Below are 72089 nucleotides of genomic sequence, written 5' to 3' on the forward strand. Positions count from 1 at the left end.
GGTCTAATTTGAAAATAAGAACCCAAAGGAAGCAGAATTTGAAGCTAAATTCAGCTTTTAACAGAAATTATTATTCATGATAAACTTTTCTAAATGAAATGCAGTAGTCCTTTTTTAAAAAAAAAACTCCACTTTAGAAATGTTAAATATTTATTTATTTTCTTATCAGGAGCTCTTTTCTTGGTTGTAATAAGAATATGCACAAATAACCATATTTTTTGATATTTAAATGTTAGAACCCATAATTCAAGGTTGTTTTTTTTTCCATACAGGTCAGTTACTATTGTAAAATAAATTAATTTTAATTACAAAGGTCTAGTACCAATAGATATCTAAGAAATGTATAATTTATCTCCAATAACAAACTTGTGCTTTGATATTTTTTATCATAAAAACTGAGTTTTCAATGAAGGCAGTTTAGCAGGACTATAGTTGTGAAAATAAATCTGAATGTAGCCATTCTTTAAACTTAAACTAAAAATCATTGTAGAATAAAATGTCAAGCAAGTGGAAACTTTTCTGTGATATATACAGAAATGATACATATGTAAATATTTTCACATAAAAACAAAGATCAAGAAAAAAATTAAATATCTTTGTGGGCAACAGAAATACACAGATTAAAAAGGTTATTTTTATTTTACCTCAATGCTTGCATTGAACACAACTGGCAGAGCAATAGGAATTAGATAAATCTTTACATTCTTCAGGGAATTACATACAATAAAGACACCTCTCTAGAAGAAAATAAAATATGAGCATAATTAGACTGCTGAAAGTCATGACTTTCAATTAAGTCACCCATTTTGCTCTACTGTGAAGCTATATGCTTTATCAGAATTTTGCCAGTTGAAAGAAAATAAAGCTAACACTGGCAAGATCCAGCACAAACACAGGTGGCAGCAAATCAGGCACAATGTTGTGTGGATTTTCCTCTCAATGTGGATTATCCATGCCTAGAAGATAATGGCTTGCAACACGAAACAAACATTGTGGGATAAAACAGACAATATTTAAATAGATATATTTTCTACAGGAATGTTTCCTGAAGAGTTTCCCAGGGACTACCTGAGCCAGAGTCAGGCAGAGTGCTCAATAAAATAAAAATGCACATTCCTGGACTCAACCACAGACCCTCTGGGGGCCCAGGAATCTGTACTGTTAAGAAGCTCCCTTGGGGATGTTTAAACATGTATTAAAAGTTTAAATAACGTTACTCCACACTATTTGGAATTTCTCTTGCATCTTTCTTTTGACCACAAATATTTCGTTATCTCTTTCATACTTCTTACTAGACAGAAGGAAAAACAGGCAAACAAAAAACCATTTCTGATTATGCCTGTCAGCAGTGAGAATTAGTAGTGGTATCTTTCCCTGCCTCAAGAAAATATGGGGGAATAGGCAACATGATTTTGCACCTACGTTTCTCAAAGGTGCTCCATAGTACTTATTTTTAAAGCTTTCACAATGTATACATAATAAAAATGTTCAAAATGATTTGCAAACTCTCATCAGATCAAGATAATCCAGTGTAAAAAGAACTGCTGTTCAGTGTTGTTGCTGAATTCTCACAAAGACCCCTTCATAATCTTTGTTCACAAACAGGGAGCGTCTCGGCAGGCACTCCAGAGCTCTCACCAAATGAGGCACTGCCTATTAAGCAGCATGAAAGTACCTAAAGACTGCCCATAAAACAGGAACAAAAAAAAAAACAAAGCTCAGTTTCAGCTCCAGCCAAAAAGGAGTCTTTATGACCTACCAATATGTAAGATGAATACAGATCATGCTGACTTTCCTCAGAGAAAAGTCTAATAAAAAATGTCCTTATCAATATCTGCTTGAAATCTAGTTTATATGGAAAATGGAGAGCATAATACACTTCAACATGCTACTAGTATCTACTACAGTGCTTATGTCCTATAGAATCCCTATGGACTAGAACAATTTTACCTGTGAATAAAAATTAGAAATGAAAGAGGTAGGTGACTATCATTTGAAGATAATCCCAAAACAACATGTTGAATAATATGCTTGAGTCCCCAAAGAGCTCTTTAACTGGACAATGAGTTCCAACATTGGTGCAATTTCCTTAAGAGCAGGGTTTCCCAGATATTTCATGATGTCATCAACCTTTTTCAATGCCCCAACTCCTAATACAGTGCCACACTCTTCAGACATTTAATATTAAGAAATAGCTAATGAAGTAAAATGTGAAGAAGTAATACTGGAGACCAAAGGGTGAGGTGATGCTGAAGTCAGCTAGGCTCTTCAAAAATCTATACCCTAGTATGGAGGAAAGCACATTTGAGTTGGACAGCACGTTAGAGATTTATCTAATCCAACTCTCGGGTTTTACAAATGAAGAAATAGAAGCTTATTTTTTCCACTGGCTCACAAAGCACTAACATCCTGAAAAGATGCTATAAATCCACAGTTAACTTACTCATTAGTCAATGATGTAGCCAAGTGGCTATACTTTCAGCCCTTATCCCTGTGGGCTGTTTTATAAAGTGAGCCACTGGTAACAGAGAAGCTGACCAAGGCCCTAGATGCACCTGGGGGCAGACTGTCGGCAAGAGAAAAATAATTTGAAATGTCAGACATGCCCTATTAAAACTTGTTCTAGGCTCAGACCAGGGTTCATTTTCCCCTCTTTGTAGGAGACACACAACTGAGCACGTTCACAAACTCCAGCTCTGCTAGAGTTTGGGCAAGCATTGGGGCAACAATACTATTCTGCCTGGAACACTTAGAACTAACACAAGTGGACAACTGGAAACCTCCAAACTCTCAGGGGCAAGACCTACACATAGCTATCTTTAATTTCTCAATAATTGTCAGTCACTTGTTTTGCAAATCAAAAACAAAAAAAATCACTGGTTTTGCTTCATAGCCTTATTTATGTAAGATTTTTAAGTCTCACATTAAAAAGTGGTTATAGGTCAGGTGTGGTGGCTCACGCCTGTAATCCCAACATTTTGGGAGGCCAAGGCAAGCAGATTGTTTGAGCTCAGGACTCTGACACCAGCCTGGGCAACATGGTGAAACCTTGTCTTTACAAAAGAAAATACAAAAAATTAGCTGGGTGTGGTGGCACACAAGTGTGTGTGCATGTGTGTGTGTGGTTCCAGCTATTCAGGAGGCTGAGACAGGAGGATTACCTGAGCCTGGGAGGTTGAGGCTACAACGAGCCATGATCACACCACTGCACTCCAGCCTGGGCGGCAAAGCGAGACTCCAAAAAACAAAAAGTGGTTGTAAGTGATTTTATTTTTTCTTTTCTATTTTCCAGTTTCTGTAATGCTTTCATATTTCTTTTGGTAGTTAGAAAATAAAGGCTAATTTTTAAAAAGAACATCACAGTCTAAAAAATTAAAGGATGCATAGAGTTCCCTCTTGACTATGTTGACATCTAAACTGAATGAACTGTCTGCGTGGCACAGTGGAACAGCGCAGCCTCAGGATTCTGACAGATTTTTGGATCCCAGCTCTACCACTAACCTTGGGCAGGAATTTAGTCCCTCTGAGACCTGCTTTCTTCACCTGTAAAAATGGAAACAATAATACCTACCTCACAACATCCTGTAAGGATAAAATGATGCACAGTACCTGACACACAGGTGTCCATAAATATCAACCCCTTCTCCCAGTACTCCACAAAAACCCTTGAGTAAAAGGAATCACCACAGCCTGCACCGGCCACTTGCCATCCCCCTCACTACATTCACCTTTTAAATTTGCAAGGATCCTGTCTCCTAGATTTTGCGCTATTGCTCTGAAGAGTTGCTATTGTGCTTAGAAAAATTTCTACATTTTATGTTCTCTCTTTTACAACTGTACATGCAGATAAAACATTTCTTAAAACTATCTTCCCATAAATGATAATGCACATTTCCTAAAGCACATATCATGTATAAAAACAATTCTGAAAAATAAGACTAAATTAATTTGTACGTTGTCTCTTAAAGTGCACCAAAGTAAACAGTAATGACCTTTAAAATGTCTCTAACCTTCTTGGGTTTGTTTTTAAAATAAAACTAAATATATATTGATTGAGATGTTTGGCTCCAATGTGATGGTAAAAAGCAGCAGTGTCTTCCAGAAAAAAAAAAAGTCTTGATAAACTCAATTAAGCATACCTTAGCAGCACATGAAACGCCTACAATTCAATGTAACTGCAGGCTCAATAAAGCACAATCCTGATTCCCACTATGAAAACAAAATCAATCAAGGAAAAAACCCAAAAACAAAAAAAATCTCCTCACCCTAAATTGAGGATTTCTACTGAACCCTGGAGGTAATATGTGTAATCACTTTCCTATTGTTTATTCTTGGTAACAGAACTATAATTACCATTCTTTCTTTACACTGCTCACACACATACATACACAAACCCTATAAAAACCAATAAAGTGGAAAGGCTATGAGAAAGAAAATTCAATGTCAATAAAGAACAAGCATCACCTAAAATATCAGTCAGTTCCAATATTCACACCACCGTCCGATGTTCCCCACACACATAGACAGCACTGGGACGTATCCGTCGCCTTGTGTGACCAGGGAGCTGCGGCAAAAACTTGAAGGACTTAGGCATCATGTCCAGGCAAGCATCATGGAATTTCTTAATCCTCCAGTAGTAGATCAGCGGATTCAATGCAGACTTGAGGTAGCAGAGCCACAGTAGCCAGGTGCTAATCTCAAAAAAGTTGTGCTGATAGTAAAAGTGCTTACTGAATGTTGCCACAAGGCTGTAAGTGGTAAACGGGGCCCAGCAGACAATGAAGACAGCAAAGAGAATCAAAATAGTGGTGAAGGCACGTGTTTTAAAGCCCATGTCAATGCTCATCTGGAAAGGCCTCTGCAGACTCATGAGACCCAGTTTGCTGGCCTGGCTGAGGCATATACCTTCAGGGTAGCTATGGATCCTCAAGGCATTGTGCCGAAGGGTGTTGAGTATGCCCATAAATGAGTACAGTATTACCAGGAAGGGTATGAAGAAAGAAATGAGAGAAATCAAAATCACATAAGCCTGGTAGCCTGGATTGGTTGTGTACCCAAACACACACTGGGGAGCTCGGGAAGGTATCTGCAGGTCGGGGTTTCCTACGGCTAAAGGAAAAGCTACACAAAAGGAAGTTGCCCAAGAAACTGCAATCAGAACCTTAGCTCTATATGGGTTTAGCTTATCCTGCCTCTGGACTATAATAAGGAACCTATCTATGCTAATGATGAGCAGGATGGCTACTCCTTCTATCACAAATAACCAGAAAAACATAGCAGATACCCTACAGAAGAATTTCCCAAAAATCCATCGGGTAGTAAGAATAGTTACCAGGGCAAAGGGCATGTTCAGCACTGCAAGCAACATGTCTGCAAAAGCTAGGCTGGCAAGGAGGATGTTAATTGCAGACCTCATGGCAGCTTTTTGGTAAACCATGAGGCAAACAACCAAGTTCCCAAGAAAAGACACAAACAGAATGAATATCATTATAGCAGAAAGGGTGATCTGAAGAGGCAAGTTTAGGCTCTTAAATGCTGCTGGTGTTGTGGGCACAGCTGTACTATTCACTGTTAAGGAACTCAAACCAGTGGGAGCCATGGTTTCAAAACTATATCTAAGCAATGGACTGATGTCAGGATGCTGGAATGGTGGAGGGAGTGTAATATTCACGTAGGTGTTTTCATACATGACAAATGTTGTGTTGGATGTCCCGGTATGGAACGCAGTCAACACTGCCGAGAAGACCATGGTTTCAGTAGAATGGAAGATGCAAGCAGAGATGCAGGTGTTCTTCAAGCATTTCAACACAGAACAGCAGTATCAGGTTCCATTGATGGGCTTGGAAATACATTCTGGAAAATGGACAATGAGTTCCATCTTCCACAAGAGTCCTTTTGCCTGAAAATAAAACCAAAACACAAAAAGTAAATGAGAAATGAGATTTGCAAATAACATTTAACTCCAGGGCTGCCTTTCATCATGAAGGATCAGTTTTGCTCTTTTTGACCCTTTAAAAATATTTTAGCCTCCAGTGTAGTCAACACTAAAATATTGTTCTGTTATTTTATCTTTAGTCAACCATGGTGGAAATTTCATGACATTCATATGTAAAGCAAAAGTGCGAGGAATCTCAAAATGTGTTACTGCCCCAAAGACAAAAATTATAATCTTACTGTTAATTTTTAAAATATTTCCAGTGCCTTTAATTTTAATTAAACATTAATTTTAATTTTCATGCTTTTCTACAGTCACTATTAATACAGATTTTTATTACCTGGTTCTCTTGAGCACTATTTTTTTTTAAATTAATAGTTCCTTGGTACAAGTTCTTACTCTAATTTTACATTAGCACAAAACCGGATGACAAAAGAAACCTAAAGCAGGTTTCCTATTTCACACATAACAATTACACACTTTAGTTCTAACATCCTTGTAAGTAGGCACTAGGTAATTGTCAATGAAGATCTGAAACATTTTCTTGGCTTGCTTTCTATTTATTTATTTATCCAATTAATTCATCAATTTTTTTCATTTTTAGTTTCTGAATTAAAAATTCATTCATTTTTAATTTCTTTCCAGAAGTTCCACCACCAACCATACTGGAGAATTTACTCAAGAGGAGAAGAAAAATTCTAAGACATCTTGGTAATATTTTCAAAAGTTTTATTTTACTAAAGCTCTCTTTGCTTCTCATAGTCTCTCTTCTCTCCCAAGTCCACTGACTTTCATCCTTTCTTTTCTGATATGTATACATCTATCTTCTCTATTTTCTTCTCCCTAAAAAACCAATCTTACTTTGTGTTAGCAACTTGATCAGAATATGTCAACCAAACAACAAAGATAGAGATGTTAAAGGAGAGATGACTAGAAAAATATTCAGGTATGAAGAATCCATTCCAGAAAACTTACAAAGATATTTAGTTAGCTTGCTCCAAAAAGTTTCATATCACCTTTCTCTTATCCTAACCCCCAATTTCTTACCCAGATTTCTGTAGCTCTAGAATTTTCTGTAAGTGACTTTCTTTATCTGCTGTCTTACACATTTTGTGGTATGGGTTTTTCCTTCTGTAGGTCTTTACTGGAGAGGTAACCTCTTTATAGTTAGAAGTCTCTGAATTTCTGGGTAGATTCCTTTAATAAGCTCTTAAGAGACTGGGAAAACATACATGTACAGCAGTTTAAAACAAATTGCAGTTTACTCATTATTTTGACAGAATCAGTCATTGATTTTTTTTTTTTTTTTTTTTCCAGACAGAGTCTCACTCTTGTTGCCTAGATGGCGTGATCTCGGCTCACCGCAACCTCCGCCTCCTGGGTTCAAGCGATTCTCCTACCTCAGCCTCCCGAGTAGCTAGGATTACAGGTATGCGCCACCAAGCCCGGCTAATTTTGTATTTTTAGTAGAGATGGGGTTTCTCCATGTTGGTCAGGCTGGTCTCAAACTCCCGACCTCAGGTGATCCACCCGCCTCAGCCTCCCAAAGTGTTGGGATTACAGGCGTGAGCCACTGCACCCAGCCTAGTCATTGATTTTAAGGGTCATTGTCAAAATTTCATTCATTCATTTACTAATGTATGATGGGTAGGGATATCACATTTCTAAGACCCAAGATCTAGCAATGTAGCCAAATCAGGGACTCTCTACATACCTATAGCTCCACAATCCCATCTTGTATTGTCCAGGGCTGCCTTTATAAAAAGAAGAATCCTGATCTATTCATTCAAAATATCAACTTTACTACTTACATTCACTTCTACGGTTTAATTTCTTTGCCCTTACTAGATTTTATCTATCCTCACATATTCACTTTATAATACAAAACATACCTGGATAAGATGCCACACTAAGCCAGCTGCTCTTGAACTTTATTAACCACAAAGGAGCCAGTGGGAAGACAGCAGTGGTAGTTGGAAGATTTTACGCCATAATCACCATCAGCCTCTACAGAAGTACCCTAAATATACATATAATTAAGACTAAAGGCTGTGCTTAATTATAAATTAACCTCAATACAAGTCTACCTCCATAGAGGTAGAGGTAATTTCTCTAGAAAAATTATAAATAGACAAATGTGTATCTTAAGCCTAATGTGGCAGCTAAAATTGTGTTTGACAAAGTAAACTAACATATATCCATCCTGTACTACCACACTGTTTAAAATATTTCATTTCTTTGACCATGTTAAGGAACAAAAACAAAAAATGGGATGAAGCCAAAGTAAAACCATAATTTAAAAGATGCCTTTTAACTTGTTATATTTGCATAGTCATAGTATCTTTCTACCATAAAAGCTTCCCACAACTATAAAAACTTCTAACAATTCATTCAATATTTCATCAAATATCTATTTAAGAACCTACTACATGCCAGGTACTAAAAGGAAAACGGTGAGCAAATAAATGGTTTCTAAATTTCTGGTTAAAAATGCAGACTGACCACAGTCCACATCCTGAAAATTACACTGAAATGACAGTAAAGGGATTTTTTAAACAAAGTATATAAACCAAAAGGACAAGAGGTATAAATAAAAAACACATCAGTAGATAAAAATTTTTTTCTAATTTTTTTTTTTTTTTTTTTTTTTTTGAGACGGAGTCTCGCTCTGTCACCCAGGCTGGAGTGCAGTGGCACAGTCTCGGCTCACTGCAAGCTCCACCTCCCGGGTTCACATCATTCTCCTGCCTCAGCCTCACGAGTAGCTGGGACTACAAGCGCCCGCCACCATGCCCAGCTAATTTTTTTTTTTTTTGTATTTTTAGTAAAGACGGGGTTTCACCTGGTTTGCCAGGATGTTTTTTAATGTTTTAAGGCAAAAAAAGCAAATGGTGTTGTAGTAACTGACTTAAGAAACCAGAACAGAGAACAATTTATTCTCAATACTTCCCGGGAAATATGCTTTGAAGAAACTGAAATAATCCTGTAGATCCCCAGAGAATTTCTGGATGCCAATTACCACAGAGTATATAGGCAGAGCTGAAAACTGGAAAATTGAAAATCAGAGACACTGGAACCCCACTCCACATCTAGTTCTCCTCCTCTCTGAACAATCACATGAAAGCATGTATCTCCATTTCAGTAGCCCAACTCTGTGGCACAACTGAACCTGACAAGCACCACACTCAAAAATATTAGTGCAAGGCTGAAAACAGTGGGACTGAGTGAATGCATATTCAATTTGAGAACCTAGCTCCTTTTGCCATCCTGCTCTCAGACTGCCAGAAGCCAGGCACATATTGCCCATGCAGAAGACTGAAAGGCTGTAACTAAACTGCCACAGAGGAAAAACCTCTAGATACTAACATCTGATGGTAGCCCAAGAACAATGCCAGCTTGGTGACCAGTCACCTGTATATAGAAGCCCACCCACTGTCAAACAAGCCCATGAACACAGAGATTCTAATCAACTTTTCAGTGCCTATTAAATATAAATGGTCAATTTCTCTAAGAAATAAAGAGTTTAACAAAGAAATTAAAAGCATTTTTGTAGTTAAACATTAAGGAAAATAACTTCAATTTAAAATACTAAGGAAAATAGCATGAACAGGCTTAATAATGCCTTTGCCTCAGTATCTGTACAGTGGTCTTCATTCACTTCACTCCTGGCTCACTGGAATGTAAATATTCCCTGGCCTTCTTCCTTTTCTCATGAAGTATAATAACCAAAGCAGTGCTCTTGAATGCTCACAGTAACTACATTAAAAGATTCTTTCCCCTAAGCATTTCTCATCAAATATCATTGTCACCTGAAGTTTCTTTGAATTTTATGTAAGAATAGGTTAAAAAGTTTCATACTTACAATTTGTATTTCTAAATGAAATAGGACAGTAACAGCATGAGAGCAACAGAAAATTAGCTTAGGTTGGTAACATTTACACAGGAGTCTTAATGTTAAATCCAATCTAGACTAGTCTTTATTTGCCATTTGTTGGAAATGTTTAACAAATCTTCCAAGTGAGAAAAATTTTAAATTATGTGTGAATGTGTGCACATGATATATGCATACATAATACACATGTTTATACAAACACACCACATGTATGTGTACTTGTAAAACTCATGTATGGTAGAAGTGACTGGATTTACGATTCTCTCTTATTGCATCTACAGAAACAATGCGGGTTATCAGGTTAATGATATAAGTGGAGTGTTTTATATTTGGAGTGTGCCAGAATGTCACATTTATAGGGCTTCAGTGGCTAGAATGGTCAGTGGAGGTTGTAGTATTCTCTTGGTCCTCTTTCCTTAGTCTTACCAGCCACTGGAGTGCTTTATTTTATTTTTTTGGGACAGGATCTCACTCTATCACCCAGGCTGCAGTGTGGTGGCACAATCACAACTCACTGTAGCCTCGACCTCCCAAGCTCAAGTGATCTTTGGAGTGCTTTAAGTACTTGTTTCATTCTCTGAAAAGGCTATATTCTCCTAGAAGGCAGCCATTGATTTTATTAATCCCATTGTTCCCTACGACCACTATGCTTTGCACACATTCCGATAAATATTTAGATAACTAAATTCATTTGCACTGTTTTGTGGGATCAATTTTTTGTTTACTCATTTTAATATTCATGAAATATGCATATAATTTTAAAAATAATTATATAAGTTTTAAGGTGATCATCAAACCCTGTCCCAATCTTCACCACCCCATTCCTGTTTTCAGAGGTACTCATTCTTAATTATTTTAAAGGTTTTTTCATATATTTATTCTTTATATATCTAAATAACATGAAGAAATTACTTTTTGGTTTATCACTTATATATATTAACTCCTGATTTCCTGTAAGTATAGATGTAGATTTAGCTGTCACAGCATTTCCAACTAATTTCTCTTCCCTTTGTACTATCAAAATCTTTATTTGAAGCTTCTGAATTACAGTAGTGTATTAATGTAGTTATGTAAATAGTACATTTACTGATAAGCCAACAGTAGAATATTTTCCTTTCTTGTTTAACTTTTAGAAATCCTAAAATTAATAATTAACTTACATAGTTATTCTCCATTTTTTTGTTTGTTTTGTTTTGGCTGTTTGGATATTTTTTGTTGTAGTTTTTGTTCAAGTCCTTTGCTCATCTTTCAGCTGGGTTATCTTTTTCTTATAAATTTGTTGGCATTTAAATATACATACACACACACACACATACATTCTTTTTTCCCAAAGGATGAGGCTGTGCAATTTATAAGGAACAGAGGTTTATTTTGTCTCACAATTCTGCAGGCTGTATGAGAAGCATGGTGCCAGCATTTGCTCCTGGAGAGGTTTCAGGAGGCTTACAATCATGGTGGAAGGTGAAGGGTGAGAGCAGGAACAAGAGAGCGAGAGGGGTTGGTGCCATACCCTTTTAAAAAACCAGATCTTGTGTGAACTCAGAGCAAAAACTCACTCACTACTGGGAGGACAGCATCAAGGCATTCATGAGGGATTCACCCCATGACTCAAATACCTCTCACCAGGCCCGAACCTCCAACACTGGGGATTCCATCTCAACATGAGATCTGGAGGGGACAAACAGCGCAACCATGTCAGTATCATATTCTACAGCACTGATTCTATTCAGAGCAGGAGTTTATGGAAATCACATGATTAATGAAGTTTGGGCTCAGTACAACTCCCACTCATCCCAGAACTCATGCCATGGTTATTCTACCAGTTTTGAAATGCTGAATTAGAACAGACAAACTCAGCAGATTCCCTCACTGGTTCTCTAATCTGTGGATCAAGGGTATAATGGTAGGAAACGTTAACTGCAAACCCTTAGAACTATCTATTTCTACCTATGAAAATAAACCAAAAGCAACATTTCATTCCTGCAGAGATTGAAAAGATTAGAGTCACCATCAAGGACTTGCAAGAAGAAGGTGATCATTTCTGCCATATCTCTATTCAAGTTGCCTCTTTGGCTTTGTAGAAAACAGATGGATTTTGAAGAGTGCAGATGCTGTACCAGATGTGGTTTTACTGATGGAGCAAATCAACGTATTTCCTGGCATCTGGTACACGGCTATTGATCTGTCAAATTCTGGTTTTCTCTATATGTGTTAGCAAAGACTACTTGAAGCATTTGCCTACCCTACTATCCTACCTCAGGACTCTGTCAAGTCTCCAGCACACTATCATAATCTAGTCCACAGGGACCTTGGTTGTACTTCTAGTCAATAGAATGTCATGCTGCCCATTACATGCTGACCACACAGTAAGTGGTAAATACCCTATGCATGGTAAGACACAAGTGCGACAGAGTGAAGAAAGAGTCCTAAAAAAATTCAGAGGCCTGCCATCTTTTAAATTTTCTAGGGGTCTTAGCAGTATTTCAAGATATCCCTTCCAAAGTGATAGCTCTCTTGCCTACCACTAATACAGAGACACAGCATCTAGCTGGCTTTTCTGGACTCTGCAGGCAACATGCACCTCATTTGGGTATGTTATTCTGACCTATTTATCAAGTAGCTTGAAAAGCTGCCATATTTGATTAATCAGTAATAATAAGAGAAGGCTCCACAACAGGTCCAGGCTGCTATGAAAGCTGCTCTGCCACTGAGCTGAAAGATTTACTGGTGTGTTAAGTGTCTGTGGCACATAGGGATTCTGTATACCATTTGGCAGGCCCCTTAAAGGTCAGACCAGATCTTTAGTATTTTGGAACAAAGCTATGGAACATGAGTGCTCCACATAAACTTGGTGTTGTCTGACTTTCTGAAGCCATACAGTTGGGTTTGCATGGAGCATTTTAGCCTTATACAGAAGGATATGTATGAAATCAGACCTGGCAGGTGCTCAGGGCACAGTTCAGTTACATGAGCAAGTGGCTGAGATTCCCACAGCTCCTATATTTGCTGTAATGACCCTCTCTTTAAACTTCACCTGTGACCTCACTGAGAAGAGTTTCTTATGACCAGTTAACTAAAGAAGAAAAAAATTAAGGCCTGATTTATTGTGCAGATGGTACTGCACAATAAATTGGTGCCACCCAGGGGTGAAGAGTTGTAGCATTACAGCCCCACTTGGAAGCCCGTAAGGGCACAGCAGAGAAAACCTCCCAGTGGGCAACATTTTGAATAGTATACTTCATTGTTCATTTTGACGAATTCATGTCAGAGATGAAAAACTACATTCATACATAGACAGTAGCTAATGGTTTGACTGGCTAGTCATGTAAATGCTCACCAAATAGCAACTTTCAAAAGAAGAGCTTGATAATCAGGCAGACAAGATGACCTATTCTATTGAGATCAATCAACCTCTCTCTCTAGTCACTCCTGTCCTTCCCTAAAGGATTCATGAACAACATAGCCATGGCAGAAGAGACAGAGATTATACATGTGCTCAGCAACATGGACTTCCACTCACCCAGATCAATCTGGCTATAGCCACTGGATACTCACCATGGCAACACAGGGACCAAAACTAAACTTACTGAAAATGATATAATCTCCTGGAGACACTAGCCAGCTACTTGGTGACATGGACTACTTCCATGATTGGTGACTGTTTTTATTAGAATATATCCATATGCTGGATAATTTTACCAAATTAGGCCATCAAGCATAATATCAATATGTTTAGTATCCTGTGCCTCCTTCCTTTCACACAATATCCTACACATATCAGAGAAAAGTAATCAGAAAGCTAATAATCACCTCCACTGTGGTTACACATTTCAAATAAAAACAGTAGGAACTCAAAAACAAAACTCTTAAAATTTTTTTTTAAGTATCCAGAAGCATAAAGGAATAGACATATCAAGATATTCAGTATTCAAAGGGGCAATCTGCATTCTTAAGAATAACCTTTTATCTCCTGAGTTTTGTTAGGAAGTATAATATCAAAGAACTGTCTTAAGCTCTTTGAATATGTTAGCTTTAAAAATTCCACGGCAACTATGACATTACTACTGCCATAATATCCATTTTAAGGATGATGGAACGATTGCACAGAATGGTCAAGTAACATGTCCAAGGTCACATGACTGATAATTGGCAAAGCTGGGAGTTAAACCCAGGAAGTCTGTTCTTAGCCACTATGCTACGCTGTAAAACAGAGAATACAACATACAGAAATGCCACCAGTACAAGAAAAACATAATACTTTGTTTTCTGTTACATATCACTTGTATGTTTTCAAAAACATACTGCTAAATTTAAAAAGCAATTACAATAAATTTAGAAATGATGTGGAAATGAATCAGGATTATATCTATATTTTTTACCAGAATATTCATGTAAATGTAGGGCTCTATGCTGTGATTACAGAAGTCTAGGTCTGCCAAAAATATATGACATATGGAATCTAAATATGCATGAAAAATACAAATACTTTTTTTCTTTCAAAAAATGAGACTCAGTAAAAAGAATCTTAACAGTGCTGAATTTGCTCAGTGTTTCCCAATGCAGATGGTACAAATATCTGGTAAAAATACAATAAAGCTCCAAAGTAACGAGATTAGTTTTCCCATGGGGTTGCTAAAACTGGAGTGACCACCTTTTAATCACAATTTCACATGAAATGAAGTGAAAATTCTACAATCCCAATAGAAGTGAATATTTAGTAAGTAAAAGGAAAGATTTCTTCAGGCCAATTCTTTCAGTGCCCAAAAGGATTCTCTGATGCTGCAGTAATATAAATGCTGGCTGTTTTTCAGAAGAGTTTCACAGGCTGAAGTGCTGGGGCTTCCATAAAACTCTGCAAAGCAGTCCTCATCAAAACTGGGACTGCAGAGAAAAGGAGCAAAAAAGTGGGACATCTACACTGAACTCCAGTCAACTAAACAGGGCCAGCTTCTTTCTTTATCTCATCCTGCCATCTCTAATTCTTCAAGATGGTTTTATTCTGTTTCCTTTCTGCTCCTTTCCTTTTTCTCTTCCTTTATATTATTTTGACTGTATCTCTACACTGAAAATTTTCAAAACCAACCTCCCTTTCTAATCTCCAATAAAAGACCATCCTTGGATCCACATACAAGCTGGAGTACACTGGCTTTACCAGCCCATTAGAATCATAGCCTCTCTTCTACAACTTCCATCTCTAACCCCTCTAGGAGAATCCTGCTATCTTTGCCTCACCAGTTAGGCCTTCAAATGACCCTGTATTCAGAGTGCATGTTAACTAATGTGTCTAACTGCCTGTTATCTCCACCATGACTCAGACTACAAATCTCGCAAAAGAGATAGGAGCACCACATTACAACTCAGAAAGAAACTCATTATACAAAATTCTGCCTTGATGTTAAAATTCACTGGGCTGCCTAGATAGAGATATAAAGATATACAGATTAGATATAGATATAGGCATGTATGTATATCTACAGATAGATATCATGTGTATATATAACCAAAAAATTCTTTCATGGTTCAATAAATATGTTCTCTTTATATGCAATTTGATCTGAATCATTTTCTGTATTTTTCTCTTCCTTCAAATCCATAGTAACCCAGTACTACATAAAACCTATAAACTTTCACAAATGCTAAGAAAATGTCATCTAAATATGGCCAACTTCAAGCTTTTCCTAAATTATCTTACTATAAGGATGTCAAAAGTAGAGAAAAAATATCTGGGTAATAGTCTTGGCCCTTCCATTTATTAACTAAGATGTTCAGGCAAGTCAGTGAATTTTCCTGACTCTCAAATATCCTTATCTCAAAGATGCAGATATAAAACCACACCATAGGTTGGTGAATTAAATAAGGTAGATGAAAGTGAATTATAAACCACAAAGTGCTATCAAATTATAACATATTATAACCATAATCTTCTACAGACTTCGACTATGTTACGCAATCAATATCTCTATTATAGCCTATTGGTGGGAGTATGAACTGGTACAACATTTTGGGAGTAAGAGTAGGCAGTATTTCTTAATATTAAACAATTTAAATATTGTCTAGAATTCTACATGATAAAAACACTAGCATAAACATGCAGATAAGAATGTTCATTGCAGCATTACTTCACAGTGAAAAACTCAACATCTTTTTAATACTCATCAATAAGATAACAGTTAAATAAGCTGGGGCACAGTGGCTCACACCTGTAATCCCAGCAGTTTGGAAGGCTGAGGCAGGTGGATAGCTTGAGGTTAAGAGCTCGAGACCAGTCTGGCCAACATGGTGAAACTCTGTCTCTATTAAAAATACAAAAATTAGCTGAGTGTGGTGGCATGTGCCTTTAATCCCAGCTACTCAGTGGCTGAGGCACAAGAATCGCTTGAATCCAGGAGGCAGAGGTTGCAGTGAGCTGAGATCGCGCCATTGCACTCCAGCGCAGGCGACAGCGTGAGACTCCGTCTCAGAAAAAAAAAAAAAAAAAAGAAAACAACAGTTAAATAAAGTATGGTACGTACATACTAGGAATACCATGCAGCTATCACAAACAATAGGTCAATGTAGAATAGTGATATCAGAGAATGTTCATCATATACTAAAAGAAAAAAAAATTAACATGCAGAATGACATACAACATAGTCCCACTGTTATGTATGTATGTAGACAAACACAGACCAAACGGACAAAAGGGATTTCTTTTCTGGTATGAAATTAAGGGAGTAAAATATTATTTTCCCCATACACTTACAGTTTTGTATAATTTTTTTCACATTAAATCAATATTGATCTTGTACTATTCTGTCACACTTTTCTTCCTGTTTCCTGTATAAAATTCCTTGAGGATGCAAGCTGCAACCTATCTTATTTGTAACATATCTGACCTAACACAAAGCTGTGTATCCTAGAGTTGCTTAAGATAACAATAACCATTTATGCCACTCTCTATGGAAAAGAGGGTAAGAAGCAAACCACAGTCTGCAGATTCTGCATGACCTGGGCTTAAGCTTCCCAGGGCTCCCAGCAGAGACCTCCCACCAGCCCCGGTCCCAATCCAATCCTCTAAAATGCCATACTCATTGCATATGCTCTAAAGGTTGGCCTTGATTCCACCGATCCCAGGATGCTGGGAAGAATCGAGTGGCACCACTATGAAAAAATTGCTGTTCTAAAACTATTCTATCCCCTAATGGGTAAACAGAAACTGGCTGCTGGGAATAACCCACGCACTCCAGCCAACTCCTTACTGACAGCAGAATAAAACAGGTAGGAATCTGAAATACTGGCATTACTCAAGAGTGTCTGCTTTTGTCTTGAACAAAATGAAAGTCTAAAAGAAAGAACAATTGCCTAAGAGAAAGGAGAGCTCTTGTGACATTACGGAGCATCTCTCTCTCATTCTGGGCCAGAGGCTGTGCTTGAAGAGAAAAGATGTCACATCATGTTCTTCTGTTATTTGCCACACTCTTAGCCAACAAGAATTTCACTTGGTCCTCCCTTCATTCCTATCTTTCCTCTCGTCTAAGAAAGAAATAAAATTGCAAACTAAGAGAGGAAAGAAAAAAATGTATCACATATAAATTTATATTCCTTCCTATATTAGGCCCTTGCTACATATCCAGAGATTCTAATTAAAACTGGGGGAATGGTAGTCGAAGGACACACCAGGATGGAAGTATACTCCTGAGTTCTGTTTTGAAAAAGGTGGAACCAGAAATAAAGAACCAACCATTTCACTTCAGAACTTTATTTCATTTAAAAAAAAAAAAAAGGCAATCACCTTCATTGGGCAACCTACTTTGCAATTAAAATGAATACTCTATAAATTTAGATCACTATAACAATGTCTATTTTTTTTGTCGTTAATTCTGTTATTCTCTGGTTTATCTGTAAGTAGAGTCAAAGGAAGCTTTGAAAACAAACCAAAAAGGAATATACAATAATCACATAGAGTGAGACAGGGTAGGGAAGAGCTTATTTAAAGTTATTTTTTATATAGGGCACATCATCATGGCATCAAAATTACCTTATTCGCAAGGCATATCTAACCTAAAACCTATATGCAATAAAGCTAAAGGAAAAAATGCTGTGTGTACATTTTAAGTATGAACCACAAGTAGTGTTCTATTTATAATGATGTTCCATTCCTAACATCTTTCTAATTCTAACCACAATATTCACCACAAAAAAAGAATTTTCTCACTAATGTTCAAAGGAACACTTAGTTTTTCCACAGACATTTAAAAAATGAGATTATTAAGCACAAGGATTTATTTGCCTTCCTGTTACTTTTCCCCATAAATACTAAAAAGAAATTAAACTAAATGTCAGGAAGGGCTCTGTTTCAGAGAATATGCTAAATGACTTCTGATGACAATTAAAACTGAAACTCAAGTGGCAGGAAAGGTCAGCATTTAATAGAAGTGCAAATTAATTATAATTGAAAACTTTAAAAATGTATTTTTAAGTGGCTAATAGATTAACCTTTTAGAAACGCAAAAAGCAAAAGTGATAAGTCCTATCGGTGATAGGTTTTGTTCATATTCCCTTTGTCTCCTACTTCTATTTCTTTTTATTTTTTTATTTTATTGATGCATAATATTTTGCCTATTCATGGGGTACATGTGAGCATTTGTTACATGTATAGAATGTGTAATAATCAAGTCGGGGTACCTGGAGTATCCATCATCTAGAGTATTTAACATTTCTATGTGTTGGGAACATTTCAAGTTCTCTCTTCTAATTAGTATGAAATATAAAGAACATTGTTGCGAACTATAGTCACCCTACTCTGCTACTGAACATTAGAACTTCTACCTTCTATCTAACTGTATGTTTGTATCCATTAAACAACCTCTCTTCATCCCCTCTTCCTCTTCTGGTATCTTCCTAGCTCCTGGTATCTATCATTCTATTCTCTACCTCCATGACATAGCTTTTACAGCTCCCACATGAATAAGACGTGGTACTTGTCTTTCTGTTCCTAGCCTATTTAACTTACCATAATGACCTCCAGTTCCATCCATATTGCTGCAAATAACATGCTTTCATTTTTTATGGCTAAATAGCACTCTACTGTGTACATATACATGTTCTTTATCCCTTTGTCTGTTGATGGACATTTAGGTTGATTCCACATCTTTGCTATTGTGAATACTGCTATTATAAACATGCGACCACAGGTATCCTTGGATATACAAATTCCTTTTGCTTTGAATATATACCCAGCACTGAAATTGCTGGATTGTATGGTAGTTCTCCTCTTTGTTTTTAGAGAAAACTCCATACTGACCCAGAGGTCATTCAGGAGCATGTTTAATTTCCATATATTTGTAAAGTTTCCAAAGTTCCTCTTGTTATTGATTTCTACTTTTATTCCACTGTCATCTGCAAAGATACTTGATATGCTTTCAATTCTGTTGAGATTTGTTTTGCATCCCAACACATGGTTTATCCTAGAAAAATGTTCCATGTGCTGATGAGAAGAATGTGTATTCTGTAGCTGTTGGGTGAAAAACCCTGAAAATGTCTGTTAGGTCCAATCCAAGGTTTCTTTGTTAATTTTCTGTCTAGATGATCTAACGCTGAGAATGGGGTGTTGAAGTCCCCTACATAGTCTTTAGTCTCCCCTACAAGTTTGTTTTACTTTTGAGATGTCTTCTATTATTTGATCTTTATCTCTGAGCAGTGGCTATGATTATATATTCTCTGTCTCTGAGGAATTACTATGGTTTATTAACATAAGGGTGAGCCATAAAGATGGCATCATATGAACATCTGCATAAGACTACCTGATACTAAACTGGAGTAAAACAAAACCTTATGTAAAAAGTGGTATATTTGAAATGTAGGATATAAAAAAATTACTATAAAAATGCAACAAAAAAGAAAACAATTGTAGTATTGTTACTTCAAAGCAAAAGAAAAAATATTTTTTGTAAATGACATTTAGTGGTACTCAGAAAATAACCCATACACTTGTTCAATCTCCAACTTTATATCTAATACATACAATATTATATACGTATAAAACCTTAGTAAGTTTTCAAGCAAAGGAGGAAATGTAAATTATAGATGAGGAAGCTGAGCCACAAGGAAACTACATAACTTGCCCAAGGTCACACAGCTGGTAAACAGTAGAGCGAGGATTGGAACTCAGGTAAAATTGCCTCTCGTCTTTGAGCCATCATTACATTAGGGGCGGAAAAAAAGTCTTATCCCAGAAAAAGAAAAAAAATTTCAGATGTGCAATTATTATAGCTACCAATTCTTAAATGTCTACCATGTACCAGACCTTAACATATATTATTGCTAACCCTGACAAATCACCCCAAAGACAGAAGTTATGTTCCCCATTTTCAAGAGAATTAAACCAAGGCTCAGAGGGCAATGTGCTGCCAATCACACAGCTGGTGGGAGAACCGGGATGAGAACCCAGGGCGCCCAGCTCCAAAGTTTCTGCTCTTTCCAAAATGTTTTGCTGCTTCTCACATAACCTACGAAAGAGAACGATACTTTTATTCCACTTAATATAGTAATTTGCAATGTTAAAAATGCTGTCCCTCATCCCTGGTCTAATACCTTGAGGGTTTTTTAGACTAGCCTTCCCTAAAGGCTTCAAGTTTTCTGCAGAACACCATTCCCTGAGGGCCTGAGGCAGCATGAGAGCAAATAATGTGTTTTACAAAATGACCAAAAAAAAATGTAGGGCAGTGACTAAAACAAGGACATTTCTGTGAGTTATATCATACTTTCACAACTAATACAGCCAAAATGTGGATAAGGAAAATTCCATTATCCCTTAACCCCAGACACAATTTTCATACTGCTGACTAAAAATTAAACTGTTTGGATGATTTCTTGAAATCCAAACACTTAAGACTTGGATAAACTATGGGAATGAAGAATGTTTTAGATTTTCTAAATTTTTATGTGCATACTTTAGAACTCTGAAATCAGTTTAAAGTGGTCTAACACTTCAACGCCTTCCAAATGCAACTGGTAAGGCTGACACTCACCATTTATATGAATGCTTCCAGGAGCAAGATAATTTAACTTCATGTGAGGAAGCCAAGACATATAATTCCCCTTTTAAATTTGTGGCGATTTATAAAACAGGTACTTTCCGATATATCACAAAGGAGAATTTGATCTTAAGTTAATGATTTGCATGGATGTGGGAAAGAAGATAACTCAAAATTGGAATGGCTCTGATTCTACTTATAGGAGGTATCTAAAATAGCCAAACTCATAGAAGCAGAGAACAGAATGGTAGTTGCCAGGGACTGGGGAGAGGGAGAAATGGGGAAGTGTTCTTCAATGGTTATAAAGTTTTTTATGCAGGATGAATAAGTTCTAATAATCTTCTGTACAACACAGTACCTATATTAACAACAGAGTATTGTGTACTTTAATATACATTAAGAGGACAGATCTGATATTGTGTTCTTACAAGAACACACACATACAAAACAACATGAGGAAAATTTTGGAGGTGATGAATATGTTCAGTGCCTTGGCTGTGGTGAAGATATCGCAGGTGTACACGTATGTCCAAACTCTTCAGGATGTATATGTTAAATGTGTACAATTTTTTGTATATCATATACATCAACAGAGCTAAAAAATGAGATGCCTCATGAACTTAGACTTGAGGCGATGCTCCTAAATGAAATTATATAAATCAATAACTAGACAAACTTTCATACAGATAAATCACTGAACACAGCGTAACATAAGAAAACATTCCTCAAGGGTTTCCTGCTCTTCTCTCTACATTATTTTTGAAATGCAATCCGCTTCATGTTAATGTGACCTGTACCACATACCAGATACCAAGACAGAATACAAAAGAAAAGGGGACACAACCCTTGCCTTCAAAAATATTAAAACATTATAAAGATTAATGAAAAAACTAATTATTCTGGTCTATTAATATAATATCTTCAAATGCATGGATTTTTATTTGTTAATACAGGCAATATTACACATTAAAAATTCTTAAAAATCAATGAATAATAATGTATATTAGCAAGTAAATCATAAATAGAAGACGCAAAAAAACAACCATTGTTTGAAACAGTGTTCAGTCTCACTCAAGTAAAAATGAGAATTCAAACATAATGGAATGTTAATTTTGTGCCTAGCTTTTCAAACGTTTAAACAAGATGAAAATAATTCTAGCAAGTTGATACTCCACCAATGGGAATGTAAGCTTATAGCAATTCAGGAAGCTATTTCAACAGCCTTAAAAACATTGCTAGAGACTTCCGCTTCTAGCAAATAAAGTCAAGCCTGTAACAGACCAACACTCCCACCAAAAACAACCAAAAAAGCTGGATAACATTTTTAAATCTCTCTGAAGACATCTGAGAGCCACCAAAGCAGGGAGAACCTGACAGGCTACTATCTGAGAGAAATGAAGTATAGAAAAGTGAGGCGCTCTGCAATTCGGGTTATTTTTCACCTGAAGGCATGAGCTAATTCTGAAATGCTAGCTCAGATGTTTTCTCAAGGCAGCTGAGAAACCGAGAGCCTGCAAAGTGGCAGCTGAAAGGATTAAAAGCTGCTGAAAAGCTTGAAAGTCTGGTAAAAGAGGCAGCTGAAATGCTAGGAAGCTAAGCAGAGCACAGTCTCAGTGGGCTGGAAGCTGGCGTTCTGGGTTCATGGAAAGGTTGGGGGAAACAACATCTGAAAGATGTCACTCTTGGAATAGGCATGAAGAAAAAAATTGAATAGCCCTCATAACAACCAAAGATCAGCCTATAATTAGCTCAAGTTTAAGTTTCTTAATATTTATTAAGTTTCCAAATCAAATAGATTTTTAAGGCACAAACAGGATGTCAAAAGCACTGGCTATAAAGAGTGATAAATTCACCAAAAGGTGAAATTATAAGAACAGAAAGGCAAGCCAAAAGGCAGAAGACATTTGCAATCACTAATGACAAAGGACTCATCCTTTGAATATATATATTTAAATGCCAACAAATTTATAAGAAAAAGATAAACAACCCAGGCTGAAAGACAGGCAAAGGATTTGAACAAAAACTTCACAAACATATCCAAACGGCCAAAACAACACAAAACAAAATCCACAACATATGTAAACACGTTCTTCCTCACGACTCATCAGGGAGATGCAAATAACAATCACAATAAAATAAAAATCCAACAGAATGACTAATGTTGAAAAAAAAATATATATATATATATATAAAAATATAATATACCAAATACTGACCAGGATGTGGTGCAAATGAAACTTTCATTCATTGGGAGTGGAAATGGGTAACTAGATCACAGTATACTGTCTACGGTAAATTTGTAGTTATGCCTGCTGTTACCCAGTAATCCCACTCCTGAGTAATGAACAGAAATACTTAGATTTGTACACGAAAAGTCAAATACAAGTATATTCCTAGAAGCATTATTTGAAATATTAGAACAGCAAAAATGTCCATAAATAGAACTGATAAATCAATGTCATTATATTCATATAATCAAATACTACACAGCCATGAAAATGGGCAAAACTACTATAACGCAACACATGGATGAATCTCACAAATACAACATTGAACAAAAGACAGACACAAATATGTATATACAATATTATTCAATTTATATAAAATTCAAACACAGGCAAAATTCATCTATGTTAGTAGTTTATTGGTTACCTTTGGGGAAGAGTAGGAGTTATGACTGGGAAAGGGTTTCTGGGAGGTTCATATATTCATTTTTTTTCAAATGTCACTGAACTGTGCCCTTACGATTGGTGCATCTTTCTGCTTGTTATGTAAAACTTCAAAAAGTTTATGAAAAATATTAAAACTTTCTAGAAATTTTACTTCTCAGGATCCATACTTAAGAAATAATTTTATACTACCCAAAGCAATCTATAGATTCACAGCAATCTCTCAAAATGCCAATGACATTCTTCATAGAAATATTTTTTAAAATGCTAAAATTTCTATGGAGCCACAGAAGATCCCTTATAGCCAGAGTAATCCTGAGCAAAAAGTTAAAAAAATTTCATGGCCGGGCGTGGTGGCTCAGGCCTGTAATCCCAGCACTTTAGGAGGCCAAGGCGGGTGGATCACCTGAGGTCAGGAGTTCGAGACCAGCCTGGCCAACATGGTGAAAACTCGTCTCTATTAAAAATACAAAAATTAGCCAAGTGTGGTAGTTCATGTCTGTAATCCCAGCTACTTGGGAGGCTGAGACAAGAGAATCGCCTGAACCCAGGAGGCAGATGTTGCAGTGAGCCAAGATCGCACCACTGTACTCCAGCCTGGACAACAAAACTCCCACTCAAAAAAAAAAAAATTTCATGTACATCATAGTAAGAAATTCGAAGCAATCCTAAGGTTTACATTTAAAAAACAGATAGAATTATGTGATTTATAAAATAGAATGCTGTACAGCAACTAAAACTGTTTTTGAAGAGTATTTAATGACACGTGAAAATATTATGCTAGCATATTGAGTGAAGAAACCCTGTATACATAATATGTTCCCACTACGTTTTGAAATTTTTTTCAAAGAATAAGAAGAGAACATATCAAAATATTAACATACATCAGGGTGAACACGCAACCCAAGAATGGGAGAAAATTTTTGCAATCTACCCATCTGACAAAAGTCTAATATCCAGAATCTACAAGGAACTTAAATTTACAAGAAGAAAACAAACATCAAAAAGTGGGTAAAGGATGTGAACAGACACTTGTCAAAAGAAGACATTTATGCAGCCAACAAACATAAGAAAAAAAGCTCATTATCACTGGTGATTAGAGAAATGCAAATCAAAACCACAAGATACCATCTCACACCAGTTAGAATGGCGATCATTAAAAAGTCAGGAAACAACAGATGGATGCTGGAGAGGTTGTGGAGAAATAGGAACGCTTTTACAGTTGGTGGGAGTGTAAATTAGTTCAACCATTGTGGAAGACAATGTGGTGATTCCTCAAGGATCTAGAACCAGAAATACCATTTGACCCAGCAATCCCATTACTGGGTATATACCCAAAGGATTATAAATTATTCTACTATAAAGACACATGTACACGTATGTTTACTGCAGCACTATTTACAATAGCAAAGACTTGGAACCAAACCAAATGCCCATCAATGATAGACTAGATAAAGAAAATGTGGTATATATGCACCATGGAATACTATGCAGCCATAAAAATGAATGAGTTTATGTTCTTTGCAGGGACATGAAAGAAGCTGGAAACCATCATTCTCAGCAAACTAACGGGAACAGAAAACCGAACACCACATGTTCTCACTCTTAAGCGGGAGTTGAACAATGAGAACACATGGAGACAGGGAGGGGAACATCACACACTGGGGCCTGTCGGGGTGCGCGGGGACAGGGGAGGGAGAGCTTTAGGACAAATACCTAATGCATGCGGGGCTTAAAACCTAAATGAGGGGTTGATAGGTGCAGCAAACCACCATGGTACATGTATATCCATGTAATAAACCTGCATGTTCTGCACATGTATCCCAGAACTTAAAGTAAAATAAAATAAAAAGAAAGAAAAAGAAAAACCCAAATAATTGCCAAAAAAAAAAAAAAAACGGGTAGATCACGAGGTCAGGGATGGCTGGCTAACATGGTGAAACCCTTCTCTACTAAAAATACAAAAACAAAATTAGCTAGGCGTGGTGGTGGGTGCCTGTAGTCCCAGCTGCTCTAGAGGCGGAGGAGGGAGAATGGCGTGAACCCAGGAGGCGGAGCTTGCAGTGAGCCGATATCGCTCACTGCACTCCAGCCTGGGCGACACAGCGAGACTCCGTCTCAAAAAAAACAAACAAACAAACAACACAAAAAAAATATTTCTGACCAGTAGGACAGTCTGTGGTACATTTTTCTCCAGCTTTTCTTTCCCTTATTTTCCAAATATTGTAAAATGAGTAGTTTTCTTATAGTCAGAAAATAAAATCTTCTTGAACGTTTCATATATTATAAATATGTTAATATTTGCTTTCAATGATCATAAAACATATTCCTTAAAAAAAAACTCTGTTCCTTAGGAAATACATTAAGACAGCAAAATAAGCATTCTCCTGCCTATCTCATCATGCCTGTTGTCCATGGGTAAAACGAAATAAGGTATTTAGACATTTAGAAACTAGTGACAGGAGGAAACTACTCAAATGTCAATTGTCAGGTAAGTGTTACTGTTATTATGCAAGAAATGTATTCTCATCGGTAAAGGGCACATGTTTCTTATGAAAATAGGATTTTGTTATCCCCTAAAGAATAAAATTTAAATATGGTGCTTTACCTAGTCACTACTTTTAAGTGTACCCCATATTTCCTGCAATTACTTACCTAGTAATCTAAAAAAAGTCTTTATCTTTTCATATTAATCTCTAGGTCACCTTTCTGGTTTCCACAAATATTCCCTCAGAATCAGTGTAATTTTTTTAAAAAAAGCAAAACGAACCAAAAAAGCATGCTTGTTACTTTCATGCTATTCCACTAGAATTTTTTTTTTCATCCAGCTTTAGCATTGAACTGAATTTCTGGGTAGAGCTCAGCATGCCACTCACTTTTTTAACCTGTTCCCTTAGCAACTCTGTACTCATCTGACCCCATATGCCTATCTTCACGATTAGACATTTAATTTTTCCTTAATCTAGCACAAATTTCCAAGGACTTAGAATTAGTTTATCTAATCAAAATGAAATGTTTATGCCATCATACTGGTGGTATTTCTTCTAAAAATGCTGGTACTCTCTTCACTGCCTCTCACTACAAATGATTTTGGCGTGTTCTTTGGAGGGAATAAAAAGTCAGTCGGGGAAAAAGTAGTCTTTCTATTGAGCACTTCCACATTCTTCCTCCAGAAGCTCATTGTGCCCACCTTGGCAGTGGTCAGAGTGCCTGGTTGCTATTTACAAACTGTGTGTCACTGGGTAGGTTACTGAACCTCAGGTTTTTCATCAGAAAAATGGAGATGATCATAGTGCAGTTTAGCTCATGACGCTATAGCAAGGATTAAGCGAGATAGCAAATGTTAAGTATTGACACATAGTGCTCAATAAATATGCACTAGCAGTTTCACTTAAGTCAGAAAAGAAAATCACATCCTCTACAACACCAACCTTTCAGTGACATTTAGGATTCTACTCCTTCATCCTTGCAAATGACTATTTTTCCATACTTCACCTCAAACTGAGTTTAAACCTCTTTCTCACTTCAAGATTCTGCGCTGTGATTTTAATCAGATGCCTTCGTTTCTCTTCCTCTAACATACCCTTTTATTTCAGAAAAGTGACTTTCAAATATCTCTTTTCAGAACAAAAAAACGTACGGCTTCTTTTGTCTTTTCACTACTTTAAACAGTGGCAGAATTCTATATATTTCTTACTCAACTTTCTAGGAATAGTCTACTACAACTATGCCCAGATTATTCCTCTATCCCCAGATGCAACTGCAGTCTGGCTTACCTGTTTTTCATAATAACACTTTTTGTTGCTGACTGTGATTATCCCTGAGAGCTCCAGCCTGTGATTATCCCTGACAGCTCCAGCCAAGTCAATTCAACCAATAGGTCTCAGGCAACAATCATGTACCAAGACCATATATGACATGATGTCTACTAAAAACAAGTGAAAGACACATATACATATACCATGGTCTCCTCTTTCTTCCCACACCAGACAACATGACCATCTGAGACAGTTCAAGCATAATCTCTTGGCATAACAGACACATCTGGTAGACTCCCTACCCTACCACCCTACCTCTCCCCCATCAACCAGGTACCTCGTTTCCAAGGGTATAATAGAAATTTCATAGAACGTAGAATCAGAAGACCTTCACAACATCATCAGATACCTCAAATAACTTCATGATTGTATATACAACAGTCAACCATACACACACACTTAAAAAAAAAAAATCAAAGGATGGATCTTCAGTCCTTTGGTCCTGCACTATGTAAATGTAATGCATTACCATAGCAAATTCCAATAATGAACACAAAGAAAAATATAGAATTATGAAATTTTTTCATGAGTGGGAAACCAGAAAATAACACAAGGGAAACATCACTGAAATAAAGATCATTCTGCTCTAACATACACCATTTCAAAATAGGTTTGGTGAAGAGCAATGTTGACTCACCCTCAAAAAAAAACGGCAAATCTGTTTTGACCTTGATTCACTGCTATGATCAAAATAATTATGGTTAACTTGGGAAGGTTCTGAAAAAAAGGTTCTAAAGGTCATACTAAAAATACTTAGAATTTAAAAATCTATGAAATAAGACTTCAGTTTTAGTATTCAAAGTGGCCACCAGATAAAGACAAAAGAAATGTTGACAGCGTCATCATGCGCCAACTGAAATTACCTTCACTTGCCATCTTTCCCTGATACTCAGTCTTCCACCACGCTATCCATGTATACTATATAAATCTTTGGCATATACTTTTCAACTTGACTTACACACTTCTTTAAATACATTTCCATCCTTCCCTTAACAAACAGTTGCTAAGCACCTGCTCTAAGCCAGCTTCTGACTAAGCACTGCTTACAATGGGAAACAAACTGGATATATCTCCTGATCTTATGTAACTTACAAGTTTATCAGGGAGACTCACACTAAATACATGGTAACTACTGGGTTATGCCATGATGTATGTTCTGTGAAGAAAAACTCAGGATGCTACAAGAGTGAAAAACAGTGAAAACATAATTCCTCATTTACAGTCATGTACTGTTTAATGACATTTTAGCTAAGGGCAGACCACTATATGACAGTGGTTTCATAAGATTATAATGGAGCTGAAAAATTCCTTTCATAAGATTATAATGGAGCTGAAAAATTCCTTTCATAAGATTATAATGGAGCTGAAAAATTCCTATCACCTAGTGACATCGTAGCCATCATAGCTTTGTAGTATGACACAACATTCATGTGTTTGTAGTGATGCTGGCATAAATGAACCTTCCCTTCTGTGCTGCCAGTTGTATAAAAGTCTAGCACATACAGCACATAATACTGAACAAACATAATAAAGGATGTTACTGCTTTATGTATTTACTACTCTATATTTTTTATTGTTATTTTAGAGTACTACTTTTTAAGATTTCTAAAAGTTAGCATAAAACAGCCTCAAGCACATCCTTCAGGAAGTATTCCAGAAGAAGGCATTGTTATCACAGGAGATGACGGCTTCGTGTGTTATTGCCCCTGAAGACCTTCCGGTGGGACAAGCTATAGAAGTGGAAGACAGTCATATTGGCCCTGTGTAGGCCTAAGTTATTGTGTGTGTTTGTGTCTTAGTTAACAAAAAAGCTTAAAAGTTAACAAAAAAAATTTTAACAGAAAAAGGCATATAGAATAAAGATATAATGAAAATATTTGTATACAAATGTACAATGCATTCATGTTTTAAGATGTTATTACAAAAAATGAAAAAGTTTTAAGAAATTTAAAAGTGTATAAAGTAAAAAATTTACAGTAATGTATTATTGAAGAAATTTTTAAAATAAATTTAGTGTCACCTAGGTATATTGTGTTTATAAAGTCTACAGTGGTGTACGTTAATATCCCAGACTTTCACATTCATTTACCACTCACTCACTGACGGAGTAACCTTCCATCCTGCAAGCTCCATTCATGGTAAGTACTCTATATGGGGTACCATTTTTTTCTCTTTTACACCATATTTTTACTGTACCTATGTTTAGATATATAAATGCTTACAGTTGTGCTACAATTGCCTACAGTATTCAATACAGTAACATGCTGTACAGGTTTGTAGCCCAGAGGCAATAGCCTACACCATAATATAGCCTAGGTGTAGAGCAGGCTATACCATCTAGGCTCGTGTAAGTGCACACTATGACGTTAACACAATGAAGAAACTGCCTCATGACTCATTTCTCAGAAAATTTATGTGTCCATATTTTCTTATAACACTCTCTAAATCTCATGCTCTATAATAGTATGGTATTATCCACTAAGATGAATCTCTAAGTAGTAGGCTAAAGACTAGTGTATTTTAGTTTTGAAGTTATAGTTTATTTGTTATAGTTTGGTAGGCAAAGAGTGGGAAAGAATAGGTCCTGGGGAATAAGAGCAGAAAGAAAATAAATAAAGACCAAAAACAGATGTCTTTCACTGTAAGAATAGATAAATTTTTACAATATGCATGTGGTCCTGAAAAAAAGTCTTCTAAAATCAAATTGCTGGCAAACCATTTTAAATTCAAGAATATTTAATGTTTCTTGAAACCTCACTAGCTGAAAGACTCTACTGAATCCTGTTATAAAGCAGAATTCATCTAAAGAAAATCTAACTCCTCTAAAACAATCCCATTTCTATTATTTCTAAATTTTAATATTCAGTCAAGTTTCCTGTGCAACCAACAATTGGAAAGGACTACTCCAAGTAAAAGGGCTACATAATTATCATTCTAAATTCAAAGTACTGCATGTCACCGACCAACATAAACCCTGCTCACTCCCCACCAAAAATATGCCTTAGCAAAAAAAAAAAAGTATTAAAGAAAATCTGCACTATTCATTTTGAACTTTTAAAAATGAAAAAAAAATCAAAATGATAAAATGGCTGTGTTCCTAACACCAAAGAACAATTTATCATCATGCACCACAGTCACAAGGGAGAAAGGGTCCAGTGGGAGGTTGTGGTGTTTGGTTTTTACTGGGTGTCCCACTGATAGTGTTGCAAGTTATTGTCCCCACATAGTAAGACATCTGCCACTAGTCTTCTAGTCCTCTGCTCAAAGATTAAAGCATCGGTAAAAGCTTTGCAAGATTACAAAGAGCTGATGCAACTGATATTAAGACTGGTAAGACCAAAGGCCCATAGGAAATTCAATGGCTCAGCATTAACTGTGCACACAATAGTCAGAAACACAATTCCTGGATTTTCTCTCAAACCAAAGGTGCAGAAAGAAAAGTATGAAATATTGTTTATAAATATCACTGCTTACACTTACGTAAAGTTTTTCCATTTGTATTACACCTCACTCATGCTCACTCCTCATTTTATTTCTTCTAGCAAATAGGGCCCGTGAGAGATTGACTAACACCAGAAAGTGATATGTATATGTGTACGTATGTGTATACTCAATATATATTCAATTAGGGCAAGAACCACTGCAACAATGTGGCCCAAATGCTAAGTTTGTATAATAGGTAATGAAACAAATGTGAAAATTCTTATATGCAGAATATTTATTACACTGGAATTGAGCAGGAAAAAAATCAGACTTGAACATAGGGTCTGGGAGAAACAACATTCAGTGAAATGATCAACTCTCAAGTTTGTATAAGATAAAAAAGAAAATTCTCCCTCCTACAAGGGCCACAAACTAAATGGATTCTTTATAAAATGTGGCTTTTGATATGAGTGTCTTCTATCTACTAAAAAAAAAATAGCTACTAGAGGGACTGTTTTCAGGAACTTTATTCCAACCTAGAATCTAGATATGAGCAAAGATCTTACCAAAGTGAGATTTTTTTATGTATGCATCAAAGATTATTTCCATTTTGGTGCCTGTTTACTCAAGGTGAGGAAAAGTAAAAGGACAAAAAGGCTTTAAAACTGAAAATGTAAAAAGAGCACAGAAAATAGTAAAAGCTTAATTTTATGACATGGAAGCTTAATTTTATTCCATCATCACCTGATGAATGGAATCATTCCCCAAAGATAATCAAGCTAATTACCTTAGTCTTTTTTTTTATTTATTCAGCTTCATTTACTACTATACCTGCTTTTATTGTTAACCTGCAGCAACTGAGTATTGAGAGATATAATGCTGAAGTTCTTCAACTCTTTCTAGTAACTAACTGTTCATCACAACCAAGGCTGCATCCACATCACCATATCATGTAGGATTAAAAGTAAAAATTTGAGGATGTTATAAAAACTAAAATATAAAAAATAAAAAGAATAAAAACAAACATTTCTTTAAAATGTTTAGCAAGATGTACCATTTCAAATAAGCATAAAATAACTATTCATTTTTAAAAGTGAAGTACCCAGAAGAACCCTGCAGTCTGCCATCTTTAACTTGCTTTTGAGACTATAAATAAGGAATCTGTGAATTATGGGTGGCTTTTTAACTTTACCTGCTACCATTTTGAAGGCAAAGCCTAGATATATGAAGGAACAGAAAACTAAATGTGACTGGCAGTGTCTTTCCAGCTGGAAGATGAAACCAAACTTAAAACAAGGAGCTGATAGTAACTTTCTAAAAAACAAAATACAAAACTAAATACTAAATGACTGTAAACAAAATGAAGTATGAGACTGAAGAACAGAAAGTGCTGACAACAACATCATATACAGAAATTTCTAATTTCTTAACAGAGAAAAATGTCAAATTAAAAATTAAAATTAAAAAGAGAAAGGTATTTTGCTATCATATTGTAATACATTAATGTCTGCTTCTTCTTTTCAAAAGCAAACACTCTACAGTAAGATTAGTTAAGGTCTGCTTATTAACGTGAATAACGAACATATTCTATTTTATACATGTTTATGATCCCAGAAATAAAATAGTGTCTTTAGTATAGTCAAATTAAAAGCATTTGAGTTGCCATTACAGAATTAGAATATTTGTCAGAAGACCTCAATGGCAACCAGGGACTTCACGGGGCCAATATTTGCTAGGGTAAAAGTGAACAAAAAATAAACTCTACCATGTCAAAAGAAACGGAAATAAAAATTATATTTTATTGCATGAAGAAAATACACCATGGAAAAAAGAAAATAATCTCTCCCAAAAGATCTGTAACCACAAGGTATATTTTAATAAATAAAGCATCATCAAACAGAAATCTGATTTAAAATATGCCGAAGTCAGTATACCACCCAAGCTAGTAGGCAACAGCAAATATATTTCCCATCTGGAGGAACTCACCTTCATCATAGGCCTGAAATAATTACCACAAAGTTCCAAGGCAAGTGAACACAGTCTAAAAAAAAAAAAAAAAAAAACCACAAAAACCTCAAAATAAAGCAACATGAGTGATTAAGAGCAAGGGGAAAAAAAGACAAACTCACAAAATACTTCAGTTATAAAAATTATTAGACAAAGAATATAAAAATAATAAATGGTTAGAATTATGACCAGAAGACAAGCAGATTTGAAAATAAAGTTCTATATATGAAAAATATAACTGATATTAAAAACTAAATGGACAAAGTGGCGTATTAGACATAGTTGAAGTGAATAAACTGCAAGTTAGAACATAAGAAATTTTTCCAAATACAATCAAGCGAAAACAATGAAAGATAAGAGATAAAAGAGATGAACTAAGGAAGAAAAACATAGAAAGTCTACCAGACATGGAATTGGAGTTCCAGAAGATCATAAAATTAATGAGAAAATATTCAAAAGGATTGTAAATAGAAGTTTCCAGAATTCCTGAAAAATGCTAGTCCTCAAGGCAGCCTATCTAATGCCAAATAAGAGATGTTAAAATTCATACCCAAAAACATCAGATCAAAAATTCAGAATAGACAGAGATAATATCTTTAAGGAGAAAGAGAGTATCTTCAAAAGATCTTAGAAGGAACCAGAGTTTGGAAAGATAGATTCCCTGACAAAGAAAAAAATGAGCTTGACTGTTTAATTCTCAATGATAATAATAAAATTCAGAAAACAATGAAATGATATTTTTGATACTTCCTTTCAGCAAATTAAATTAAATTAAAAGGACTGTCACAAACAAAAATCTCTCTCTCTCTCTCCCTCTCCTTCTCTCTTTCACACATACACACACTCACTCAGTAAAGGAAAATTAAAGGATGTATGTCAGGCAAAAGAGAAATGATCCCAGATAGAAGGTCTGATAGACAAGAAGAAACTGGGTGGAAAGATATTAATGAATAAAGGACTAAATATAACAGACACTGTATGAAGCAATAAAAGTAATTTCTAACTTGAGAGAGAAAAAACAGGCTAGAACTAAAATACTCAACAACAATGACATGCAAGTTGGAGGAAGGTATCATAAGAGTTAAACAATTCCTAAGAAATAAAATGCCACAGACTGGGTGGCTTGAACAATAGAAATTTATTTTCTCACAGGTCTGGGGGCCAGAAGTCCAAGATCAAGGTACTATCGGGATGCATTTCCGGTGAGGCCTCTCTTCCTGGTTTGTAGACACGTATGATCTTACATGGCCTTCCCTCTGTGTATGCAGAGGGAGAGAGATCTCTGTATCTCCACAGAGATCTTATTGGATCAGGGCCCTACCCTTATAGTCTCATTTAATCTTCATTACCTCCTTATAGACCCTATCTCCAAATATAGTCATATTGGGGATTAGGGCTTCAGCATATGAATTTTGGGGGATACAATTCAATTCCATAATAGAAGGCAAAGATATTAACTTTAGATAAAGATGAGTATATATTAAAATTGTCTGGGTAACCACTAAAATAACAGATGTAGAACTTATAGCTAATCTCCTGACCCCCCAAATAAAAATAGTAAAAAAAAAAAGTTAGGGGCAGAGGGTCAGTCTATCCAAAAGAAGGCAAGAAAGGAAAGAAGACAAAGAAAAAGCAGAATAGAAAATACATAATAATATGATAAATAAATCCAAGTCAGTCTTCATTCTAAAGAGACTAAACTCTCCAGTTAAAAGCAAAGATCCAGCTATATGCTATTTACAAGAGACACAACTAAAATCATAAGGATATAGAACCAACTTTAAAGCCAACAAGTAGGGAAAGGTGTGTCAAGCCCATCATAATCTATAGGGGACCCTTTATCATTGTATTACTATCAAAGAAAAAGAGACTTTAATTCAAACAATACTATTAGAGATACAGAAGGTATGATATATGACAAAAGGGTTAATTTCCCACAAAAATATTTAAAAATCTAAACTTGTATGCATCTAATAATAAACCTCAAAAACATATAAAGTAAAAGGTGAATTAACCAGATGAAAATAATAAATCCATAATTATAATCTCTCAGTAATTAAATGATCAAGTAGATAAAAACATCAAGAAGGATAAAGATTTAAATAGCACATTTAAAATTTTCATCTTATAGATACACATGAAACTGCATCCAGTAGCTAGAGAATACACATCATTTTAAAGCTACACATGGAACACTTATTTGTAGCAAACACCTGCCATTGTCCATGGAGCTAACCTTAACAAGCATCAAAGAACTGGTAAGATACAAACCACATCCTCTGACCATGTCACAAATAGTTTAGAGATCACCTACAACCACAACAAAATATGCTTAGAAATTAGGAAACATGATTCTCATTAACTCATGGATCAAAGAAATCATAGAAAATACTTAGGACAGGCACGGTGGCTGATGCCTGGAATCCCCACACTTTGAGAAGCTAAAATGGGAAGATGGCTTGAGCCCATGAGTTCAAGACCAGCCTGGACAACATAGCGAGACTTCATCTCTACAAAAAATAAAAATAAAAAAAATTAGACAGGCATAGTGGCATGCACCTGTAGTCCCAGTTATTCAGGGGGCTGAGGTGAGGGGATCATTTAAGCCCAGGAGGTCAAGGCTACAGTGAGCCATGATCACGCCACTGCACTCCAGCCAGGACAAAGGAATGAGAATCTGTCTTAAAAACAAAGAAAATACTGTATGAAAACATAAAAAATTAGATAAGTAGCTAAAGTGATGATTCAAGGGAGATTTATACTCTGAACAAAGCAAGACTCACAACTGAGCTAAGCACTCAACCTAAAAAATTAGAATAAAGGTAGGAATAAACCTAAAAACATTGAAAAAAAGAGTAAAAATGAACATGTTAGAAACAAATATATAAATATTTTCAAAGAAGCAACTTTTGGCTTTGCTGATCATCTCTACTATATATTATATACAATAAATTAACAAAAAACAAATTACAGCTACAAACAACACTGATGAACCTAAAAAATATAAAAGTGAGCAAATGAAGCAAGCATAAAAGTATAAATATTTACAGTAGTAAAGTTCCCTTTATGTAATAAAAGGCCAAAAATAACCACACAAAGAGGGTTGATAAAGCAAGAGTTGCCTTCATGTGAGGAATGAGTAGACAGAGGAATTCTAGGTGTATTTCTTAACTTTAGTAGTAAGTCCATGAGTATTCAATTTTTTAAACTTAAAGGTATGTTTTATGCAATTTTAAATGTACAATGTACATTTAAATAACATGGCAAAATAACATGGCAAAATCAGTTTCTAAAGGATATTCTGAACTTTCCTATAAACAGTGAACATCCACAGACCTCATGAAAAAAAATTTACCTGTTTAACCTATCCATGCTTGTTACATTCCACACTGAAAATATAGTTCCTGTTATTTGAGATAGTAAAAAAGAAAATGATACTTACCTAAACAAAAAAACGTATTTAGCACTTATCCAAGTGCTAAAACAGAGGTAAGTACCAGGTATTAAGGGAGCAGATAACCTAAGCCTGACTTAGAGAAAGGAGGAAAGGAAACTATTCCACAGTGAAGAAAACAATGTCTGGAAAACAGTAACTGTCCCAGAAAGCATGTTTGGGAGTACATGTGTGTTTACCTTCTACATCCAGAATCAAATTCTAAAAATGAAAAATGCAAATATAACTGCATTCATTTGGAACACGTTTAATAGCTAAAGATAATTTTAGTTTCAAAAATAAAAGGGAGAATTTCTCTCTAAATTTAGCCATCAGTGTTTAAGTTTCTACCTTTTCCTGACTTTTGCTCATTTTATAGCTCTAGTTTTGTTACTAGAAGTGACCACATGCTTCTGTAGTAGCCAGAGTGATACTCAACTGATTTCAAAAGGTAATTTCTGGCTAAGATGAAGTTTCATATTACTGACAGAAAGAAAGAAAGATACAAATATATAGATAAAATATAGATGTAAACAAACACATGCGCATACACATACACACATAGCTCAAGGCTAAATTTTGTAAATTTAAACCTTCCAAATGTATTTTAAATGTTAAGAGTCGAGGAGTTGGCAGCAAAGTGCAGCAAACAGAATATTTTTACATCTTAGAGAGCACTATACAGGAAATGACATTCATTCACTCTATTATTCCACAATTATGTATCAATATGTGTGGGCAAGAGGGCAGACGGCAATACAGTAAACTGAAATTGAAAAAGGGATAGCATTCTCATGGCACACTCAACTACTCTACCTGTTTAGCTGGAGGTAACATTTATAGTTATAACTGAGCACTCATGAATGGTTTTGGATTGAGGCTAAATCTCTATAAACTAGGGTTATTTCATTTGGAAAAAGCACTAGACAATCAGGTCTGGGTTCAAACCCTATCTGACTTGACTCTTTCATATTACACTTACCAAAAAAAAAAAAAAAACCTGTAGAAGATAAACAGGGAAGACAACGATTAGCTCTACAGATTTTATATTGGGAATAATAAAGTGCCTTGAGGGCAATGAAAAATATCAATGCCCTTTTATTCCTCCCCAAAAACTCTATGTCTAGCGTTTTACCCAAAGGGAATAACCATAGATATGTATAAAAATTGAGCTATAGCCAGGCACGGTGGTTCACACCTGTAATCTCAGCACTTTGGGAGGCTGAGGCAGGCAGATCACTAGAGGTCAGGAGTTCAAGACCAGCCTAACCAACATGGTGAAACCCCCATCTCTACAAAAAATACAAAAATTAGCCAGGCACAGTGGTGGGCACCAGTAATCCCAGCTACTCAGGAGGCTGAAGCATGAGAATTGCTTGAACCCGCGAGGCGGAGGTTGCTGTGAGCCAAGATTGCGCCACTGCATTCCAGCCTGGGCAACACGGTGAGACTCTGTCACCAAAAAAATAAAAAATAAATAAATATATAAATAATTTTTTAAAAATTGCACTGTAAGATAGTCATTACTGTACAGCTGAAGAAAAAAATTATATCCCCAATAAATTACGATACATCCATAGAATAATATTATTCAGAATTCCAAATGTTACAGATCATTCCATGAGAAGGGAAGTGGTTCATCTTTACGCGAAATTACAAAGCTATATATCTACACTAAGGGCCATTTTTAGAAATTAAAATATCATAGTATTTTTCTATATGTATATAAAAATAGATACCAAAATGCTAATAATAGTTATATCTGGGTATAATTCTTCTTTTCTTTGCTTTTTGCTTGTCTGGATTTTCTAAATTTTCTTTTCTTTCTTTTTCTTTTTGAAGACAGGGTCTTTCTCTGTTGTCCTGGCTGGAGTGCAATGGTATGATCACAGCTCACTGCAGCCTCAACCTCCAGGGCTCAAGCGATCCCCCACTTTAGCTTCTCAAGTAGCTGGGACCACAACCACGTGCCACCATACCTGGCTAACTTTTTTTTTTTTTTTTTTTTTTTTTACTTTTTGGAGAGACAGGGTCTCCTCACATTTCCCAGGCTGGTCTCCAATTCCTGGGATCAAAGAATCCTACCACCTCGGCCTCCCAAAGTTCTGGGATTACAGGCATGAGTGGCCATGCCTGGCCTCTAAATTTCCTATAATGAACGAGAAAAACTTCTAAAGTAAGAAAAAAATCTATTATATCACGAGGATGGAGGGTAGGAGGAGGGACAGGATCAGGAAAAATAACTAATGGGTACAAGGCTTAATACTTGGGTGATGAAATAATCTGTACAACAAAGCCCCTCAGCACAAGTTTACCTATGTAACAAACCTGCACTTATACCCCTGAATTTAAATAAAAGTTAAAAAAAAAAACAGATTTGAAACCTTGAAATAGTAACTATACATGAACTATAGAAACAAAAATGAGAAGTTCCCAATATCACCAAACCTGTAAGTGGGTGCAAATTTATCCAATTTATAGAAAATGGAGAAACCTGATACTCAACTTATACTCAAAACTCCTATCATTCAAGAAATGAATAATGCAAAAGAAGGAAAAACATCTAAAGAAGTGCTGAGTAGGAACAAGCTGAGAGAACAGACTTTCTGCTAGTGATAGTGTGAAACTTTAGAAGGTATCACGGTTTATGCAGGGTTAATCAAAATGGAGTAGGAAGACTGTGCTTCAAATACAGGGGAAATGGAGTAAGTTAAAATGATGAAAAGAATGGATCTTATTACAAAAGCACACTTACCTGAACATTTTTCCCTCTTGAAGACAATGGATGTTATGCCTACACCTCAACTCCCTTTGTATCCACATCCTCCCAGGATCAACTTGAGCAAAAAATTCTGCACCAGACAGCCTCAGCCAAATACCATACCAAACACATGGGATAGATTTAATTGATTCTTAAATAATTTTCAGTTGAAACTCTTACTCTGATCTAAACTTCAGGCTTCTTTAAATGCCTACAAATGTTCTCTCTCTAAAGTTACCTACGCATTTGTTTTTGTTTTGTTTTATATTGTATAAAGTAGGAAGATGTAAAGATGCCTCACTTCAGGAGAAAGGTAACAGCTAGAATACAGAATCATGTCCCTTCTGCACCAGGCTCCCCAAGGCAGATCCTTAGAAGTTTCCACAGAAAAGAATTTGCCTAAAATGTTTTTCAAATGCTTTAATAACATAGACTGAGCTAAATCAATTGAGAGAAAGAAGTTAACCAAGAAGCTTTGCTCAAAAACCCTAAAAGGTATGTAAAGCTTATAACTATAATAACACATAAAGGTTTAAATTGAAAATGATGTAAGAATTTGAAAATGATCTAACAATCAATTAATATATATGCCAGGTGATTGGTACAGTATCTGGCTGGGGGTGTTTTTAATCTAAATTGTATCTGGGAAGATGTAATTCTTTAGCATATCACTCAAAGGAAATGCTGATAATAATAATCCTATTATTAATTTCAATAGGTGACCACTAGATTGCCCCCATACCTGCAAATATACCATCTATTCTTCAAGACCCGAGAGCTGTGTTAAAATCCAACTTTTCTAACTCTTCACTATGTTCATAATGAACATGAATGAGCTTTCCTGTGTATTAAGCTAGAGTTTCATGCTTGAGTTTTCTGAATCTTCTGTCATACAAACAGAAGTGGATACAAATCTTGTCCATATTTACTGGTGCAGAGGCTAGAATGCATTTTATCCTATGTGTCAAACTCAAAGCCTGAAACAGCTTGCTGTCAGCTTCAGAAACCATTTTTACAAGCATGGCATACCGCCTCAAGCCAACCAAATCCTAAAGCATGTTGGGCTGCCCACACTTCAAATCATTTGGAATGTTCTCATGTTTTGTGGTTGCAAAAGTACCAATTTTGTGGATCATCTAGTTCAAATTAAGGGCACATCTAACCTTAAACAGAAAATTCCCAGGAAATTGAAACTATAATTGACCAGGATCACATCAGCTCTTAAGATCTATGATCTCAGGCTAGTAGTCAAACATCTCAAATGTTATGTTTTGAAAGTTGAAGAAATGCAACATAAACTCTGTGAAACTCATTAATGTGTTTTCAAGGAAACACAAAGAACTCATCCTAAATATACATATGTCATAGTTGCAAACAAAAAGGAAAAAGTGCCACCTGCAACAAAGTAAAGGTGATATGCAGCAAATATAAACACATTTCTGGTAAACAGCTAGCAAATTAAAGAAAAAAAAACCGCCTAACAGATTACTTCATTTCATTTCTAATTTTCATACATAAGCTGAAATAAAGCAGCTTCAGCTGTGAAATGTGGTAACAAATATAACAAAGGTGAATGAAATAGTTTTGCTTGTAGTAACTGGAGCACTGTATTTATACATAGTGTTTTTCCAAGCATTAATGGGTCCCTCTCTCAAATCAAGTGCTTAAGACATCATTTCACAAATTGGAGTACCAGAACTTCCCCAAGGTTTGCCTCTCATGCCTTTGAGGTCTACTCTCTAAATCCCAGACCTATGAAGAATGTCCTAAAGGTTATTTTTGAAGTATTAAAAGAAGAAAATACTATATTGACAAACTAAATTTTACCTAGAATTTGCCTATTGAAGCTTAAGAAATGCCTGGTTCAATTATCCATTGGTGGGGTAATTCAATCCATTTGAATAGATAAATGTGGTTAGGATATGGCTCCCTGATCCAAGCCTTGTTAAGAGTTCGAGAACATACTGAAAACCAGTGCTTTTTAACTTAACTGATATTGACTAAAATGCTGAAAAGATGACAAGCCCTAGCAATAACTATTTTTAGCTGATCTTTTAGACCTACTCTTCCTGGTGCACATGTATTATTAGGTCCCTAAATGGTTTTCATGTTTTTTATATATTCAATAGCATATATAGCTATGGTATATATAGTTATACTATATATAGTATGGATACATAAATATAGATATATGTGTGATATGGATATATACATATATAAATCCACATGTGTATCATTTCCAAAATACTTATTCACAAAACAACCAACCCAAATTAAATAAATCATATACAAAATCTCAAGGTGCTCAAGTAACTCTAGGAACTAAGTCACATCCACTTAGGAACACTAAATCCTTACTTTCTTGCTTGTAGTCCAACAAACTTAAGGTAAAATAGTAACTACATAAGGGTTTTAGTTATGTTTATTTTTCCTAAGCAAATTTTTCTCCAAGAATGTTCAGTTTGCTGAAATTTTCAGAAAATGCTTGAGATGGTGGGTTCTTTTTTTCAGTTTCGGTACTGGTATATTTTACAGCAAAGTGACAAAACTGTACTTAGAGATGAAAATCTACATCCCAAACAAAATTTTACAGTATTACTGGTTATTCTGGGATGATTTTCCTTGAAAACTTCCCATTACAAACAATATGTTTCCTACACTATCCCGTCTGCCTTGGTAGTATACTTTTCACACACAAAATTGTATGTAACGCATATACCAGAAATATGTCAAGGCACTCTTTTATTTAAATAAGCTTCCACATTCTGTTTTTATTGTTCAAAATGATCTGAATGCTCATAATTCATGTAATCAATTATGTCACTAAAATTTTGGCTGTGCAACATTTTACAAAATATAGGGACTTTCCATCAGCACCTTCGATTTGTAGTTAGCAATGTGAGTGAATAAGACAAACAGGAATAGAGGTGTGGCAGAGACCTAGGGGTGTGAGAAAACGGGACTTCCTTTACCCACAGGACACGTGGAAAAAAAAAAAAAAACTTATCCACGTCTGCAATACATGTACTTTTACGTTAGGTCTCATTAAATGAAACACGTATTACATACCTCGTCCATGGATTAGAATGTCTGAAACAGTATCAGCTTATGCAGGAAACATGAGGTTTTTATCCATGATTCTTAGAAACACTACTCCTAGAACTGGTTGAAGGCGTCTTAATCTAAGACATAATGAAAAACAAGCTCACCCAATAAACAAAGAGAATCCTATTTTAAAAACATATGGTTTAAACTTCATCCTACCTCACTAAAAACCTGCATGCTACTACAGGGATGCCTGTATTCCCTAAGTGTATTCCCTAAGACTCAGTCTCATCAAAGACTAAACGATCTCTTTGAAAATTTGGGCAAGCCCTGGGGGAAATTTTCATAAAGATATGTTGTTGGGTTTTTTTTTTTTTTAAGCACTCTGAGCCTCCACGATATATTTTATTATTAAAAAGAAGAATGTTTCCGAAAAGGGGCAGAGGGAGAGAAGACTGAAATCAGGGCGACGTTGAAAACCGGCCAAGGATGAAACACACACAGCGCCGCAGGCTGAACCACATGGAAGAGAGAAGGAACCTCTCGTAACTGTTGGAGCGCGAAGGGACCTTTCGCTCTCGCAAACAAGGTAAATTTCAGCCCTCAAGCAGCGAGACCACCGTGTAAAAGTTCAAGTAGAGCCCATCTCCTTCCTCTCACTCCCAGCACTGAATTCTCAACCAGAACAGCCCAGCAGGGAAGGAGCCGGTGTGGGGTGCCCCTCTGCAGCCGACCGTTCTCCTAGAAGGCCTAACCGCTCAGACGGGCAGGGGAGGGGGACGGGCGGCCCGGGAGAAACCGAGTCCCCGCCGGGCCCCCTCCGTGTGGCGCCGGCCGAAATAACTCCAGTCCAGCTGCAAAAATCCTCCCGAAAACCCAAGCTTCTCCAGCACAACTTCGATCTCTTCAGCTTCATTCCCTCCACGCACTCCGCCAAACCGCTCGCCCTGCCCAGCGCGGCGGATGCAAGCGCTCCCCGCCCCGAGCGGCTACCTGTCCCGCGGGCCCGGGATCCCGAGCCTCACCTCAAGCGAAGAGCAGCGCGCGGGCGCCCGCGGAAGAGCCCAGGGAGCATGGCTCCATGTAGTCCCTCCCGGAACTTTCCTGACATAGCACTTCTCTCCTCCGCTGCAGAGAACAACGCTGCCAGGCGGAGAAGGAAGGAGGACGACGAGGAGGAGGTGGTGGCGGCGGCGGCGGCGATAGAGGCGGCGGTGGCGGGAGCTGGAGCTGAAAGTGAGGTGCATCGCGGTCGAGCGCCGCCGCCTCGCGAGCAGCCGAGGGGTTCCCGCCCCCAGGGTAACCAACGCTCCCTCTTAAAGGCGCCGGCCCCGGTTTTAGACCGGGAGGTGAGTGAGAGAAGAGGAGAAAGAGGGAGGAGGCAAGTAAAGAGGGAGGAGGCAAGTAGAGACGGAGAGATCCCTGGAGGCCACGCCCGAGCTGCCCCAGGGCGGATCGCCGGCCCCTTTCGACCGCTCCCTGCCCTGAACCCCTCTACACTCAGGTCGCGTCGCTCCTCCGCCTGGGCAAAGGCATCGAGGGTACCGCAAGTGCGCCCACCCGGCACTGGGGCAACCCTCGCGGTTGGCCTGCGCCCTGCACCCCGCGCCTCGCTCCCAGACGGTCGCCCCGCCCCTAATCGCGGGCAGTCCTTTTAGGGTCCTGGTTTCCCGCTCCCACGGGCCCCCAGAGTGCACCTCCAGTGGCGACTGCCCAGTGGATTTGCGTTCCCCGAGGCTGCTCGCGTTTCTTCTTTGGTTATTCTTCCTCGTTTCCAACACAATGATGAGAGTCTCACCCAGGCGCCCAGAAGACTGAAATAACTAAAAGCCAGCTGGGGCCCCTAGACCAATGCTTGAAGGTGTCCCTGATGTGTGGCATGGGAGACTTGCCAGGTATCCCCCTTTACCCGGTGCTCTGTTCTCTTCCAATGGCCAATCCCCAGCTGGCCTCCCACTGGATTTCTAAAACGATTCACTTTCATCAACAGATGGGCTGTAAAGATGCCAAGCAACTCAGGAAGACCCCCCAGAAAAAGTATCACCTTGAGACAGTGGAAAATGCTGCTTTCAGTGACAAGTGATATTTTCAGCTATTATCAACATATGTGATCATTACTGAGGCCACAGCCTCAGGTGGTGATGCCCAGGAGGCTCCCAGCATCAGCAGCTATCGTCACCCTAGGAAGAGATCACAGCAGCAGTGGGCATGAGCAGCAGAGGGTTGCTACTGTCCACGGACTTGTTTTTCTACCTCATGGTTTCAACCCTTGCTTCTTGGACCTATGAGACTTCAGTATAGTGTTGTGCAGTTTGTACTCTGCACTGTGTCCTCTGTCTGAGGAGGTGGGCAGGCAATTTGGAGTTAAGATCTAGCCTGGGTTCCAGAGCACCAGTCCTAGCACCAAGCTCGGAAAGAGTGGCATTTCCTCATTCACACAAAGGCACTTGCATATCACTACCCTGAGACTGGACCAGAACATCTCAGTTCTTTGCCTCCTGCAATCTACAGCTGTGAAACAAGCACTTGTGTTGAACTTGTAGAAGCAGAAGGCAAGAGGAGACTATACAAAAGATTGAAGAAACTCCTGTAACCAGATGGAGAGGAAATAAGCCCTGGGCTCAATAAAAGCAGGAGACATGTTCTTGCCTGGACCAAACTTTTAAGATGGGAAAGGAGATTATCAGTGAGCAAAAGTGAAGTCAGGATAGATAGATGTGGCCGGCACACAACTCAAACTGAGTTAGCAAAACCTACAGCAAAGGGCATTGGAATTTATTGGTTCATATGTTTATAAATCCCATAAGTAGAACTGGCACACACACACACACACAAACATGTTCTTAGAAATCCTTTTTTGTCCTCCAGATGCTCGAAGAGCATCAGGACTCAATTTCTCTCCCTGTCTTCATTGTGCTTTCATTGCACTGGTTTTATTTCTCTAAACAGAGGGAAGACGTACATCTCCAGTCTTAACATCCAACCTCCTTAGCAATTAGTCACATCAGAAAGAGAGCAAGCTGAAGAATGTCTCACCAGACCCACGTGGATCCTGCGTTCATCTCTGAACTAACCATTGTAACTATGGGATGGAATGCACACTGCCAGTCTGGGGTCATTTGCCTTTATCTACAAAAAGGTCAAGGGAAATAATTGTATGTACCCTTCATATATACCCAAACCACAGGGACTGAGTAGAAAGAAAGAGGTTTCCCAAAGGAAAATGAAAGTGTTGTTAATAAAGAAGGCAAAAGAATGTTGAGTAGATAAAGACTATAAATGCCCACTACAATCCCCATTCCCCAGTATACACACATCACCACCACTGTCACCAAGGGGACTGACCACCTCTCTGCTCCTTTACCAATAGTCTCAGGATCAGAAGAATGAGAATGCTGAAGGTCATGGAGGTGCTAGTAATTGAGCCAACCAGCCACATCCTTTGGCCTCCAGAGCCACTGAGAAGATCCTGAGTGACATTTGTGACATTTCACAAACCACCTGCAAACAAACAATATATAAACCATGATTGTATTCAATTATTTTTTCCCTAAATTATAAACCTGCCTCCACGTACCTCAAGCCCACATTCATTGTTAGGCCTTTTTTAGTTATGCAATCAATTTAATTTGATAAGAGCTCATAGAAATTCCCTGATATATATATATATATATATATATATATATATTCAACTTGGGGGAAAAAAAGTGGCCTACGAATAGTCACATTTCAGTATCCAAGTGCCAAAGAGCCCAGCTTTGTTTTTTAACTTCAGCAACTTTATCTTTTCAGAGAGAAAGATGTTATCTGTCTCTCTGAAAAGGTGTTTATATTTTGCCTACCAAAAAGTGACAAAAAAGTTTCAGGCTTTTTATGTCTCACACAAGAACTTTTCTTTTACAGTAGTTGCTAATTAAAAAAAAGTTTTGTATTTTTTTCTTCATTTGTGCATTTTATAGAAGTCCTCATATATCATAGAAATTTAGACTAATAAACTGGAAGAGACTTTAGAATAACCTAAAACGTCCCTTTCATTTCAGAGCTAAAGAAATGAAAGCTCAGAGGTTGACTTGTGTAGGGTACATAGCTGTTTTTTAGTATCTGTGATGTCCCTAACACACATGTGCTTTTGCTAGACATTTCGAAGGATATAGAAGCAAAAGCATAGAATGTAGTCACTGTCCTCAAAGAGACATAACTATCTAAGATATAAGACAATTACAGAACATCACAATATATCATATAATTTAGTGTAAAAAGTGTGGGATGATCTCTGTGTATTAAAAATAGGCATCAGAAAATGAGACACAATGGACTGGAATAGTCTTGGAAACACTTTCCAGCAAGGAAGCAATTAGATGGTCTTTTTTAAATGCAGAGGAAAAAGGAAAGGTTTTCCAAGCAAGAAAGCAAACAAAATGAGAAGGCATTGATGGGAAAAAGATCTTGCCACTTGCAGGAACAGAAATGAAACCTGTACTGTCATGGTTTAGAAAAGTCTCAAACTTCAAGTCATGAAGTCATTTTACTGAGTTTTGACTAGTATTATTTTAATTAAACAAAATAAAATATCAGCATGCATCATACTTAATAAGTATTATTTGTTAAACTTGTGTTTCATTATCATGCATGTTCTGAGTTATGACATGAATTCAGTGTCTTAGTTTGGTTAATGTTCACAGTAAGCTCAAAAGCCTCTGGTTCTGAAGCTAAATAGACTAGGTGTGAAACTGTTTTGAGGCAAGACATTGAGCAAATAACATCACTCCAAGCATCAGTTTCTTTATGTGCAAGAGATTTTCTGCACAGTCCTCTGCACACAGTAAGACTTGTAAATGCCACCTCTTATTGACTAGATTGGATATTTTCAACCCTGACTGCACATTAGAATCACCTGAGAGGTTTTTTTTTAAAATACCGTTGCCTGGGGACCATCCTCAGAGACCCAGATTCAATTTCGGGGTTGACTCTGGACATCAGTGAGATTAAAAGCTGCCCAAGTGATTCCAATGTGCAATCATGGCTGAGAACCCTGAGTTGGAGCCATAGAAGAACACATCTAGCACCTGAGGAGCCTGTCTCTTTCTTCAGTGAGTATATTGACTTTCATAAGTTACATTTCTATTTCTTCCCATAGATAGCATGCCAGGTAGTCAGCAGATTTCTAACTACTTTCTACTCTGCATTTGCCCCTGAAAAATCTTCAACTGTGGTGCAAACTGCTCATGGTTTATCTCAGTAACACAGCATGAATCCTGAGTCATAATATTTCATGTGTCTCTCCACATGTACATTTTATGGTCAGTTGTAAGCATACAGTCGTTTCTGGAAGTGTTAAAAGGCAGTAAAAATGCCACCAAAAACTCCCTAAGGAAAAGGAGAAAGGCTAGAAGTAAGTGGCATTAGAAATCCATATGCTGAATAATTAGCAAATGACTCATTAAATTCCAGCTATTTTCATCCTAACTTTTAATAGTGTAGTTTCTAAACATAGTGATTACTGATGTGCTTTTTGTAATTTTACATTCAGTAATCCCTCTTAAGTGTTCATAACTTACAAACTTTTTCCCCTATTTAGTCAATCCCTTTGTGTATGAAAGAGTAAACATTTTCAAATACAACTTGTCCAAGAAATTCAGTATCTAGACCACTGGTATTTTGACTGATTGTTTTGTCTATGTAAATCCAGACTTTTCTGAACTTTGGCTGGAGATAGATAATAAAGGTAGCATAAATTTAAATTCCCCCAAAGAGACATAACAACGAAGATAAAGGGGGAAAAACACTATAAACTACAAGTCTGATAAGCAGATATCATGTACTTCATGATATGACAAAATCAGAAGTACCCAGAACCACTGAGAGGTTTTATTGCCTAAGCAACGGAATCTGAATCTAATCAAGCCTTTAGACCTAACAGGAAATACAGGGGACAGAGGATCAATTTAGAAATCATCTGAAGAAAGCAATCAATCAAATCCAGAATGTCAAACATTCAATAAGCAAAATGACCTGATTTCCATATGGAATCAATGACGTGAAAAAACAGGGGTCAGACTACAAGAGAGTAAAAGAGATTTAAGGATCATAATTAAATGCAACGTGTGGACTGTATGTCCTGTTTGGCACAAACAACCTGTGAAGATAATCCTTGAAATAATCAGGAAAATCAGACTATGGACTAAGTATTAGATACTATAAATGAATTATTGTTAATTTTGTTAGATGTGATAATGGCATGACAGTTATATATAAAACAAATATGTCATTGGGGTGTATATTGAAGAATTTCATAATCCTGAAAAAATAATGGAAGGAGGAATAGGTGAAAAAATGACTAATAATTTTTGAAGCTGGTGGATGGAGATTTATTACCTTGTACTAATTATTATTGAGTATATTTGGAAATCTCCCTAATGAAATTTTTAAAAATTTCTATTTGATGTTGAGCTAACCTTTTATTAAAATCTTTCTCTTGGTTTTGCTAATAGAACAGTGATAAACATATGTGGATCTAGGCCTGGTTGCATGTCAAGTATCCTGAGAAACAAGCTTTAAGTTTCAGAAATCTTTTATTATAATATTTTTGACCAATATTTACTGGTTACATTCAAGGCATCTTTCAACTCACTGTACACTGAGGACAAGCCTCTAATGCCAGTCTCTTTGCTAAGGGAACCCTCAGTGGCATAGGATTGGACCAAAAGAGTGACCAGTGAGGGACTCTGTAGGGAGAGCACACTCCATCCTACACAGCTGCCTCTCTGCGCTGCAGTTGCTTACTCTCCAAGTATCTCTGGGCTTCCATCTTTCTCGGGTGGCTGGTGTCCAGTGACTAGCTCTGGCTGCCTCCATCTTGGGATGTCCATGATGAAGTCTCTGGTTAAGTCCATAGGGACTATATGGTTGATGTTTCTGTTCTTTTTGTAAGCCTTAGTAAGGACATGGTCTCTTGGCCAAAAACCTTTCCCTCATCCTACCACATCGCACTATTTTCTACCCCTCAAAGAAGACACACAAGTGTGTGCGTGCACACACATGCACACACTCTTGCATACACACTCCAAGAAAACACTGCAGTGGTAAATAAGATCCAGTAGGCCAAGACCAATGAAGGAAGACGGAGAGCAGCCATTCAGCCTGCTGTTAGTCCGTGCCTTAGCCTGTTGTTTTTCCAACACTGGTATTTGGACCATTATTGACACACGATTACTTTTAGGGTAGGGTAACTTTTTTTGTTGTTGTTGAGACGGAGTCTCACTCTGTCGCCCAGGCTGGAGTGCAGTGGCGCGATCTCGGCTCACTGCAAGCTCCGCCTCCCGGGTTCAGCCACTCTCCTGCCTCAGCCTCCTGAGTAGCTGGGACTACAGGTGCCCACCACCACGCCCGGCTAATTATTTGTATTTTTAGTGGAGACAGGGTTTCACCGCGTTAGCCAGAATGGTCTCAATCTCCTCACCTTGTGATCCGCCCGCCTCGGCCTCCCAAAGTGCTGGGATTACAGGTGTGAGCCACCGCACCCGGCCAGGGTAGGGTAACTTTTAGTATGTCTATTTAATGTATCAAGAATTAGAAAAATAACATATCAGTCTCATTTCATGGATATTACTTCTGAGGATGACGCTAGATTTTTTGTTTTTTAAAGAGTTCGTTTTTGGCTGGGAGCATTGGCTCATGCCTATAATCCCAACATTTTAGGAGGCCAAGGCAGGAGATCACTTGAGACCAGGAGTTTGAGACCAGGCTGGGCAACATAGTGAGACCCTGTCTCTACTAAGAAGCAATTAATTCAAATAAGTCAATTTAATAAAAATGTTAAGTGAATAAAAGTGCAGATATTTTGAGGATATGCAAAATTCAGGAAAGTTTTTATATATGACTAAGGGTTTTGAAACTCTGCATTTATCTACAGAAGCAAAAGGAGTCTTCATAGCTCACACACTGCCAGCCCAATTCTGCAGGGGCTTAACTAGAAAGACAAGGTAGTTAAGTAAACACTTCGGCATTTGAAAATCACAAATTATACTTCTAATTCCACCATGACATAGGGAACTTCCATTCCTTCTTGGGAAAAATTCTGGTGGTGGTTGTTCAGCTAATCATCCCTTCTCTCTCCCTCAACCCTTTCTCATATAAGTTAGAAATAGTTCTTTATTTTTCTCTTCCTCTAGTGGACATTGTTATTATCTCTTTGACTTACCAAAACAGGGATTCCCAAATTGATTTTTTATGTTTCATAATTTTATTCTCTTTTCTTTCTCTCTCCATGTGGCTAATACCTTTAGTCCTCTCTTATAGGCAGTCCTTTCTGCTGGTCTCTGCCTTGCTGTAACCATGCATGCCTTTCTTAAAGTTGCAGATGGCTTCTCACTGTTCTGCAGGTACTGTACATGATGATCCTGTAAAGAAGCCTTCCTGATTTGAGAAAAAGAATTACACATTAATTCCTTGTGGCTTCCCTTGGCTGGCTATACTATAATCTCAGAGCTTGAAGACCTGTTCTTTGAATCAACTCAGTCAGACAAAAATAAAGAAGAAAGAAGAAAGAATAATGATCAAAACCTCCAAAAAATATGGTATTATATAAAAAGACTGAATTTATGACTCATTGTTATTCCTGAAAGAGAGGGAGAATAAGCAAGCAACTTGGAAATACATACTAGAGGATACTGTCCACAAAAATTTCTCCAGCCTTTCTAGAGAGCCCAACATTCAAAATCACAAAATGCAGAGAACCCCTGAGAGATACTATATAAGATGACCATCCCTAAGACATATAATCATCAGATTTCCCAAGGTCGACATGAAAGAAAAAATATTATAGGCAGCACAGAAGAGGCTGATCACCTACAAAGAGAACCCCAATAGGCTAACAGCAGATCTTTCAGCAGAGGAGGCCTATATTCAGCATTCTTAAAAAAAAAAAGAAATTCCAACCAAGAATTTTATGTCCAGCCAAACTAAGTTTCATAAGCAAATGAAAAATAAGATCCTCTTCAGACAAGCAAATGCTACAGGAATTTGTTACCACCAGACCTGCCCTACAAGAGAGCCTTAAGGGAGTGCTAAATATGGAAATAAAAGACCATTACCAGCCACCACAAAAACATACTTAAGTACATAAACCACTGACACTATAAAGCAACTACACAGTGAAGTCTGCATAATAACCAGCTAACATCACGATGACAGGATCAAATCCATACATATCAGTATCAACCTTGGATGTAAATGGGCTAAAGGCCCAAATAAAAAGGCACAGAGTGGCAAGTTGGATAAAGAAGCAAGACCTAACTACATGTGGTCTTCAAGAGACCTATGTCACATGCAGTGACACCCATAGACTCAAAGTAAAGGGATGGAGAAAAATCTACCAAGCAAACAGAAAACAATGAAAGCAGGGTTTGCTATTCTAATTTTGGAAAAAACAGGCTTTAAATCAACACCAATCAAAAAAGACCAAGAAGGGCATTACATAATGCTACAGTGTTCAATTCAACAAGAAAATGTGACTATCTTGTTGTTATAAATATATATGCACCCAACATAGGAGCACTCAGATGTATAAATCATGTTCTTAGAGACCTATGAAAAAACTTAGATAATTACACAATAATAGTGAGAGACTTCAACACCCCACTGACAGCATTAGATCATCAAGGTAGAAAATTAACAAAGATATTTAGGACTTGAACTTGACACTGGACCAAATAAACCTAACAGACATCTACAGAACTATCCACCCAAAAAACAACAGAATATATCTTCTACTCATGTGCATGTGGCACATACTCAAATCAACCACACAATTAGCCATAAAACAAGTCTTGACAAATTCAAAAAAACCAAAATCACACCAACCACTCTCTTGGACCACAGCACTATAAAAACAGAATCAATACTAAGAAAATAACTCAAAACCATACAATTGCATTGAAATTAAACAACTTGCTCCTGAATTACTTTTGGGTAAACAAGAAAATTAAAGCAGAAATCAATAAATTCTTTGAAACTAATAAAAACAAATACCAGAATCTCAGGGACACAACTAAAGCAGTGTTAACAGAAAAGTCTGTAGCACTAAAGGCCCACATTAAAAACATGGAAAAATCTCAAATTAACAATCTAACATCCCACCTAAAGGAACTAGAAAAACAAGAGCAAACCAACCCCAAAGCTAGCAGAAGACAAGAAATAACCAAAAACAGAGCTAAACTGAATGAAATATAGAGATGTGAAAAACACTCAAAAGATCAATGAAAGTAGAAATTTGTTCTTGGAAAGAATATATAAGATTGATAGACTGCTAGCTAGACCAGTAAAGAAAAAAGAAGATCCAAACAAACACAATGAGAAATGACAAGGGGGACATTACCACTGACCCCACAGAAATACAGAAAGCTCTCAAAGACTGTTACAAATACCTCTATGTGAAAAAAAAAAAAAGGAAACTTAAAAAACCTACAAGAAATTGACAAATTTCTGGAAAGATATAACCACCCAAGATTTTACCAGGAAGAAACTGAAACCCTGAACAGAACAATAACAAGATCTGACAAGAACTTGTATTTCTGGTTGGTAGTAATAAAAAGCCTACCCTACCAACCAGAAAAAGCCCAGGACCAGGGAGATTCACAGCCAAATTCTACCAGCTATATGAAGAAGAGCTGGTACAATTCCTACTGAAACTATTCCAAAACATTGAAGAAGAGGGGCTCCTCTCTTACGCATTCTATGAAGCCAACATCATCCCAATACCAAAACCTGGTAGAAACACACACACAAAAAAAGAAAATTTCAGGTCAATATTCTTGATGCACATATATGCAAAAATCCTCAAGAAAATAATAGCAAACCAAATTTAGCACCACAACAAAAAGCTAATCCACCACAATCCAGTAGGTTTTATCCCTGGTATGCAAGGTTGGTTCAACATATGCAAATCAATAAATGTGATTTATCACGTAAAGAAAACTAAAAACAAAAACTACATGATCATCTCAACAGATGCAGAAAAAGGTTTCCACAAAATTCAACATTCCTTCACGTTAAAAACCCTCAACAAGCTAGGCATTGAAGGAACATACCTCAAAATAATAATAACCGTCTATGACAAACCCACACCCAGCATCATACTGAATGGGCAAAAGCTGGAAGCATTCCCCTTGAGAACTGGAACAAGACAAGGATGCCCACTCTCACCACTCCTATTAACAGAGTACTTGAAGTCCTAGCCAGAGCAGTCAGGCAACAGAAAGAAATAAAAGTTATCTAAATAGGAAGAAAAGAAGTCTCCATTTGCAAATGGATATGATTATATATCTGGAAAACCTCGCATGGTCTCTGCCCAAAATCTCCTAAATCTCATAAACAACTTCAGCAATTTCAGGATGCAAAATCAATGTACAAAAATCAGTAGCATTTCTATACACCAACAACGCCCAAGCTGATAGCCAAATCAAGAATGCAATCCCATTCACACGAGCCACAAAAAGAATAAAACACCTAGGAATACAGCTAACCAGGGAAGTGAAAGATCTCTACAATGAGAATTACAAAACACTGCTGAAAGAAATCAAATGGAAAAACATTCCATGCTCATGGATAGGAAGAGTTAATAGTGTAAAAATGGCCATACTTCTCAAAGCAATTTATGCTATTTCTATCAAACTACCAATAACATTTTGCACAAAATTAGAAAAAAATTATTCTAAAATTCATATGGAACCAAAAAAGGGCCTGAATAGCCAAAGCAATCCTAAGCAAAAGGAACAAAGCTGGAGGCATCACATTACATGACTTTATACTACAAGGCTACAGTAACCAAAACAGCATGGTACTGGTAGAAAAACAGACATATAGACCAATAAAACAGAATAGAGAGGCCAGAAATAATGCCACACACCTAAGACATCTAATCTTTGACAAAGCTGACAAAAACAAACAATTGGCAAAAAAAAAAAAAAAAAAGCCCTCATTCAGTAAATGATGCTGGGATAACTAGCTAACCACATGCAAAAGATTGACACTGGACCCCTTTTTTACACTATGTACAAACACCAACTCAAGATGGCTTAAAGACTTACATGTAAAACCTAAAACTACAAAAACCCTAGAAGATAGCCTGGAAAATACCATTCTTGACATAGGTCTTGGCAAACATTTCATGTCAAAGACGCCAAATGCAATTGCAACAAAAGCGAAAATTGACAAATGGGACCTAATTAAGCCAAAGTGCTTCTGCACAGCAAAATAAACTATCAACATAGTAAATAGACAACCTATAGAATGGGAGAAAATATTTTCAAACTATGCATCCCACAAAGGTCTAATATCCAGAATCTATAAGAAACTTAAAGTAACAAGCAAAAAAACAAACAACCCCATTAAAATGTGGGCAAAGGACATGAACAGACATGAACACCTTTCAAAAGAAGACATGCATGCCGGCAAGAAGCATATGAAAAAAGGTGGCTGGGCGCGGTGGCTCATGCCTATAATCCTAGCACTTTGGGAGGCTGAGGCGGATGGATTGCTTGAGCTCAGAAGTTATGACCAGCCTGGGCAACATGATGAAAGTCCATCTCTACAAAAAAATACAAAAATTAGCTGGGGGCCGGGCGCAGTGACTCACGCCTGTAATTCTAACACTTTGGGAGGCCGAGGCGGGTATATTGCCTGAACTCAGGGATTCGAGACCAGCCTGGGTAACACTGTGAAAACCCGTCTCTACTAAAATTACAAAAAATTAGCCGGGCATGGCAGCATGCGCCTGTAATCCCAGCTACACGGGAGGCTGATGCAGGAGAATTGCTGGAACCCAGGAGGCGGAAGTTGCAGTGAGCCGAGATGATGCCACTGCATTCCAGCCTGGAGTGAGATTCAGTGTCAAAAAAAAAAAAAAAAAAGTTAGCTGGGCATGGTGGTGCGTGCCTGTAAGTCCTAGCTACTCTGGAGGCTGAAGTGGAATGATCAGCTGAGCCCAGGAAGCAGAGGTTGCAGTGAGCCAAAATCATGCCACTGCACTGTAGCCTGTGTGGCAGAGCCAGTTCCTGTATCAAAAATATATAAACAAATAGAAGAAAAAGAAAACATGCTCGACATCACAATTATTAGAGAAATACAAATCAAACTACAATGAGGTACCATCTTATACCAGTCAGAATGGCTATTATTAAAAAGCCAGAAAATAACAGATCCTAATGAGGCTGCAGGGAAAAGGGAATGCTTATACGCTGCTGGTGGGAATGTCAATTAGTTCAGCCACTGTGGAAAGCAGTTTGGTTATTTCTCAAAGAACTTAAAACAGAGAAATCTCATTATTGAATATATACCCAAAGTAATTAAATCATTCTGCCATAAAGACATATGCACGTGTATGTTCATCACAGCACTATTCATCATAGCAAAGACATGGAATCAATCTAAATGCCCATCAACAATAGACTGAATACAGAAAAGGTGGTGTATATAAACCATGGGATACTACTCAGCCATGAAAAAGAATGAGATCATGTTCTTTGCAGCAACCATGGATGAAGCTGGAGGCCGTTATCCTAAGCAAACGAACATGGGAACAGAAAATCAAATACCACATTGTTTTCACTTTTAAGTGGGAGCTAAACATTGAGTATACATGGGCACAAAGTAGGGAACAATAGCCACTGGGGCCTACTTCAGGGTGGAGGTTGAGAGGAGGGTGAGGATCAGAAAACTACCTGTCAGGTATCATGCTTATCACCTGTGTGATGAAATAATCTGCACACCAAACCCCTGTGACGTGCAATTAACATATGTAACAAACCTGCATGTGTACCCCTGAATCTAAAATAAAAGGTTTTTTTTTTCTTTTCCACAGATCAAAACTAAAAGTTCTTCTTAGGTTTTTCTCTGGATACATTATGCATATCTTTTCTTTTTGAACTAGAGCCTTATAGCTTTGAAAAGTAACTTTAAAGCCAGATCTACTCCCTTTCATCTACACCAACCTCTCCATTATCAACAAGCAGAATCTTGGTGAGGTAAGTTTTAGAATTAAACAGTAATTTTTCTTTTTAAAATTAAGTCATAAAGTATTAACATTAAAGGAGTAGATCTCCAAACACAGAGAGGAAGGACAATGTGAAATACTCACAGATGAGAACAATATTATCATTGTTTAGAATTTCAAAGTTACTGCACATCTGTCTTAGTCACTAAAGACGCTTCTGCACCAATCCTTCCTTAAGTCATATATTCAGGGCTAAGCATCACTGGAATTCAGCAGTCAAAACTCCTGCCGTCAGGAGCTTACTTTCAGATGAGACACAAAATAAATAAGTAAAATATATGGCACATTGGGGGATGAAAATCACTATGAAGAAAAAGAAAGTAGGGAAAAGAGAGCAAGAATTTTGGAGGAGAATTTAACAATAAAATCACCAGAGTGGGCTGGGCACGGTGGCTTACGCCTGTAATCCCAGCACTTTGGGAGGCCAAGACGGGTGGATCACGAGGTTAGGAGATCGAGACCATCCTGGCTAACACAACGAAACCCCATCTCTACTAAAAAAAATTACAAAAAATTAGCCAGGCGTGGTGGCGGGCGCCTGTAGTCCCAGCTACTGGGAAGTCCCAGCTACTGGGAAGTCCCAGCTACTGGGAAGTCCCAGCTACTGGGGAGGCAGGAGAATGGCTGAACCCGGGAGGCGGAGCTTGCAGTGAGCCGAAATCATGCCACTGCACTCCAGCCTGGGCGACAGAGCGAGTCTCTGTCTCAAAAAAAATAAATAAAAAAATAAAAAACACCAGAGTGCTCAGGGAAATGCATTTCTGGGGAAAAGTGTCCCAAGCAGGAGGAACAGCAAAGACAAAGCCTCTGGGCTGCTAGCCTGGAATAAAGAACAGCAGAGAGACCCGTGTGGCTGGAGAAAGGGAAAGAGGAGTAGATGAGGACAATGTTTCTTAAAGTGAGTTCCAATGGAACCTTATTCCTGTTCTCACTTTGGGAAATGATGTACTCTGTTGCCCTTGGAGAATTACAATATCATTCACACATTAAGTGCTCTAAGAATTCCTGCCGAAGGCAACCCATTTCATGTTGATATCCCAACATTTCTCAGTTTTTCTGGACCACAAATCTCTTATGCACAGATCACCTGTTTTCTGGAATACACAGTTTGAGAAAGATGCTTCTGGTTTATGAAATCTTAGAAGGGAGATCAAGTGTCTTACTCTTCTTTGTATCTGGTTAAAAATATTCTCAGTAAATATTTGTGGAATGGATCAACCTCATTTAGCCACATTTATCTAATGTACACTGTCCTTGTACCTTAAAGGAAGAAGTCAAACCAATTATTTCTAGTAGGTCATGTTCCTGTGGGCAGTGGGTACACTTTCAGCCTTCTGTGTAAACCTGGACATTCTCCTCTGCTCATGTGTCTGTCCTCTACTGGGTAAGTTAGGAAGCCCGGCAGCCTAAATATACTAAGTTCAAGTACTTAGCAGATTCCTCTCTCGCTTAGCCAATTCTATTTTTACTGCAGTCTTGCCCTGAGGTACAATACATGCTCCTAGTTATTAATAAATGAATCTAGTCATCATTTCCTGATTGGGTTAGTCCCTGTATATACTGCTGTATGAGCAAGGGAACCCCAAAGGTGAAAGGGATAAGTAGTGGAACTTAGGGAAACTTCATGCAAACAACAGTCATCCCTCATTCATTTAAAACATGGGTAATAGTTAACTTACTCACACAAGATATCTACATTTTAAATATTACTAATTTATAATAAAACAAGCAGTGTTTTCAAATAGCCTATGGAGTATATGTACTGTTTTTATTTCTAAAAATACTTCCATAGCATTTGTTCCTGAATATTTAAGAAATTCATAAAATAACAGATAATAAGTCCTGAAGAATGATCTCTTGTTAAGATAGTGCTGTGGCTTGGATATCCTTTGTCCCCACCAAAACTCATGTTGAAGTTTGACCCCCCAGTGTAGGGAGGTAGGACCTAATGGGAGGTACTTGAGTCATGGGGGCAGATCTTTTATAAATGGTTTGATGCCATTCTCTCTCTGGCATTACTGGATTAGTTCTCACAGCAATAAATGACTATGTTGAAAGCAGGTTGTTATAAAGCCAGGGCACACCACAGGTTTTGCCTCTTCACATGTGTCTGCTTTCTTTTTAACTTTTGCTGTGTCATGATGCAGCACAGAAGCCCTCACCAGAAGCTGAGTAGATGCTGGCACCATGCGCCTTGAACTTCCCAGCCTGCGGAACTGTGAGCTAAATAAACCTCTTTTCTTTACAAACTACCTAGTGTCAGTAGTCTTTTATAGCAACAAAGAACTAAGACAGACAGCCATTAACTCCATGAACATTCTTAAAGCATCTAGGGCTAGACCATGGCTCGTTAACTAACAACTGGTTAATTATTTACTAAGGCTATACTATTGTCAACTACCTAGGGAATCCACGTTCCCACAGGGAACTGCACTCTTCAGCTGGTGTCATATATACATAGCTTATAAGAAAAGCATCAATTAGTACAAACTTCAGTACAAAATATCATAGATATTAACAAATTATCACTTACTTGAGTATTCTGTTTGTTTCAATGCCAAAACTAAAAATATGAAGAATAAAAAGAAGTTGAGAAAAAAATAATTTAAATGGTAGAGAGAAATTCTACCTCATTTAATTTTCATCTTCCCTAAAATAAATTTGCCTTTGTAATTTTGTTTTTCCACCCCTCAAGAATACAGCAGACACATAACCCTATGGCAATTCTTTCTTGGACATTTAACTTTTGATTCTAGTATCTCTTCTACAGTTGAGAATATACTCAAATTTGTCAGGTAAATAGAAAAATTTCAAGAATTTTGGTGTTTGTAAAATGGAAGCTGAAAATAATTGATGAGGAAAGAAATTCACTAAAGTTTCAAAGTAAGAAAATTGCTACAATAAAACAGATTATGTGATGATATTTTTGACAAATCTTTACCATTATTATACTACTCTCCATTTTCAGATTTATACTTTAAATAATAATCATATATCTATATCTCTGCATTTTGACAAAATAAGACTCAATTTCAGAACTGCAGACTTAGTATTGGTTACAGTAATACTGGTTATAATTTTGTTAGATACTGTGCGTGCATGCGTCCGTGTGTGCATGTGTGTGTGTGTGTGTGGATAAAAGAGAAAGATAGTGACAAAGAGATAGATGCAGGCAGGCAAATGCATAATTTTAAAGTGAAAGAAAATCCATTCAAAAATTAACTGTTTCATTAATATTTGTATTCTGGTAAGATTAAGAATCCTATTTTAAGTTCACCTACATATATGTTCATACATTTATAAATGAAAATATGTTCCTATGATATACTCTGAGCACTCAAAATGCACAGAAATTATAAGGCTTACACCATTGTGTGGATTAATGGAAGCCAGTAGGTACAATTTTTAAAACTCCCAAAAAGCATTCATAGGTAAATCGTCAGCCTCTTTTCTCTTGTCAGCCACTGCTAGCCTTCTGACTTTTAGAACATACAGTACAAAAATCATTCAATATTAGGCTTTTCACTTAATAAAATGCGTAAATGAGAGAATTGTCTATTTGGAATATGTAGGCCCACTCAGAAGGTAAGCTCTTAAAAAGTCTAACCATGAAATGAGTAACAATGTAAAAATAAATTTCAAATGGACTAACAATCTTAAAGTTAAAAAACACTATAGATATGATAAAAGAAATTTTAGGAAAATGTCCATTTAGCTTTGATGAGAGAGGCTTCCTTGAGAAAATATGAAAGCATAAAAGAAAAAATTGATAGTCTTTTTACATAATATAAAAATTTATGGGGAGCACCACTCCCCACTCCTTATGTGTGGGCTGCACATAGCACTTCCTTCCAAAGAGTACACGATGGAAAGAGATAGAAAAAGAATAACTTTACATTGGAGAAACCTGACCAAAACCACTTCAGCCAGGTGATCAAGGTTAAAATCAGCAGTGATAAGTCATGTTGATAATATGTACCCTCTATATGATGTGATAAGAATGGCACTTTATCTCTGTGGTAACCAAGACAAATTCCAATAGAATTAGGAAAAACCTGACTAATACTCTTCAAAACTGTCAAGGTCATCAAAAGCAAGGAAAGTCTGAGAAACTCTCACAGCCAAGAAGACGTTAGAAGACATGATGATTACATCTAATGAGGTAATGTGTACAGGGCCCTCAGATAGAAAAAGGATGTTAGATAAAAACTAAGGATATCTGAATAAAGTATAAACAATATGATATCAATATTTGTTAATGAGTGTGGCAAAGGTACTATACTAATGTAAAGTGCTAATAAAAGGGAAAATTGGCGTGAGGTATATGGAAACTCTGTTTTATCATCTCAATTTTTCTGTAAATATAAAACTGTCCTAAAAAATAAAGCATATTAAAAATATCCTTTATATGGTAAGTGTCTTAGTTCATTTTCTGTTGCTGTAACATAATACCACAGACTGCGTAATTTATAAAGAAAAGACAGAAAATCGAGGAGCCAAGATGGCCGAATAGGAACAGCTCCGGTCTACAGCTCCCAGGGCGAGCGACGCAGAAGACGGGTGATTTCTGCATTTCCATCTGAGGTACCGTGTTCATCTCACTAGGGAGTGCCAGACAGTGGGCGCAGGTCAGTGGGTGAGTGCACCATGCACCAGCCGAAGCAGGGGCGAGGCATTGCCTCACTCGGGAAGTGCAAGGGGTCAGGGAGTTCCCTTTCCAGGGATGACAGATGGCACCTGGAAAATCGGGCCACTCCCACCCGAATACTGTGTTTTTCCGACGGGCTTAGGAAACGGTGCCCCAGGAGAGTATAGCCCGCACCTGGCTCAGAGGGTCCTACGCCCACGGAGTCTCGCTGATTGCTAGCACAGCAGTCTGAGATCAAACAGCAAGTCCGCAGCGAGGCTGGGGGAGGGGCGCCCGCCATTGCCCAGGCTCCCTTAGGTAAACAAAGCAGCCTGGAAGCTTGAACTGGGTGGAGCCCACCACAGCTCAAGGAGGCCTGCCTGCCTCTGTAGGCTCCACCTCTGGGGGCAGGGCACAGACAAACAAAAAGACAGCAGTAACCTCTGCAGACTTAAATGTCCCTGTCTGACAGCTTTGAGGAGAGCAGTGGTTCTCCCAGTACGCAGCTGGAGATCTGAGAACGGGCTGACTGCCTCCTCAAGTGGGTCCCTGAAACCTGACCCCCGAGCAGCCTAACTGTGAGGCACCCCCCAGCAGGGGCAGACTGACACCTCACATGGCCGGCCAGGTACTCCAACAGACCTGCAGCTGAGGGTCCTGTCTGTTAGAAGGAAAACTAACAGAAAGGACATCCACACCAAAAACCCATCTGTACATCACCATCATCAAAGACCAAAAGTAGATAAAACCACAAAGATGGGGAAAAAACAGAGCAGAAAAACTGGAAACTCTAAAAAGCAGAGTGCCTCTCCTCCTCCAAAGGAACGCAGTTCCTCACCAGCAATGGAACAAAGCTGGATGGAGAATGACTTTGACGAGCTGAGAGAAGAAGGCTTCAGACGATCAAATTACTCCGAGCTATGGGAGGATATTCAAACCAAAGGCAAAGAAGTTGAAAACTTTGAAAAAAATTTAGAAGAATGTATAACTAGAATAACCAATAGAGAGAAGTGCTTAAAGGAGCTGATGGAGCTGAAAACCAAGGCTCGAGAACTACGTGAAGAATGCAGAAGCCTCAGGAGCCGATGCGATCAAGTGGAAGAAAGGGTATCAGCCCTGGAAGATGAAATGAATGAAATGAAGCGAGAAGGGAAGTTTCGAGAAAAAAGAATAAAAAGAAACGAGCAAAGCCTCCAAGAAATGTGGGACTATGTGAAAAGACCAAATCTACGTCTGATTGGTGTACCTGAAAGTGACGGGGAGAATGGAAACAAGTTGGAAAACACTCTGCAGGATATTATCCAGGAGAACTTCCCCAATCTAGCAAGGCAGGCCAACATTCAGATTCAGGAAATACAGAGAACGCCACAAAGATACTCCTCGAGAAGAGCAACTCCAAGACACATCATTGTCAGATTCACCAAAGTTGAAATGAAGGAAAAAATGTTAAGGGCAGCCAGAGAGAAAGGTCGGGTTACCATCAAAGGGAAGCCCATCAGACTAACAGCGGATCTCTTGACAGAAACCCTACAAGCCAGAAGAGAGTGGGGGCCAATATTCAACATTCTTAAAGAAAAGAATTTTCAACCCAGAATTTCATATCCAGCCAAACTAAGCTTCATAAGTGAAGGAGAAATAAAATACTTTACAGACAAGCAAATGCTGAGAGATTTTGTCACCACCAGGCCTGCCCTAAAAGAGCTCCTGAAGGAAGCGCTAAACATGGAAAGGCACCACCGGTACCAGCCACTGCAAAATCATACCGAAATGTAAAGACCATCGAGACTAGGAAGAGACTGCATCAACTAACGAGCAAAATAACCAGCTAACATCATAATGACAGGATCAGATTCACACATAACAATATTAACTTTAAATGTAAATGGACTAAATGCTCCAATTAAAAGATACAGACTGGCAAATTGGATAAAGACTCAAGACCCATCAGTGTGCTGTATTCAGGAAACACATCTCACGTGCAGAGACACACATAGGCTCAGAATAAAAGGATGGAGGAAGATCTACCAAGCAAATGGAAAACAAAAAAAGGCAGGGGTTGCAATCCTAGTCTCTGATAAAACAGACTTTAAACCAACAAAGATCAAAAGAGACAAAGAAGGCCATTACATAATGGTAAAGGGATTAATTCAACAAGAAGAGCTAACTAACCTAAATATATATGCACCCAATACAGGAGCACCCAGATTCATAAAGCAAGTCCTGAGTGACCTACAAAGAGACTTAGACTCCCACACATTAATAATGGGAGACTTTAACACCCCACTGTCAACATTAGACAGATCAACGAGACAGAAAGTCAACAAGGATACCCAGGAATTGAACTCAGCTCTGCACCAAGCGGACCTAATAGACATCTACAGAACTCTCCACCCCAAATCAACAGAATATACATTCTTTTCAGCACCACACCACACCTATTCCAAAATTGACCATATACTTGGAAGTAAAGCTCTCCTCAATAAATGTAAAAGAACAGAAATTATAACAAACTATCTCTCAGATCACAGTGCAATCAAGCTAGAACTCAGGATTAAGAATCTCACTCAAAACCGCTCAACTACGTGGAAACTGAACAACCTGCTCCTGAATGACTACTGGGTACATAATGAAATGAAGGCAGAAATAAAGATGTTCTTTGAAACCAACGAGAACCAAGACAGAACATACCAGAATCTCTGGGATGCATTCAAAGCAGTGTGTAGAGGGAAATTTATAACACTAAATGCCCACAAGAGAAAGCAGGAAAGATCCAAAATTGACACCCTAACATCACAATTAAAAGAACTAGAAAAGCAAGAGCAAACACATTCAAAAGCTAGCAGAAGGCAAGAAATAACTAAAATCAGAGCAGAACTGAAGGAAATAGAGATACAAAAAACCCTTCAAAAAATAAATGAATCCAGGAGCTGGTTTTTTGAAAGGATCAACAAAATTGATAGACCACTAGCAAGATTAATAAAGAAAAAAAGAGAGAAGAATCAAATAGATGCAATAAAAAATGATAAAGGGGATATCACCACCGATCCCACAGAAATACAAACTACCATCAGAGAATATTACAAACACCTCTACGCAAATAAACTAGAAAATCTAGAAGAAATGGATAAATTCCTCAACACATACACCCTCTCAAGACTAAACCAGGAAGAAGTTGAATCTCTGAATAGACCAATAACAGGAGCTGAAATTGTGGCAATAATCAATAGCTTACCAACCAAAAAAAGTCCAGGACCAGATGGGTTCACAGCCGAATTCTACCAGAGGTGCAAGGAGGAGCTGGTACCATTCCTTCTGAAACTATTCCAATCAATAGAAAAAGAGGGAATCCTCCCTAACTCATTTTATGAGGCCAGCATCATCCTGATAGCAAAGCCTGGCAGAGACACAACAAAAAAAGAGAATTTTAGACCAATATCCTTGATGAACATTGATGCAAAAATCCTCAATAAAATACTGGCAAACAGAATCCAGCAGCACATCAAAAAGCTTATCCACCATGATCAAGTGGGCTTCATCCCTGGGATGCAAGGCTGGTTCAACATATGCAAATCAATAAATGTAATCCAGCATATAAACAGAACCAAAGACAAAAACCACATGATTATCTCAATAGATGCAGAAAAGGCCTTTGACAAAATTCAACAACCCTTCATGCTAAAAACTCTCAATAAATTAGGTATTGATGGGACGTATCTCAAAATAATAAGAGCTATCTATGAAAAACCCACAGCCAATATCATACTGAATGGGCAAAAACTGGAAGGATTCCCTTTGAAAACTGGCACAAGACAGGGATGCCCTCTCTCACCACTTCTATTCAACATAGTGTTGGAAGTTCTGGCCAGGGCAATTAGGCAAGAGAAGGAAATCAAGGGTATTCAATTAGGAAAAGAGAAAGTCAAATTGTCTCTGTTTGCAGATGACATGATAGTATATCTAGAAAACCCCATTGTCTCAGCCCAAAATCTCCTTAAGCTGATAAGCAACTTCAGCAAAGTCTCAGGATACAAAATCAATGTACAAAAATCACAAGCATTCTTATACATCAATAACAGACAAACAGAGAGCCAAATCATGAGTGAACTCCCATTCACAATTGCTTCAAAGAGAATAAAATACTTAGGAATCCAACTTACAAGGGATGTGAAGGACCTCTTCAAGGAGAGCTACAAACCACTGCTCAAGGAAATAAAAGAGGATACAAACAAATGGAAGAACATTCCATGCTCATGGGTAGGAAGAATCAATATCATGAAAATGGCCATCCTTCCCAAGGTAATTTACAGATTCAATGCCATCCCCATCAAGTTACCAATGACTTTCTTCACAGAATTGGAAAAAACTACTTTAAAGTTCATATGGAATCAAAAAAGAGCCCGCATCACCAAGTCAATCCTAAGCCAAAAGAACAAAGCTGGAGGCATCACACTACCTGACTTCAAACTATACTACAAGGCTACAGTAACCAAAACAGCATGGTACTGGTACCAAAACAGAGATATAGATCAATGGAACAGAACAGAGCCGTCAGAAATAATGCCACATATCTACAACTATCTGATCTTTGACAAACCTGAGAAAAACAAGAAATGGGGAAAGGATTCCCTATTTAATAAATGGTGCTGGGAAAACTGGCTAGCCATATGTAGAAAGCTGAAACTGGATCCCTTCCTTACACCTTATACAAAAATCAATTCAAGATGGATTAAAGACTTAAATGTTAGACCTAAAACCATAAAAACCCTGGAAGAAAACCTAGGCATTACCATTCAGGACATAGGCATGGGCAAGGACTTCATGTCTAAAACACCAAAAGCAATGGCAACAAAAGCCAAAATTGACAAATGGGATCTAATTAAACTAAAGAGCTTCTGCACAGCGAAGGAAACTACCATCAGCGTGAACAGGCAACCTACAAAATGGGAGAAAATTTTCGCAACCTACTCATCTGACAAAGGGCTAATATCCAGAATCTACAATGAACTCCAACAAATTTACAAGAAAAAAACAAACAACCCCATCAAAAAGTGGGCGAAGGACATGAACAGACACTTCTCAAAAGAAGACATTTATGCAGCCAAAAAACACATGAAAAAATGCTCACCATCACTGGCCATCAGAGAAATGCAAATCAAAACCACAATGAGATACCATCTCACACCAGTTAGAATGGCAATCATTAAAAAGTCAGGAAACAACAGGTGCTGGAGAGGATGTGGAGAAATAGGAACACTTTTACACTGTTGGTGGGACTGTAAACTAGTTCAACCCTTGTGGAAGTCAGTGTGGAGATTCCTCAGGGATCTAGAACTAGAAATTCCATTTGACCCAGCCATCCCATTACTGGGTATATACCCAAAGGACTATAAATCATGCTGCTATAAAGACACATGCACACGTATGTTTATTGCAGCATTATTCACAATAGCAAAGACTTGGAACCAACCCAAATGTCCAACAATGATAGACTGGATTAAGAAAATGTGGCACATATACACCATGGAATACTATGCAGCCATAAAAAATGATGAGTTCATGTCCTTTGTAGGGACATGGATGAAATTGGAAATCATCATTCTCAGTAAACTATCGCAAGAACAAAAAACCAAACACTGCATATTCTCACTCATAGGTGGGAATTGAACAATGAGAACACATGGACACGGGAAGGGGAACATCACACTTCGGGGACTGTTGTGGGGTGGGGGGAGGGGGGAGGGATAGCATTGGGAGATATACCTAATGCTAGATGACGAGTTGGTGGGTGCAGCGCACCAGCATGGCACACGTATACATATGTAACTTACCTGCACGTTGCGCACATGTACCATAGAGCCTAAAGTATAATAATAATAATAATAATAATAATAATAATAAATAAAAAAAGAAAATGTAAAATTACAAAAAAAAAAAGAAATATAAATCATTCTACCCTAAAAAAAAAAAAAACAGTTATTTCTCACAGTACTAGAAGCTGGAATTCCAAGAGTATAGTGCTTGCATCTGGTAAGGACCTTCATGCTCTCTCATAATATGGCAAAAGGTCAGAAGCACAAGTGAGCACTTGAGACATAAAGAGGGGAAATTGGGCCAAATTCATCCTCTTTATCAGGAGCTCATTCTCAAGGTAACTAAACCACTTCCTCAATAATGGTATTAATCTATTCATGAGAGTGGAGTCTTGATAACCTAATAACGTCTTATTGGTTCCCACCTCCCAACACTGTTGCTTTGAGAATTAAGTTTCCAACACATGAACTTTTGGGGGACACATTCAAACCATAGCAATACACAAAGTCAAATTACAGAAAAAGTACTTGAATTTGACGGAAAATATTTGAATACAAATGAAGAAAATGTCTGGATATTATTAATGTTCCAGTTATCTTTGCTATGTAACAACCCATCCAAAAATGTACTGCTTAAAACAATAACAGTTTCATTTTACTTTCTTTCACAGCTGTGAACATAGACTGGGCTCAGCTAGGTGTTCTCACACAGGGCCTCTCACATGTTAGGTTCACTCTCCTGTCTGGTGGATGCACAAGAAAGTCTCAACCTGTTGAGGGCTGGAACATCTGGGACTCACGAGGCAAAGCTCCCTGTTTCTCTCTGTATCTCTTTTTCCTCCTCCTCTCTCTCTGTTTTTCCTGTACTCAGTCTCTCTAGTCTCATAACTTCAGGGAAACCGGACTTTCTATGTGGTGAGTTAGAGCTCCAAAGGCACATGTCCCAAGAATGAGATAGCCAGAATCACCTACTATGAGCTTGTTGTCTTTATGAGCTAACCTGAAATCATGCAGTATCATTCCCCTGCATTCTATGCATCTTGGCAGTCTTCAAGGCAAGAGAAGGGGAAATAGGTTTAAGGGGAGTGGCAAGGTTCTGGATGAGTATGTGGGTCCAGAAATATATTGCCATGACATTTTTGAAAAATATAATCTGCCCCTACTAATATACATAAACCTACAAATTGAAAAAGTAGGCAAATGTACATATATATACATATATATGTGTGTGTGTATATACATACTGGTAAAATAAACAATATAATTATGTATTTCACTGAAATTGACATAAAAAGGCAATCAACATACAAAAAGAGATTCTACCTCACTACATTTGAAAAGAATCAGATTAAAACTATTTTTATACCTTACCCTGGAAAACATAAAAAGACCATCAAGACTGGAGAAGATATAGAAAAATGGGTGATTTTAATGCAATTGTAATGAAAATATATCTCATTGGTCACCTCTATCAACAAGATAGGCTGGAAATGTAGTTTTTTTCAACTGAGCACATGGCCCAGGGTCTGTTCCTAAGAAAAGAGGTGAGAAGCTTATTGTTTTCAGGAAGTTGGATTTGCTACCATAATCACTAAAAATATACTTGTTTAAATGTATTGCTGTAGCTGTAGTAAATTAAATTCACTCACCTAAGTTTGTATTGCGCATAGCAGCATTGTGAGAATTAACTCATCAGCTGTGATTTTACTAACTTCATTTTGTAACTTTACTAGTATGTTTATATGTGTGTGTGTATGTGTGACATATAAATATATATATACACACACACACACACACACATATATATATGAAAGCATCAAGACTCTTTATTGACTTTCTGACAGTAAAGTCTTGGCTGCTGAGATAATTACTTATAAATAAAAACGGGAATTTGAGGTTTTCTCCATCCATAGGTCCTTCACAGAAATTTTCATAGGTTCATGGAAAGCATATACGAGGATGCTGATCATTGTCTGTGGTAGCAGGAAGTTGATGGCCACCTAGATTACCATCATTTGGCCAATGGATGAGTTAAATGTGGTGGATACATGCAATGAATTACCATGCAATGGTGATAAATATGTGAAAATGTACTGTTAAGTGAAAAACATTAGAATAAGTGTCAAAAAGACAGGAATCGGATCCACTGGGGATCCTCAGGCATCTTTCTCTATGTAATCTCTCCACATAGTCTATTCAGCATGGTGACATCAGGATGGCCAGATTTCTTACCCAGAGTGCTTTCAGAGGCTTGCTCTGGGTCTCTCCTGCCATATTAAACACCATTTGATGAGTCAGAGAATGAATGTAAAAATGCTACCATTTTCTGAGTGTGCAGCATCCACCCCTTCCCCTCTTCTATGCAGTTTTGCTTTCTGTGGTTTCTGTTACCTGCGGTCAACTGTGGTTTGAAAATATTAAATGGAGAATTCTAGAAATAAACAATTTATGAGTCTTAAGTTGCAAGCTGTTCTGAGTAGTATGATGAAATCTTGCACCATCTGCTCCATCCCACCCAGGATGTGAATAATTTCTTTGTCCAGTATATCCACACTGTCTATACTATCTGCCCACTAGTCACTTAGAAGCCATATTGGTTATTAGATCGACTGTGGTGGTATTGCAGTGCTTGTGTTCAAGTAAACCTTATTTTACTTAATAACAGTGGCCCCAAATGGGCAAGAGGAGTGATGCTGGTGTATTTTTATAATTATTATTAGCTACTGTTGTTAACCTCTTACTGTGCCTAAATTAAACTTTGTCATAGGTATGTATGTATAGGAAAAAACAGTATATATAGGGTTCAATACTATCTACAGTTTCAGGCATCCACTGGGGGTCTTGGAGCATACCTCCTACAGATAAAGAGAATTACCATACCTGTTCTCACTACACTTAATACGATTGGGAAAATAAACACAGAATGGATCCACAGTCCTCCTGTACACTTTTGAAATGAGATGCCCTTGACCCAAGATTTTATCTACCATCTTGTCTTCATAAACACCTCCTCTTATTGGTGGGGCACTCTGGCATTTGGAGTCTCCAGGAATTAAGAACCACGATTCAATAACCCCCAGCAGGTCTGAATATTTACTTCCTCATTGTACAGTCACACTTTTAAATGGACAGGTTCCCGTAGGGAAAGCTTTGAGGAAGCTTCACAGTACCAACATATACCTGAGGCCATAGTACAGAGTCTTTAGAACCTGGCTTTTCCCTCTTCAAAGGTGAAAGGTCTATGAACTGTCTTAAACTTGGAAACTGGGAATGATCATGCATCTCTAACACAATGACAGAAGTTGGGTCTCTGCCACCAAGCCTGAGATTTTTTTGCCTATATTTTTCAAGCAGTGCCTTAGAGGTTGTCCATTTATTTTATTTCTAGAAAATCCATGATCCGTTAGTCATCACTGTAGAACTTTATAGATAAAAATACTGTAATCACTATTCTGTTCTTATAGCTTATTGTGGTATTTGTTTCCATCTTGTCCCTAAAGCTTAAATTCCACCACCCAGTTTCTACCCCTCTGGGATTCCATTTTTGTTACTGATATCAGGGGACCCAATTCCAGTACAGCATCTTCTACCATCATTTGTGGCTTACTAAGGACAACCACCAGGGAGCTTATGAAGGATGACAATACACCCTGATCCACGCATTTCTTAATGCCATGGTGACAAAAAAATCCTCCAGGCCCAGAAGTGGATGGCAGCAAGTGGAAATTTGGGACATACACCTTTTGTTGATGAGTTGTAATACTGAAGCACATATTACAGGAAAAAGATGAACATTCTCTTAACCCAGAGCAACACACACATGCGAGTCAGAAGTCTCATTAATATAACATTAATCTTTTTTTCCAGCAAGGTAAAATAAGGCATAAATGCACATAATTATTGCCAGCTGATCTAAAGTCAATAAAACATTCTGCTTAAGTGTTTTTCTTACAGAAAAAAAATTCTTCAGGCCCCATGGAAGGATATGGTTAGGGGATAGCTGTGAATATTGCATGCACTGGAAGCATTTCAATAATTCCATCGTCCTTAGCCTTTAGAACCCTTTCCTCCATAGCTCTAGTTTTCAAAGTGTAGTTCTAGGACCAGCAATATTGGCATCACCTGGGCACTTGTTAGAAATTCAACTTCTTGGACCTCAGTTTGACCTACTGAATCAGAAACTTTAGGGTAGATTCCAGAAATCTGGATTTTAAGACGTTTTCCCAAGATTCTGTTGCATACCGAAGTTTGAGAACCAGTACTGTACAGCATGACAGGGAAGACCTATCATTTATACTTCATTAATAGTAGGCTTTTGTTGAATCCAGGCTTTCACTGGCCAGTATAGCAGGCTATCGATGCCATTACAAGTACTTGAACCAACACATTAAATTCAAAATTCCATGTGAGCACACCTATTGCAGTAAATTTAATTCAATCAAGCCTTATAGTTAATCCTCTTTGAATTAGACCATTAGAATTCTCTCCCATACATGCCCCTCACACTTTTGACAATATTTGGTGCCATCTTGTAACTCTTTTAGAGTAAAGACTATGTCCTGACATTTTTGAAATCTAGATTATGTTAGGATATAAATCATAAATTAACCCAGAGGCAATAAAGTGTAGTGAGAAGATAGATCCTGAGAAGAATCAGTATCAGCTTGTGAGATTGCTGCCCAAGATATACTTGCGGAAAGACTTCAATTCACAGGAAAGCTGACTTGCTGAAGGCAGGAGAGGGTTCCTTGGACAAGAGAGATTCTCATCATTTGAGATATCAGATTTCTCAGCTTCACACATCTGCCCAAGTATCTTCATCCACTCCTTTCCAGCAGGGCCTTTAATTTACTGTAAGAGATCTAGTAGATATGAGCATTTCACTGAAGTTCCAGTTCTGAAGAACTTCCAATCAGGCCCAAGGCTTGGGGCTCAGCCATATCTACCTTGCAACTTATAGGAGCGGAGGGACTCTTTCAAAGCTGCCATGGAGGCTCTTTTGATTCTCCATGTGTGTTCTCAACTAAACATTCGTAGTTTTCATTTCTTCTTTCTCTTGTTGTAGATCATTTAAATCAGAAGCCAGCTGATGTCACTATATTATCATTCTTGTTTGTTTTTGTTTGTGTAAACATGGCTTTATTTCACTGTTACCCTTGAAGGATATTTTCCTCAAATATCCTTGATGATACATAATTCTTTTTTTTAATTTTAATAGTTATTGGGGAACAGGTGGTTTCTGGTTACATGGATAAGTTGTTTAGTGATGATTTCCAAGATTTTGGTGCACCCATCACCCAAGCAGTGTACACTGTACCCAGTATGCAGTCTTTTATCCCTCAGCTCCCTCCCACCTTTCCCTCCCAAGTCCCCAAGTTCATTATATCATTCTTATTCCTTTGTGTCCCCATAGCTTAGCTCCCACTTACAAGTGATAATGTACAATATTTGGTTTTTAATTCCTGAGTTACTTCATTTAGAATAATGGCCTCCAGCTCCATCCAAGTTGCTGCAAGGGCCATTATTTCGTTCCATTTTATGGCTGAGTAGTATTCCATAGCATATATATACACCATATTTCCTTTATCCACTCACTGGGTGATG

The 72089-nt window shown here is 37.5% G+C and overlaps 2 protein-coding genes across 3 annotated transcripts; one reads left to right on the top strand and one right to left on the bottom strand.

Annotated features, from left to right (window-relative positions):
• Positions 1-620: 620 nt before the first annotated feature.
• GPR63 (G protein-coupled receptor 63) lies at positions 621-43450 on the bottom strand. Of its 2 annotated transcripts, none has more exons than XM_054492481.2 (2): positions 43024-43450; positions 621-5899 (listed from the first exon to the last, which is right to left on the bottom strand). In XM_054492481.2, the coding sequence occupies exon 2, from the start codon at positions 5747-5749 to the stop codon at positions 4490-4492; it is 1260 nt and encodes a 419-aa protein (XP_054348456.2). In that variant the 5' UTR covers positions 5750-5899; positions 43024-43450; the 3' UTR covers positions 621-4489. The 2 variants fall into 2 exon arrangements, with proteins under 2 accessions (XP_054348456.2, XP_054348459.2); XM_054492484.2 differs by lacking the exon at positions 43024-43450 and adding an exon at positions 32739-32762.
• LOC129039089 (uncharacterized) lies at positions 38677-46586 on the top strand. Its single transcript, XM_054492604.2, has 3 exons — positions 38677-38770; positions 42665-43347; positions 43989-46586. Exons 1-3 carry the CDS (start codon positions 38677-38679, stop codon positions 44079-44081), a joined length of 870 nt encoding a protein of 289 aa, XP_054348579.2. The 3' UTR covers positions 44082-46586.
• Positions 46587-72089: the final 25503 nt, after the last annotated feature.

The sequence above is a fragment of the Pongo pygmaeus genome, chromosome 5, assembly GCF_028885625.2.
Source record: "Pongo pygmaeus isolate AG05252 chromosome 5, NHGRI_mPonPyg2-v2.0_pri, whole genome shotgun sequence".
NCBI classification, from domain to species: domain Eukaryota; kingdom Metazoa; phylum Chordata; class Mammalia; order Primates; family Hominidae; genus Pongo; species Pongo pygmaeus.

What these genes read in the sequence shown, in the direction of transcription:
- GPR63 (XM_054492481.2), bottom strand. Translation starts at nt 5,749, where the DNA reads ATGGTCTTCTCGGCAGTGTTGACTGCGTTCCATACCGGGACATCCAAC.
- LOC129039089 (XM_054492604.2), top strand. Translation starts at nt 38,677, where the DNA reads ATGGAGAAACCTGATACTCAACTTATACTCAAAACTCCTATCATTCAA. An exon ending in AACATCTAAAGAAGTGCTGA is followed by an intron (nt 38,771 to 42,664) that starts GTAGGAACAAGC and finishes TCTCACTCCCAG; the next exon opens with CACTGAATTCTCAACCAGAA. An exon ending in CCCCGGTTTTAGACCGGGAG is followed by an intron (nt 43,348 to 43,988) that starts GTGAGTGAGAGA and finishes TTTCATCAACAG; the next exon opens with ATGGGCTGTAAAGATGCCAA.